A 72089-nucleotide genomic window follows, 5' to 3' on the forward strand; every position below is an offset into this window, starting at 1 on the left:
ATATGGTGTAGCAACCTGATATTTTAACCTATATTTTTCTAACACTAACTCTAAAAGCCTGGTGCACAAGTGTTTACCTTCATCACTAACAATATTCCTAAAGGTACCAAAGTGCTAGAATATGTATCCACTCGAGCATCATTAGTCGATGCTACCATGGCTTCTACCCATTTCAATACATAGTCAATAGTCACCAACACATACTGATTGTTCTAAGATGATGCAAATGGTCCCATAAAATCTATCCCTCATACATCGAAGAGTCTATTCTAGAATCGAATTCAAAGACATCTCATTTTTTTTTTTGGAAATTGTCCCTATATGTTGGTATTGATCACGGTGTTTAACATATTCCTGAGAATATTTAAATACTGTAGGCAATAAAACACTGATTGTAAAACTTTGGCCGCTATCTTAGAAGGCCCAAAAAGCCCCGCGTAAGCCAAAAAATAGCGACGCTCTAGAATCCAAGAGATGTCCTCATTTGGATCACATCTTTGAATGATCTTATCAGCACCTTCCTGTACAATATGGGATCCTTCCAATGATAATATTTCCACTTCGAAAAGGACTTCTTCCTTTCGTGGTGTATCAACTCAGGTGAAAGTACATTATACACTAAGTAATTCACATACCATGCCCCATTGTCAACTGCAAATATACCCTCATCTGGGAAAGAATCCTTTACATTGACCTCATCCATCTATTCTGCCTGTTCAAGCTATAAAAGGTGGTCTGCTAATACATTTCATTTCCTTTCTTATCTCGACTCTCTAAATCAAACTCTTAAAAGAGGAGTATCAACCGAATCAACCTAAGCTTCACATCCTTTTTAAACGTCAAATTTTTTAAGGCCGCATAATCGATGTTGACAATTACCTTCTGTCCCATGAGATATGATCTAAACTTATCAAAGACAAGCATAATGGCTAGCAACTTATTCTCTGTGGTTACATAATTTAGTTGTACCTTTGTCAAAGTTTTAATCGCATAGTAGATGCCATGGAGAATTTTATTTTTTCTTTGACCCAGTACTTTCCCTACTACGTAATCACTAGCATAGCATATTAGTTCAAATGGCAGTTCCCAGTCTGGCACAGCTATATCTGGTGCTGAAATTAACTTTTTTTTAGACTGCTAAAATATGTCACACACTATTTAGAAAAGTCGAATGGTGTGTTCTTTTCAAGCAGGTTGCAAAGAAGTTTCACAAAACTCTTTTATAACCCTGTATGGCAGAGGAAATTATGTACTCCCTTAGCTTAAGTTTGTGGAGAGAGCTTCTCTATTACTTGAATCTTTGCACTGTCCACCTCTATACCATCTGCTGAAATCCTGTGCCTAAGTACTATTCCATCTTACATCATGAAGAATTTTTATTTTTATTTTGTCATATTAAAACAAACACATAAAGTAAGCCATAAAAACAAAAGAACTTGAAGTATTTCCCGCCACTAAACATAAGACCAACATGATCCTTAATATCCTAAAGCAAAAGCAAGAATATAAGGGAGCAGGAAAGAAAAGGAAAAAAGTACTCCTTGAATTTGTATGTTGAATGCGTGAGGCACAGATGATGGCTAGCCAATATCCTTCATCATGTTTTTCCCTTGATCTATGTTGGTTAAAGTGTTCCATGACGTTATGTTTCTGGACATAGCGGTCAAATTAAACATTAAAGATCAAGTGACCTAAAACATGTGTTGCTTAGCCCAACAATCGAAATAATCAACAATAAATTCAAGGACCTAAGGAAAACATAATAGGATGGTGATATGCTCTAAATTTTGATGTGCCTAAGTCTAATGCAAACTGATAAACAAAAATAAATCGATATACAATGCGTTACAAAAAGCAAAATAAATAAAAGAGTTAGAAAATTAGGTGGCCTCCCAAATAGTGCTTGATTTATATTGTTTAGCTGGACTTCCATCTATATTATTTTAGGTTCTGGGTGTGTAGGTGATTTCTCTTTGTTACAATGTTTACCTCCCATATGCTTTCAAACGATGTTGCTGTAATGTCCATGTTTAACTGCCTTACTGCCCAATATGCTCAATGCTCTAACTTCTCTAGAATGTGACATGCTTTTCCAAACACCAGGTGATATGGTAACTTACCTATTGTTGTTTTGTAAGTAGTCATGTATGCCCAAAGTGCATCATCAAGCTTTCGAGACCAATCAGTTCTTGAGCTATTCAACATCATATTGAGTATTTGTTTCATCTTGTTATTTGAGACTTCCATCTGGCCACTTTTTGGGGATAATATAGTGTAGCAACCTGATATTTTAACCTATATTTTTCTAACACTAACTCTAAAAGCCTGGTGCACAAGTGTTTACCTTCATCACTAACAATATTCCTAAAGGTACCAAAGTGCTAGAATATGTATCCACTTGAGCATCATTAGTCGATGCTACCATGGCTTCTACCCATTTCAATACATAGTCAATAGTCACCAACACATACTGATTGTTCTAAGATGATGCAAATGGTCCCATAAAATCTATCCCTCATACATCGAAGAGTCTATTCTAGAATCGAATTCAAAGACATCTCATTTTTTTTTTTGGAAATTGTCCCTATATGTTGGTATTGATCACGGTGTTTAACATATTCCTGAGAATATTTAAATACTGTAGGCAATAAAACACTGATTGTAAAACTTTGGCCGCTATCTTAGAAGGCCCAAAAAGCCCCGCGTAAGCCAAAAAATAGCGACGCTCTAGAATCCAAGAGATGTCCTCATTTGGATCACATCTTTGAATGATCTTATCAGCACCTTCCTGTACAATATGGGATCCTTCCAATGATAATATTTCCACTTCGAAAAGGACTTCTTCCTTTGGTGGTGTATCAACTCAGGTGAAAGTACATTATACACTAAGTAATTCACATACCATGCCCCATTGTCAACTGCAAATATACCCTCATCTGGGAAAGAATCCTTTACATTGACCTCATCCATCTATTCTGCCTGTTCAAGCTATAAAAGGTGGTCTGCTAATACATTTCATTTCCTTTCTTATCTCGACTCTCTAAATCAAACTCTTAAAAGAGGAGTATCAACCGAATCAACCTAAGCTTCACATCTTTTTTAAACGTCAAATTTTTTAAGGCCGCATAATCGATGTTGACAATTACCTTCTGTCCCATGAGATATGATCTAAACTTATCAAAGACAAGCATAATGGCTAGCAACTTATTCTCTGTGGTTACATAATTTAGTTGTACCTTTGTCAAAGTTTTAATCGCATAGTAGATGCCATGGAGAATTTTATTTTTTCTTTGACCCAGTACTTTCCCTACTACGTAATCACTAGCATAGCATATTAGTTCAAATGGCAGTTCCCAGTCTGGCACAGCTATATCTGGTGCTGAAATTAACTTTTTTTTAGACTGCTAAAATATGTCACACACTATTTAGAAAAGTCGAATGGTGTGTTCTTTTCAAGCAGGTTGCAAAGAAGTTTCACAAAACTCTTTTATAACCCTGTATGGCAGAGGAAATTATGTACTCCCTTAGCTTAAGTTTGTGGAGAGAGCTTCTCTATTACTTGAATCTTTGCACTGTCCACCTCTATACCATCTGCTGAAATCCTGTGCCTAAGTACTATTCCATCTTACACCATGAAGTGGCACTTCTTCTAGTTGAGCACAAAATTCATTTCCTCACATCAGTGCAAAACCATACCTAAATTTGGGAGGCAACTCTCAAATGATGGATCAAACATTGAAAAGTCATCCATGAAGACTTAAATGATTTTTTTCCTACATATATGATAAAATTGCCATCGTGCATTGTTGAAATGTAGCAGAGGCATTACACAACCTAAATGGCATCATTCTGTATACAAAGGTACCATGGGGGTCAAGTAAATGTAGTCTTCTCCAAATCTTTCAGAGCCACTATAATATGATTATAGCCTGGATACTTATCCAAGAAGTAGTAATGTGAATACCCTGCTAGTTTTCCAATATCTGGTCGATAAAGGGCAAGAAAAAGTGAGCTTTTCTACTTGTACTATTCAACTTCCTGTAATCTATGCAAACTCTCCATCACATCACTAGCCTTGTCAGTATCATCTCATTATTTTCATTCTTTACGACTGTAGTCCATCCTTTCTTTAGAAAAACATGAACCAAACTAACCCACTTACTATGAGAGCTTGGACAGATGATGCTTGTATTAAAGAGTTTCAATACCTCTGCTTGCTCAACTTCTTTCATGGTAGGGTTCAATCTACACTAATTTTCCACTATTGGCTTATAATCTTCTTCTACCAGGATTTTTGCATGCATCTTGATGGGTTAATTCCTCTGATGTCACTATAGACTTACCCAATAGCTATTTTATGTTCCCATTGAACTTTTAGTAGTCTCTGCTCTTCTAACTTAGTCTTCTCATTTTTGAGAATCATAGGGAGTATAGATGACTCTCCCTAAGTACGCATACCTCATATGTGATGATAGCTGCTTGAGATCAAGATTTGGTGCATTTTGACTAGAAGGCTGTGGTTTACTAGGCCTTGTACCAAGTTTCTTAAATTATCTTTTTCTGATGGGCAGAATAGGCTCCATAATGTAGGCGATCTGACTTATTATCTCTTTAACTGCTAATAATGGCCACTTAATTGAAAAGAAAACTAAACAATATTAGTCGTCCAACCATTCAAACAAATTAATGTCAATCCAATTATTCAAACCAAAAATCTCATAACAAGGGTTCATCTCATCCTAACTGTTAGGAAAATGTGTAGTTGGCAATCTGTGACCAAAGAACCTATTTGTCAAAATTGTAAAGTCAAGGACCAAATTGTAAAGGTCTAATAGTTCAGGGACTAAAGTTGCAATTTAGCAAAGTTATAGCATAGGTCTAGGGTAAAGTGGGATGACGGCTCGTTGATTTTGCTAGAGTTTTGCCCTGACCTCGCTCGAGCCTAAATTGTAGAACAGACGTCGCTAGAGTTTCGCTGAGTTGTAGCTCGAGCGAAGGTGCGTCGCTCGAGTTTTACCAGCACCTCGCTCGAGCGATGGTGTTATCTGGCCTTTGGTAATTTTAATGCCTCGCAAATTTTTAACGCTCTATATTACCAAATTCAACCTACTATATAAACAAAACGTCCGATTTTTGTAAATGACCTTTGTCAAACATTCAAACAAGAATTCCTCTCAACTTCCAAAGGATTAAGAGCCTAATATTCATTCTTTTCATCTTTTAATTCTCATGGTTCTTTGAATAAAAACATCAACCCTCTCAAAACCAAAACACCCTTTCATATCTCCATATCAACTTCCAGAAGATCGTCAGTTTTAGGATCCCGGAAGAGAATTGCTTGAAGAGCTCGAGTGCTTGGTGATTCACGGGAGGTAGAAGATATTCAAGGCTGGGATTTTAGCTCAGATCTGCAAAATCTAGAATAGCTGTGGTCGATACAGTAAGGAGGTAAGAGTATTGTTAGAATCAATAATGTCTGGCGTACTGTAAGTCAATATCTTCTATAGTGGATCTCTACTGGCTTGTGCCCGGAGTTTTTACCCAGTTGGGTTTTCTCCGTCAACATTTTGTGGCGTTTTTACTGGTTTTTGTTATTTACTTTCAATCGGTAATTCAACTTAGGTAGATAAAGTATGTGAATGAATCTGGACAATGCATAATTTATGTGACTTGTTGCATAAAATAATTAATTGCCTTAATTCCGCATAAACACGTATTCACCCTCCTTCTAGGTATTGGTTGGGTTGAACTATAGCTTTTTCATGTGGTATCAGAGCCAAATCTCGAGTCTTGACCCATAGTTGTCTAGATGAGTCAATCACTGTCTATACCTCCATTTTTCAATGGAAGTAATTATGCTTATTGGAAGGTTAGAATGCGTGCTTTTCTTAAGTCTTTAGATGAGCATATTTGGGTGAGTGTGCAAAATGGTTGGAAACCTCCCTCCACTACCGTTTCTGGAACTATTAATCTAACTGACATATCACTGTGAACTAAGGATGAAATAGCTGAGTGTAATTGGAATAGCAAGGGTCTTCATGCCCTGTTTATAGTCGTGTCTCCCGAAGAGTTTAGGAGAGTGCCAATGTGTGAAACTGCAAAAGAGGTTTGGGACATTCTTGAAACTACACATGGGGGAACTAAAACGGTAAAGAATTCTAAGTTACAAATGCTAGCTTCTAGGTTTGAAGAAGTGAGAATGAAGGATGATGAAACATTTGAAGAAGTCTATGCTAAATTGAATGACATTGTTAATTCTAGCTTCAATCTAGGTGAGAGAATTGCCGAGTCTAAAATTGTGAGAAAAGTGCTTAGGTCCCTGCCCGAGAGATTTAGGCCTAAAGTCACTGCCATTGAGGAAAGTAAGGACCTAGATGAAGTTAAAATTGAAGAACTGGTAGGATCCCTGCAAACTTATGAACTCACTGTCACACAACCTAAGAAAGGAAAGTCCATAGCCTTAAAATCCATCAAAGAGGATGAATCTTCTGATACCGAGTCACTTAGGGATGATGAAATTGCTTACTTTGTTAAGAGATTCCAAAAAGTTCTCAAGAATAGGAAAAAGCCTCAGGATAGAAAAAGTAGAGCCCCTAGCAGTTTTTTAAAAGAAAAAATTGAAAAGTTTACCAATAAAGGGTCTAGTGTTAAGCCTCGTTTGGTTACGTGCCATGAGTGTCAAGGAATAGGTCACTATAGGAATGAATGCCCTAGTTATAAGAAGAACCAAAGAAAAGGGAAAGGTAAGGCCTTAGTTGTCTTACTTACAGATAATGAATCTGAGACCAGTGATAGGTAGGAATCTTCTAGTAGTGAGGACGAAGGAAACTATATAGCATTTCTATCGACTATTAAGAGTGAATCTGACAAAGAAAGTGACAAGGTTGAGGAAGAACTTCCTAACGATAATTCTAGTAATGAGGATGAGGATGACATAGACATACAAGAAGCTTATCAACTTTTGTTTAAAGAGAGTCTTAAAATCAAAAAGGTCAATAAATCCCTACTCAAAAAGATTAATGAACTTGAAAGAGAAAAAGAGAAACTTGCTAGTAATCTTGAGGATTCACTTAAGAGTGGTAGTGAGTTAAAGTGTGTCAATGAGAAGTTAGAGGACAAGATTAAGACTTTGACTTGTGAATTGGAGAAATCTAATGCTCATCTTCAGACTTTCATAAGTGGGACTAAGAAATTGGACAATATTTTGGGAATGAATAAGCCTGCAGGAGATAGGAAAGGTCTAGGATACGTTGAGGGGTTACACATGTTACTAGACCATCTAAAACTGTGTTTGTTTCTGCCTCTAAGAAAGCTAATGCTGTCGGCAGTTCAAAAAAGGGTAAGAATGTTCCGAGAGAACAGAGTCATCAATCACGTAGGAACTTCAATCCCAGATACCCACAGACACGTACCTTTGAGCCTAGGTTCATTCCAACCTATCACCACTGTGGAGCTCTAGGACACACTAGGCCTAGATGTTATAAGTTAGGCAATGAGCGTAGAAATCATAACATTCCTAGTCAGGTTAGCTGTCTGTCTAATTAGGTTAGTCATTTGACTGAGATGCTTACTAAGCTTACTAAGAGTACTTTATCATCTAAGAAAGTTTGGGTCAAAAAGGGTGATCTAGCTAGACATTCAGGTCAAGAAAACTGTTTTGTTGCTCATGTTTCATTAAAAGCCCAAAATTACAATATGTGGTATCTAGATAATGCATGTTCTAGGTATATGTGTGGTAATAAAGCTTTGTTCACTACTCTTGATGAATGTAATGGTGGTATGGTTACCTTTGGAGATGGGGGTTCTGCACCTATTCTAGGCAAAGGTACTGTACAAATGCATGGATTACCTATGATCTCTAATGTGCTTTATGTGAAAGGCTTAAAGTCTAATTTGTTAAGCATTAGTCAGATTTGTGATGATGATTTTGAGGTTAGCTTTGTGCAAAAGAGATGTACCATGTATGATTCGTCTGGTGGGGTGGTCTTTGAAGGGGTTAGAACGTCTAACAATTGTTATGGAGTTTTGCCTAATTCTAATTATGTGTGTAGGAGTGCAAAAATTGATGTGAGTGAGCTCTGGCTCAAAAGGTTAGGTCACTTGAATTAGAAGAGTCTAGTACAGCTAGCTAAGAAGGAATTGGTAGATGGTTTGCCTAAGATAAGTTCGAGTGAAAATGTTGTGTGTGGACCATGTCAACTAGGTAAACAGCTTAAGGGAAGTCATAAAAAGACTTCTAAAATTCTGACCAAAAGACCCCTGGAATTGATACACATAGATTTAATGGGACCATCTAGGACTGAGAGTCTAGGAGGTAAGCGATACATTATTGTTGTGGTAGATGACTTCTCGAGGTTCACATGGATAGAATTGCTTAGGGAAAAATCTAGTGTATGTGATCTTATAAAGTCTCTATGTAAGCGGCTTAGTAATGAACTCAATCTCAAAGTGTCTAGAATGCGTAGTGATCATGGAAAAGAATTTGAAAATTCTAATCTTGAGAGTTTTTGCATGGATGAAGGGATATTGCATGAGTTTTCTTTCCCTATCACTCCTCAACAAAATGGGGTAGTTGAAAGGAAGAATCGTGTTCTTCAGGACATGGCTAGAGTCATGCTTCATGGAAGGGGACTAGCCATACACTTTTGGGGAGAAGCTGTTAACACTACATGCCACATAATCAATAGAGTCTACCTTAGACCCAAGACCGATCAGACTCCATATGAAATTCTTAAGGGTAAAAAGCCGACAGTTAAGTACTTTCGTATGTTTAGGAGTAAGTGCTATATTCTACGTGATAGAGAGAACTTGGGTAAGTTTTAATCTAAGAGTGATGAAGGAGTTTTCTTAGGATATTCTAGAAATAGTCGAGCATTCCGAGTATATAACTCACGAACTCATGTTGTGATGGAGTCAATCAATGTTGTGATAGATGATGCTGTGAGTGAGGGGGAGAGTGTTGAAAATTGTGATAGTGATAGTGATCTTATAAGTTCTAGTGATCCTACTGAACCACTTGTGTCTGAATCATCTCTTAGGAAAACTGAAACACCTGAAAAGGAAACACTTCCATAAGATCGAGATAAAAATCCTAAGGAACCATCGACTAGGGTTAAGTCTAACCATCCTAAGGACAATATCATTGGGGATCTAGATGAAGGTATGAGACTTCGTAGGAGAGTACTGAACAATCTAGCTTACACTAGCTATGTCTCTCATGTAGAGCCTAAGAAAGTTGAAGAGGCTCTTAGTGATGAGTGTTGGGTGAATGCGATGCATGAGGAACTCAATCAATTTGCTAGGAACAATGTGTGGATCTTAGTTCCCAAACCTGAAAATTGTAATGTTATTGGTACTAAGTGGATCTTTAAGAATAAGACAGATGACCAAGGTACTATAACTAGGAATAAGGCTAGATTAGTTGCTCAGGGTCATACTCAAGTTGAAGGAATTGATTTTGATGAAACTTTTGCCCCTGTTGCACGACTAGAGTCTATTCGGATTCTGTTTGCTATTGCTTGTACCTTAGGGTTCAAGTTACATCAAATGGACGTTAAGAGTGCCTTCTTGAATGGACTTCTTCAGGAAGAAGTCTATGTGGAACAACCAAAAGGATTTGTTGATCCTAAGTTCCCCCACTATGTCTACAAACTCCACAAAGCACTTTATGGTCTGAAACAAGCTCTTAGAGCTTGGTATGAGAGACTTACTTCATACCTTGAGGAACATGGATTCTCTCGAGATGGTGCAGATAGGACCGTATTTATTAGACATATTGAAAAAACTATCACCATTGCTCAAATTTATGTCGATGACATTATTTTTGGGTCTCCTTTTGAGTCTCTAGCATATGAGTTTGCTGTGTTTGAAGCAAGAATTTGAGATGAGTATGGTGGGGGAGTTGAGTTATTTCTTTGGACTTCAGGTGAGACAAAAAGAGGATGGACTGTTCATTTCATAGTCTAAGTATGCTAAGGATCTAGTTAAGCGCTTTGGGTTAGATAGTAAGAAGCATACTAGGACACCTATGAGTACTAGCTTGAAGTTAGGTCATGATCCTTCAGGTAAGTGTGTAGATCATTTCCTATATCGAAGCATGATAGGTAGTCTTCTCTATCTCACGGCTACTAGACCTGACATTGCTTTTAGTGTTGGAGTGTGTGCTCGATTTCAGGCAGATCCAAAAGAATCACACTTAAGCTCTGTTAGACGCATCATTAGATATGTGAGTGGTACAGTTGATCTAGGGATATTCTATTCTAGGAATTCTAATCTTGATTTGGCTGGTTACTCCGACACCGACTGGGCTGGGAACGCAGATGATAGGAAAAGTACGACAGGGGGTTGTTTTTACATGGGGAGCAATCTCATAGCCTGGTTAAGTAAGAAACAGAATTCTATATCTCTATCCACGGCAGAGGCCGAATACATGGATGCAGGTAGTTGCTGCACTCAGCTTCTCTGGATGAAGCAGATGCTGAGTGATTATGGGATTAGTTAAGGGACCATGACCGTTTTCTGTGATAATACAAGTGCTACAAATATTTCTAAGAATCCCATTCAACACTCTCGAACAAAACATATTGATATACGACATCACTTCATTCGTGAGCTTGTTGAATCACATGTAGTCTCCCTCGACCATGTCTCTACTGATAATCAATTGGTTGATCTACTTACGAAACCACTAGATAGATTGAGGTTTGAGTCGCTTCGGATGGCTGTTGGTGTTTGTTCACCTATCTGATCGTGGATTCATGCATATTCATGCATTCATCACATATGCATCTAGTCACTTCATATCTTGCATGTGATCTGTGTGTGTGTGATGCATTTTTTATTGTTAGTTTGTCATTTAGTCTTCTTTTGTGTGTTATATTTTTGTGTTTAAATATGAAAATTAAAAAAAATTAATTAAAAATAATAATAATAATAAATAAAAACAAAATGGGATTTTTTTGTGTGTGTGCCTTTTATGTGACGATAATAGCTTTTGCATTAAAGATCAAACTCTATTTTTCATCATATGTACAAGTCTGAGGTTCCATCATCGTTCTCTTTGCCTATGGAGTTCTGAGTATATGGCTCGCCATTCATTTTTGCACAGCACACACTGTAGTCCTGTGAGTGAGTCTTGACCGCATGGGTGAGACTTGGGATGGTGTTCTTCTGTGATTGGGGTTATGTGTCCATTTGACTTGACTGGGACTAGTGTCACCTAATCATATTGTCTTTCCCCACTTTTATTTTGTTGACCTTATGACTGTCTTCGGGGCCTATTTGATTCGAACAATTAAGCCTGAGGGGTTTCTAACCTGGTGCCCTATGGTCATCTGACTTGGGAGTCACCGGCCCAAAGTTCGTTACTAGGGTCATTTATGTCGCCTAATGGGGATAGCATTGCACTTAAGTTCTTTTGTTGAAAAAAAAAGGGAAGAAATATGGAATCATACAGTTAGGGGGAGTAAAATTGTGACAATCGTAATATTTGATATAGGTCGTCGTGGAATTGGATTTGACTGTTACTTGGTAGACATACACCTCTGTCTGGTTGTTTTCACGTGTCCTTTCTCACTAATTTAAGGTTTTGAGTCTCACTTGCATGGACTACGTAGCACTTTTCACGGTGATGTTCTGTATACACTTTACTCCACGGGATTTTGAACTATGTGTGGACTTACGATTTGTCTATGTGCTGAGTGTCAGGGTTGTGACTTTATGCTTATTGTTGGTGTAGTTTACATAATTGGTCCCATGCTTCATTTTTTTTTATTAGTTTCCGATGCTTTGCACTTGTCTTATTTTTGAAAATACACGATTTGAGGCTAATTTCGTCATTTCTTGATAATTGTGTTCTTTTTCTCAATATTCAAAATTTTAGTGCTATTTCTGACATTTGAACTTCGCTCGAATCTCGCCTGGACTTCGCTTGAGCGACAAAAGCAAAATGCTTTTCGCTCGAGTTTCGCCCATGGCTCGCTCGAGCGACAGTGCCTTTTTAAGAGTCCCAATTTTCATTTTTCGCGCAATTCTTCTCCATTCTCTCTCATTTTTTCAACAATTGTTGCGACTCATTCAAAATTCATACATCATACTTGTTTATTACACAATTTCGAAGCCCCTAACAATTCCGGATTTCAACATTTACACAGCGTTTTTGAGGTAATTGTTTTTCGTTTTTTTTTCTTTCTTTTTTTTTTTACTCTTGTGTTTAGTTTTTTTTTTGAATTTTGATTGTTTCTTCTTCCCTTGTTATCATCTTCATGCATTTCTTGTTTGTTATTCTTGTTATCTTTGCATTTTGCATCACAAATTACATTAAATTGTGTGTTATTCCATTGTTTAGTAATGGAATTTTCGTGTTTTTCGTCCATGTTCGTGTTGTTCATTCTTGCGTTCCGTTACTTCGTTTCTTGTGTGGTTTGTTTCATTCTAAAGACCATGGTTTCTAGTTTGTGGGACTATGCTTGGTTGTGTGTTTGCGTCTCATATGTGCTTGGAATTGTGTGCCAAAGTGTCGCACGCCACGTGTTCGATGAAAGTCTTTAGTTATATGACTTTTGTTTTCCCTTAGTTTTTTTTTTGTGTTTCTGTTTTCCTTCTTTCCATTTCGTCTTTGTTTCATTGTCATAACGTGCCATGTTGAGTGCTTTTGGACATATTTTAGGTTTATCTTTTCGTCATGCTTGGTTTGCTCTTAGGGTCGTTCACGTTTTTCGATGCATTTCTTTCGTGCCTCATTTGTGTGTGCAGTGTTTCATTTCACATTGCATCATATTACATGCATTCTTCATATTACTCATTAGTTCCGTCTCTACGAGTGCCAGATGACTCGTAAGCGTTCTCGACCCTCTGCGCAGCCGGCCAGTGGTTAGACGTCGTATAGTCGATCGTGATTCATTTCTACTACAGCTCAGGAGGTCTTCACTTCTCAGTTCTCCTTACGCCCCGTACTTATGGAGCGTGAGGTAATCTTATCTGACCTTCCTGTTGATATAGCCGCCATTTTTGTTTTTCGGGGTTGGGAGCCCCTTCTTGTTGGTCTTTCACCTCCGCCTCCACTCCTGGTTCATGAGTTTTATGCAAATATTCATGACATAGATGGCTCGTCGTTTAGGGTTTTTCTTAGAGGTTATTCTTTTAGGGTTACTCCATCAGCAGTAGCTCATGCTTTTAGGTATACCTCAGATTACCCATCCGACTTTTCCTTATATTCTACCTGCTTCTATTCCGGCCGATGCCCTTGTTCGGTCGACGCTTTTGAACACCCCGTCTGTCAGGGGGCCGACGGCGATGGCCACGGGTTCTTTACCCACTAATCATCAGGTTTTGTTGTGCATCGTGTGCACAAACCTGTGGCATGTTGACCACACGTCTTCTTTACCTATGGTGAGGGCCCATTTTCTATATGCCCTTCTTCATTGGAACTCGATCGACCTTCCTAGTTTTGTGTACCAGCAAATTCTGGCTTCATTTCGTACTCCTGGGGGACGGATCGGGTTGTCTTATGCTTGCTTGATTCTTAGGGTTATTTTATCTTTAGGTGCTTCTTTTCCAGAGGGTTCGACTAGTCGCATAGGACGTCCGATAGGACAGCAGACCATTCATCAGAGTCGATCCCATGTTCCGTCTTCTTCCTCTTCTGCTCATGCTATGGCTCAGGCTGAGCCTGTTGATGTCTTTGATTTTTCGGAGCCCCTTGATCCTATTACTGATATTCTTACTGGGGGTTCTCGTGTCTTTCTTCCTTCTTGTTTCGATCCTCCTTTAGCTATTCCGCTTAGCTCTACCTTTCCTTCGACATCTACTTCTGCTCCTGGGATGGCTGCTTTGCTCGTTGACCCCATGGTGACGCTTACGGGACAGATGTCTACACTGGTCGAGCAGCAGGCTCGTATGATGGCTGAGATCACGCAGTTACATGCTGCTTCGGAGCGTCAGTCAGCTGAACTTTCTACTTTTCGCCGTGCTCTTGTCGTGTGTCAGCGACATTTGCGCTGGATTCGTGATAGTATGGAGGAGAGCACGAGTGGCAAGAGCGGTGCTGAGTCTTCGGATGCTGGAGGTGCTACCTCGTAGTTAGTTAGTTGATTGTTTTTTGATCCTTTGTCCTTCATGACAAAAAGTGGGAGTAGATATTTTGGATAGAGTTGAATAGATAGATATCGATTTTTTGGTAATTGTGATATAAAGATGATGTGTATATAATTCATGACTAGATTAAATTTTTGATGTTTTGGCAATATTAATGTATGTTTTTGGTGTTTTTGACTTACATTATTATTGCTTCTTAATCTAGTTAATGAAGTATGATCTATTTCTTGTTTTTATTTACTGTTTCCATTTCACATGCTTTTACACTTGGTATTTGAGTTTTTGATTTTCAGGAAACAGGTTCAACAAGAGATAGCTGCTTTAGTTGAATAGATAGGTTGTTTGGAGTCATTTTTATTTATGTCATTGACTGTCATATGTATTTTTGTCACAGAATGCCAAAGGGGGAGTTTGTTAGGAAAATGTGTAATTGGTAATGTGTGACCAAAGGACCTATTTGTCAAAATTGTAAAGTTAAGGACCAAATTGTAAAGGTCTAATAGTTCAGGTACTAAAGTTGCAATTTAGCAAAGTTCATAGCATAGGTCTAGGGTAAAGTGGGATATTTTGAAGATGCAAACGGCCCGTTGATTTCGCTAGAGTTTCGCCCCGACCTCGCTCGAGCCTAAATTGCAGAGCAGACGTCGATAGAGTTTCGCTGAGCTGTCGCTCGAGCGAAGGTGCGTCGCTCGAGTTTCGCCAGCACCTCGCTCAAGCGATGGTGTTATCTGGCCTTTGGTAATTTTAATGCCTCGCGAATTTTTAACGCTCTATATTACCAAATTCAACCTACTATATAAACAAAACGTCCGATTTTTGTAAATGACCTTTGTCAAACATTCAAACAGGAATTCCTCTCAACTTCCAAAGGATTAAGAACCTAATATTCATTCTTTTCATCTTTTAATTCTCATGGTTCTTTGAATAAAAACATCAACCCTCTCAAAACCAAAACGCCCTTTCATATCTCCATATCAACTTCCAGAAGATCGTCAGTTTTAGGATCCGGGAAGAGAATTGCTTGAAGAGCTCGAGTGCTTGGTGATTCACGGGAGGTAGAAGATATTCAAGGCTGAGATTTTAGCGCAGATCTGCAAAATCCAGAATAGCTGTGGTCGATACAGTAAGGAGGTAAGAGTATTGTTAGAATCAATAATGTCTAGCGTACTGTAAGTCAATATCTTCTATAGTGGATCTCTACTGGCTTGTGCCCGGAGTTTTTACCCAGTTGGGTTTTCTCCGTCAACATTTTGTGGCGTTTTTACTGGTTTTTGTTATTTACTTTTCAACCGAAAATTCAACTTAGGTAGATAAAGTATGTGAATGAATCTGGACAATGCATAATTTATGTGACTTGTTGCATAAGTTAATTAATTGCCTTAATTCCGCATAAACACCTATTCACCCCCCCCACTAGGTGTTGGTTGGGTCGAACTATAGCTTTTTCACTAACAATGTAAAAATTTAGCTGAGCATGTTGAAATTACTAGAAATCATTGACAGATTGATAAACATCACCCAAAAATTGAATAATTGAAGAGAAATGAGGGACTCTTGATATATCTTAAATTTTCCTCCTAACCCTTGTGTAAATTTCCTGATATAAAGCCTCCTTGATAATCTTCTTGCAATTCTTCGGTTGAAAGCTCTCTCAAATTTAACTTTTGCCCTCTTCTTCAACATAATTCTCTCAAAATCTTCAAGTTCTTGAGTTGTTTTGGTTTCATAAAGAAGGCTCTCTATATCTATGGGACGTTCTAGTATTTTATGGTTCGAATCTAGGTCAACAATATCACCCAAAATCTTGTTAGGTTGAGTTTTAATCGTATAAGGAAACCTGATATTTGGCACATTTTTAAAACTGTGTGACCATATAGTTTATTGTGTTGCAGCCGTATAGTTCAAGTATGATGCTGTTTTTTTCCAAAGGGTACCATATGACCGCATGGTAAGTTGTATTATACGACCGCATAGTACAATTTTAAGCCGCCTTATTCATTTTTTCACATTTTAGGCCCAAAACTTCTACGCATCGTCTCATCCATCCTTTTCGCCTATTTAGCCCTCTTAACTTCCAAGTACATCCAATTGTTACCAGAGCACCTCCAGTCTTCAAATTATGGTATGGTTCAATATTGAATTGTTGTAACTTCGTCACTCTCTTTTGGATTGTACTCTTTTTCAGGATGTTCCTTTTGTTTCTTCCAATTCTATCTTCGACCATTAATTTTGACCTTCAAAACATAAAATACAACAATTTAGGCCATATTTTGTTAAAATAACTATCAAATAAGGTAGGGATGCTTTAACACTCAAGATTATCGTAGAATCCCTTAAAAGTAAAGTGATGGAAATTAAGGCTAGAAATGATGATAAGAGAAGTGGTGATTAACATTTGATGAGGATAGAATCAAATTTAAGAAAATGAATTTTGGTAGAACTCAAAATAGAAGTGATTCGAGTTTTGACTCGAGTGATGAGGATGGTAAGAAGATGGGCAAGGGACAAGACAAATCTAGTGATAGACGATTCATAGCTATGGTAAGTCTGGACACCTTGTTAGGGACTATCCCAAAAAAGAAGGATAAGCAAAAGGGTAAGATGAGAGGTGAGGCGAATTGGCTATAAAGTCGGGTGATGACCCTAGTAAGGTTTATTGAGCGTGAACCTAGTCACTGTATAAGCATCTATGTATAACCCTTTCTGTATGTATATGATTAATTAATTTGGTTGTATAATTATATGCAGCATTTCAATGTGTTTATACATGTGTTTGCATGAATTTGAGGCAATATGATTTCTGGGTGTGATTGTTTGCATGCATAGTGGGTTAATATACATTAGTAGTGCGGTGTATGTCTGATGGTAAGGTAGAGTCTAGATGCCTAAGGGTATATTTTGGTTTGTAATGGGGATGTGGAGTGTGACATCTGGATCACGGGCGATAATATGATTAAATGTCTAAAATCATTTATCTGTGAAGAGACCCTAATCAGGAAATGCGCCATTTGATTCTTTCCTTAGGAAAATTGTCCTAAATGCAAATTTCCTTTCATCTATCACTTCTGTTAGGTGGAGACTCATTATCCACATAGGTTGGGAGAAATAATGTGGTAATAGAGGATTATCTCATGGACTTAGGATCTATTGTAGTTACTAGTTGGACATGAGTTAAGTGATCAGTCTATTGAGCATGATGGGCAATGAGAGGAGATATGCGTTCTCGAGGTGTGAGCAATACAGAATGAGATAGGATAAGTGTCGTGAGCATGATGGGCAATGAGAGAGAGTCGAGCTGGTTTTTATGTCCAAAATCTGGTGATTAACTTTGTGTTTTTTGGTCTCTCTTTTGTGTCCAAAATGGCAGATTAACATTGTGATTTTACTTTTTTTATTAGATTTTTCTTTTTTGTTTCTTCCAATTCTTTGTTCAACCAATGAGTTTTATATTCATAACATAAAACAAGATAATTAAGGATATATTTTGTCAAAAGAACTACCAAATATTGTCGTTTTAGGCTCAGAGTAAGTGTATAAAATACACTTATTAAACATCCCCAAACTTAAACGTTTGTTTGTCCTCAAACAAAATCATAATCTAAGTAACAGCAAATACACACATGCATGCAAAAATGTTTGGATAAACAATCTGGCTTTTTTCTTAGGATTCAAGATTTCAGTGTCAACTTGACAAAAATGTTTAAAAGTGACGACATCTAACCAACATCCATACTTTCAATACAAAATCAATATGCGTGTGTGTGAAGAATTAAGTAATCAATCATGAATATACAAGTTGTTTCAATTTTCGACCCTCTTCGTATGATTCACACACGACCAATTATAAATGATTGGTTTGGATTCAGTGCTAGTTTCTTTATACATACTTGGGATATTGTCAATGAGGACCTTCTTAAAGTGGCAAAAGAATTCTTTGGAGGATCTCCTTTTACTATTGTACTCGGTGCCACGAATATTGTCCTCATTCCAAAGGTTGATGTTCCAAGTAGTTTTGCCAAATTCAGACCAATTAGCCGTTGCTCTATTGTTTATAAGATCATTTCTAAAATCATGGTGAGCAGAATGGCCCCTCTACTCGATGGTCTGATTTCTCGATAACAATATGCTTTTCTTCGTGGACGAAGCATTTTCGATAACATTTCTATTGCACAAGAAATGGTTTACGGATTACATAAAAAAAATTAAGGGTGGCAACATTATTTTGAATATTGATATGGTCAGAGCTTATGATAGAGTAAAATGGAATTTTTTACTTACAGTACTTAAGAAGTTTGGTTTTTCAGAGCAATGGCAAAATCTTATCTATAATTGCATCTCTTCTTCTTATTGTTCAGTTATGCTTAATTGCAAGACCAAAGGCTTTTTCAAACCTTCTCAAGGATTGCGTCAGGGAGACCCTCTATCTCCATATCTCTTTATTTAAGCACAGGAAGTTTAATCTCATATGTTAAACAAAGATATTGAACTTAGATGAGATCAAACGTATGTCTATCTGTTTGATTCTTTCATGATGGACTGGATTCTTTCATGATGCAATTGCTGATCGGTTATCAATATAAATCTTGGTGGAATTTTCTTAAGGGAATCCTAAATATGTCAGCATATTGCGCAACCAAACAGCATGACATACATCTGAACTTGTAGCAAAATCTATTTTCAACATTAAATCATCTCCTTTACATTATTGATTTCGGAAGGGAGTGGTGTCGGTGATCCCATTGATATTAACAAATTCATTGGTCCGTATTTATTATTACTCCTCTAGCTTTTGATATGACAATTGTATGGGCGAGAAGAATCTTGTTGATGCAGGGCTTAAGGTAACAAATCAGAGTTTGAAAGTATGCGATCTTTTTACAAGTGGCTGTTGGAATGGTGCTCAGCTACATGAACTTGTTGGAGAGAAAGTGGGGGCTGAGATAGAGTTCTAGGATTTTTATTCGTGAAGGACATGACTCTTATATATGGCAGCCTAGCAAGGATGGGATTTTTTCTACAAAATTAGCATGGGAATTGATTCGAAAAAAGGGTACACCATGTCATTGGAGAAAGTGGTTATGGCACTCGAAAGCTCCGAAGAAGATGTTTTTGTCATATGGAGAGCAAACAATAATTGTGTTCCAGTAGATGAAGTTGTTCAAACCATTGGTGTTTTGTTGGCTTCTAAATGTAATTGTTGTGCTGGTCCTTCAGTAAAGACTCTTGGTAATGTGTTGTGTTCTGGAGAACTAGCCAATAAGGTATGGGATTATTTTAAGCTTCATCATAATATTGATTTCACGTATGTTCATTCTTGGAAAAATAGGATGAGTCTATGGTGGTGGAAGGAATCTTCTACCTCACAGATTGGTATTTTACATGGTATTGCACTAATCGCGATTAATTGGGCTCTATGGAAAACTAGATGTGAAGCACGTATGGAAGGACTAATCCTTCACTAGAAGAAAGTTATATGGATGGTAACAACAATTTTGTCTCAATGTATGTGACTTATTTCCAATGTGAAGAAAATTTTAGATAGAGATGTCCGGTGTCTAAAATCACTAAATTACCTGATTGGTTATGAAATTGAATGTGGATAGAGCAGCAAAAGGAAACCCAGGTCATGCTGGTGGAGGAGGAATAATACTAGATTCAAAAGGTCAGTTTAAAGCTGGTTATTCACGGTATTATGGAATCACAAGAAATATGGTAGCGGAGGTTAGAGCTCTCTAGGATAGGTTGCGTCATTGTAGAGCCCTTGGTTTATAGTATGTCATGGTGGAATCAAACTCCAAGGTGTTAGTTCAATGGTCTAAGCAAGGAACATGCTCCTTGTGGCGTCTTCAAGAGATTAGGGATAACATTTGGCACTCTTTTGCGTGTCGAATGGTAAGGTTAACCATCTGTGCCAAGAGGCCACTACAGCGACAGATTTTATCTCAAAGGAAGCTTCATGTGGAAACTCCGTGGATTATGCTACTATAGACCATGTACTGATATCTCTACATGGTATTTTGCGTACGGACCGTTGGGAGTTACCTCATTTTAGACATTAAGGTTTTGGTTTTTCCACTTTTGCTTATTGTTGTGAGCTTGGATTGTAGCCAAGGTTTTCCTCTACCATAAGTGAAAGATGTAGTTTTATGATATCTCATATTTTCAAAGTTACAAATAGAGTGACTTTCCGCAACACTAAAAAACGTTGCAAAAAATCAGTCTATTTCATATTAACACCGTTTGCTAAATGATGCCAAAGATTTCTCTTTTTGCAACGTTTAATGAATTTTGCCAAGTGTTTAACATTCTGTAACGTTTAATAAATGTTACAAAAAGAGTAACTTTCCACAGCAATCAATAAATGTAGCAAAAAGTCAACATTAGTACCATTTACTTAAAAATGTTGCCAAATCTCAGTTATTACTAATGGTAACATTTACTTATTAGAATACTACAATAGACCCTTTTTGCAACATTTAATTAATGAATGTTGCAAAATGGCATTTTTGTTGTAATGAATTAGGAAATCCTTCTAAAAAAATGAAGCTATCATGTTTTTTTCTAGCTTATTGAAAACTTTAATTTAATATTCTAATTCACAAGTTATATAGAAGATTTTCAATACCCAATAGATATTGAATCCTTGCACTGGATATTTTATTTTCAACAACGCAGGCATTTTTTAAATTTAATTGGTATTTTCGATAGTGTAGTTTATTTTTTCAAATATTCTTCGAATATCCCAATTCTAATTTTAAGAAAACAATGCCACCCCCTCCCCCACAAATATTTCTCGATTGGATCTGAACTTTGATTGAGAATACAGTGCAAACAATCCTACCCCGACCATACTAGGTAAGGCTGAGCTTAACAACATAACATTCGTTCACTTTTTTCATTTTTGATCATGTTGTTAAATATGTCTATCAGATAAAATCTTTTGTTTTACCTCTAGCCAACATATAAAATGACATTGAATTGAATGTTACATGAAAGCATACACACTTTAGTATTTAAGACCTTTAGTTCATAAAATTTGAAAAGTCACTTTTTTATAATTTTAAAGAAATTGTAATTCCATTTTGTATTGTAATTAACCCAACTTTTATTGGACTATTCAGATTTTACTACACTCAACACATAGACCCAACTACTGTTCTAGATATTTTCTTTTGAGTGACCTAAATATATTTCTCATAATCAGTTGGCATGAATATTGTTGAATAACTACCGCTATTGTTTGATCGCATGTCTCAATCGAAAATGATGACCACATTATTCACCTTCCTTTCTTCACCATGACATATAGTCATTTAGTTGTGCCGAATTTTTATATCGATTATCTAGATCATCGTAAAAGATAGTTTATGCTATTATGACAAACAAACAAACAAACAGATAGACACAAACACACACATCTCAAAATTTGAGATTTATAATTAGCCTTTCTATGTTTGTTGCTTTAAGTAATAAACACTGCATTATGAACTTTTAGAGAACAAACAAAGCTATATTTCCATGACTCCTAGTATAATATTCGCATAAAACATTCTGAGTTCTATGATGGAACTAACATTAATAAAATCGTTCCTCTCCCATAATTGCATCTTCTTGTAAATATTTCTCAAACCACCCAAACTAGAGCTATCTTACTCTATTTTTGAATCTTCAATTTGATAAGTGCAATTGAACAAATACTACACATGAAAGGACACATATTCACACTTTGAAAATGGTCAATTTCCATTGTCAAAACATGCAACGGACACAAACATCAAAGAACAATAAAAAAATCCATTTTCTTAATGAATCAAAAAGAAAATAACCTATTTAACATATAAGCATTTTTTTTGAAATGTTAAATGCACAATTGACTGCCCAATCTTTAACTAACTCTGCTCTTCCATTTATAATGCCCCTTAGGACACAATTTAAAGATCTTGAGATTAGATTAGGAGAGATGAAACAATACTTCGTTCATACGAGTGGGTAGTGAGAACTTTTTAAGAGGCAGATTTATAAAGATGGAACTGCTGCAAGAAAATAAAATACGAAGCAACATACTAGTTTAGTGCAATAGTAATTCAATTATTCTATTTACTATATCGTTAATTTCTGATAGAATAAGGTCTACTTGCAATAAATAGCCACTAGTACACAAAATAATATGAATGTGTTTGCAATAAATTATTCAAGCATGTAAACGAATCTGCTTTATTACCAAACAATCACATATTTTTATTGAATATGCTTTATAACAAGCAAGTAGGATGAATATAAGCAAATATTGGAACATGCAGAAGCATTGTAAAAGTATTGCAATAAAAACCTAACAGAATGTAAAATGCAAAATGATTCTGCTTTATTACGAAAAAAACAATGAAAAAATTTCGTAGTTGCAACTCCGATATTTAATCCAGAATTACTTTAAACTTTGAACAATAGCTTACACTTAGTATTATCACTGTATTTAACTAGGATTGAGGGTCTATTGTCAGGATTTCTGATTTTATTTTAATTTCTTGTATAAGAGTTTTATGAGAATGTTACTCATATGCTAAACTTCTCTAAAGGTTTATCTAACAAAATAAAGCATTTCAAATTATTTAAACATATTCAAAAGCATTTTTTTGTCTTAAAAAGAAAATTGACTTTTCAAAAACTTTACCAAACAACTCCAGGTGACCTAGACTAAATTAGCATCCAGCATGATGCTATATGACATAAATAATGGACTACGATGGCCAATCAAGTGAAGGCAACTTTCGTTATGTGAGGTAACTTCTGCTATGACAGAGCGACTAATGTTATGCTAGTCCAATTGCCAAGATGGTAGAGCGACTATAGCTACCTTAACTGCCTCCATGGTAGACCAACTATCATTATGCTACCCTGACTGTCGTTATGGTAGACCAACTACAGCTATGCAAGTTCGACTGCAACTATGGTAGAGTGACTACAGCTATGTTATCCTGAATCCGTTATACGAGACGATTTATACTATGCTAGATGACTCTCGCTATGATAGATCAATCCTCACAACTCTGAATTATCTGAAAATCTTTTTTAGTTGATTGATAACTGCTTAACAGTTATCATTGATCTCACTTATTGTTTGGTAGAAGAAAATCATCTACTCAGATTGTGGGAAAAAACTATCTTGAGGAGGACACACTATATTAAAACATGGACAGTACACGACATCAAAAACTTATAAATACTCCAAAGGCGTACCAAGCATGGAGGTCTGGTTTTCTCTCAACATATTTTCTCCCTATTTCCATAAGTCATTTTATTAAAAACCTCAACACTAATTCTCACGCCGAAGATATAGCGAGGAGAAAACCCTAGCTTTTTTTTTTTTTTTTTGTAGGTGTTCAATTACCCATTGGAACAACAGAAAAGGTCATTTCAATAATATTTCGTTGGCACCACTGGTAGGAAATTGCTTATCATAAAGCTATGTTTAGAAAGCGAACTAGGAATTATACATTTTTGCCGAAAATGCAACGCTGTTGGAAAATTTTCACCAGGGGTTAAGACTCGTCGCCACCGCCTCAATATGTAACACAGAGTCAATTTAGCATCCTACAAAGCCCAGTTGGCTACCATGATGACTCTTTTGCAAAGTCAAATATCGACAACAGTCGATCTATCTATAATTCCCTAGAAGTTCCACCATAGGATACACATAGACAATCGTCCCAAGTGGCTCAAAGGGTTGACTCCTTAGTTATTCAAGAGATGGTTGCAAATTAAGGGTCCCATGAACTCACATATCTGCAGATTCCACATCTATGGCAGACTTGGAATGGAAGATAGAAAAAATGATGATCGAGAAGATTGGCATTGTTGAAAAAAGGATAGGCACAGACAGATAGTCTTAGAGAAATACCTCTTTGCTCCGAAAATCATAACAGTCCCTCTACCAAATGGCTTCAAACAGCTGTGTAACAACTTCAAAAAGGGTGGAAGCAAAAACTTATAAGCGAAATTTACATGATGAGCAAAAAATTACTGACAGAAATAAGTCAAAAAATGAACACATGAAGTATAAAAGCAAGTACTTTCACTTTTATAAAGATCATGGACATAAAACGAAAAATTACCTATAACTAAATGAGGAGATTGAATGCCTTTTTAAATTGGAATTCTTGATTAAGTACACAAGAAATGATGGAGAGGATTTTGATGTCAAGAGGGTGCAATCGACCAAAGAAGTCCAGCGAACATTCTTACTTGGGAGGTGTTTTTGGGCTCAAAAATCTCTCAAAAAATTAAAATTCGTGACCACATTTTTACATGGTTTTGGAGGGACAATTGTGATTCCAGAAGGAACTATAGAGCTTTTGATGACACTAAGCACTTACCCAACGATTGGTGATCCTGACGAACTTTTTGGTTATCAAAACCCCCCATAGCATACAATGCAATCTACGGTTGACCACTATTAAACGCTACTGGAGCTATCCTTTCAACTTACCACCATATAATGAAATGTTCGACCAATCAAGTGGTTGGACGTGTAAGAGACCATCAATAAGCTTCAAAAAAATGCTATATTGATACCATAAAAGTTAAAAGCTCTCCAATAGTCATGATGTTGGGTGTTAAGCCTCCAAGGAGCTAGACAATGAGCATCCCAGTGGTGAGTTCAAAAAATTGGTTAATTAGGACGTCTTTCTATAGTTGCTATGAAGTTTATTGATTTCCCTAATGTAATATCGGCTACTAGTTCTAACTTTTGTAAGTGTTATGATTGTTCAATGAAAAGTTCACATGACAATAGATGGTGAGGGCACCAAAGAAGTGATACCTTTACTAGGATTTCATGGTGTGCCTACTATATCCCTAAATCTGAGTAACCTTTATCTAAATGTATATACTTGATCTATAATCATTGAGATTTTTTGTATGAATCATGGCTCAAAACTTTGTCCAACTCATCAAAATCGTCCGATGGGCTATTTGCTGAGTAACAAGACCATAAATTGGTTAGCTCAAAATCGCTCTACACTTCAAGGTTGTATGACAGACAAGTAATGAGCAACAATATCCAAAAATCGATTAGCTTGAAATCACTCTATTTTTAAGCGATGAGAACCAAAACTAAAAAAATTGATCAGCTCGAAATCGTTCAACACTTCAAGGTTGCATGACAAGACAAACGATGAGCAATAATATTAAAAAATAGCTCATTGGAACTTGATCTATAGTTAGGCAGTGAGCAACAAAGGAAAATTTTGATTAACTTGAAATGACTCAACAACTGAAGGTAGTACAACTAGACAAGCAGTGAGCAATAATACCAAAAAAATATGTTAGCTCAATATCGCTCTATGGTCAAGGGATGAGCAACAATTCCGAAAACTTGGTTAGCTCGAAATCATTCTACGATCCAATGGTGAGTATTTCTAAACCAAAAAATGGTTAAATCCATGAACATTAGACCTCACACTCTAAATTGTATTCAAAAGATTTGTCAACGAACAATAAACCAAACATTGATTAAAGGTCAAGAATCATTAATTAAAATTTGGAAACCAAGGTTCGCAGTGTTCGAAATTGCATCGATCATATAGTGGTCGACCATGCACCCACGACCACTATGCTGTCAGTGCGCGCTCGTTAGTCGCTTCATTCATCGACTACTACGCTATCAAGCAAGAAAAGTTGTGCAAGAATAGATGATCTAACTTCTACATATTTGGTGAGTAGTCTTCATATGCTAATGTGATGGTTTGCCTAGCTGAATAAAAATAAAAATGGGAAGAGCAAATCACATTAGATACATTTTTCTTAGAAAAAAATCTACCACAATAGATGAAAAATATAATATCTTGTCCACATCCCAAACTGAGAGAAACTACTAAGTTGTCGAATGACAAAAAGAAATAACAACAAAGAATACAATTGAATAATGAAAAATTAAGTCACTTGAAGTGTGAGGTCCATCCACTCTCTTCGTGGCATGTTATAGATATCCAAATATCTTAGTCTATTTAGCTACATTTTCCTTCTCTCTACGCAGCAACAAAAATTGGTCGTAGTTGAAAGGATTGATAGATAGATGTTCAGCAAACATTCCATCTGTTAGTAAGAGCGATAGAGGCCACCATCGTTTTTGCCTCGTATGTATTTATGTCCTTAACATACTCCAAAGAAACCTAGTATCGATCTACTGCATCAATTTAGCATGGACTGGAAAGGAGCACAAGTTATCAATCTCCTTTTCTTATTTACTGATTCGAGACTCTATCTCCTTATTAGGAGTTTCCGCGGCATCGAAAGTTTTCTTTAAGGATGAATTTTTCTTCTTGAAGTTGATTGCTTCTTTGTTCTTGTCCTCCTCGAAAGATTTCAATTCGGTCGTTAAAAGGCAACCTTACACTGACAATTAAAGTTTGATAGTCAAAACCTATCGAGCAAATAGGTAAAGCAGAATATAATTGCCAAACAAACTCATACAAGAATACCCTTTTATTGTAGACTGCCATGACTCTCTCCACATCATCTACTCTTCATTTAGCCAATGCTCTAGCATGATCAAAGCATCAAAAACCATATCAACTTCTCATTCACTTCTTAAGCCTAACCTCGTCATGATTTGAGCCGCCCCCTCCAACTTCAAGGGGTGGGATAGTTCCTGTAGGCTCATCCAATTGCTATGGAGATCTCTTGTCAGTGCACTTTTCTTTTCCCTTGCTCATGTCCTTCTTCTTTTTGGGGGCTCATATAGAGAGCTCAAACTCCCTCCAAGTCAAAGTTCATCTCGTACGCAAAGCTTATAAATCTCAAAGAATAATAATTAAAGACATGCATAGTAAAAATATAAGAGCAATAAATGAGGGCCTACCAATAGGTCAATTGATCCCTAACATCAACATCTTTCTCATTATTAAAACTTGAAATAGAATGGTGCAAGAGATGGTAGGCAGTTTGCAATCGAATTTGAGAATTTAAGAATGGATTAGGCTCAACATGACTATTGACATGGCGAATATGGAGATGTATCCAATAAGTATCAAATGGAAATTAGCTTTTGGAAGGTCAGATGAAGAATAACCGAAATTTCCACGCACTATTAGAATTACTATACTTAGTAATATGAAGGGGAACCCTCAGACATATGCATTATACTAGGGCAGATTGTGCAATTCAAACACACACCTAAATAGGTCAATGGAGGGTACAATTTTTTTACTAAGACAAAATGTACAAGAAGCATAGAGCTTTCCTCCATGCATTGGGATTTTTGTGACTTGGAGTAACATGTAATTTGTTGATGATTGAGATGAAGAAAAAATGAAGAGAAAATCTAATACCTTCGTCAAACAGTCTTCGTACATAGCGATCTAGCAAGGATCTGACCTAAGATGCTCTTCTTTGGACCTAGTAGCTCTATATATATAATTTTCAATGCATATATACCTATCAAGCAATTGATCGAATTTGATTGGACAGTTTCAATTTGGATGGACAGTTATAAGAATTAGGTCCCTTTAGGATATCGAGCAATACCATCCTACTCAGCAGGTCCCATCTAATTTCAAACTTATAATTCAGAGACTTGAAAGAACCAACATATTATTTTTGTGGAATCATGGAACAAATATAGAAGGGTTAAAAAAATTATTGGAACTCTCAACATCTCAAGGGATCGATCAAGAACACGTAAGCACTCCTGTTGGCCAATTGAAAGATGGGTCAGTCAGCCCCCTCTTCTGATGTAAACCTACGTAGCAATGATAGCTACAGAACTCATAAGAGATTGATAGAAAACCTGAAAAGGCCAATTAACTGGTTTGTAAGTTTGAACCCAAGAAAAGTGAACCAAAGAACCCAACGATAACGGTGATTGAAAGACCCCTTGATTACACGATCAAAGTCTCGCACCTGGATTTGAGAGCGCCACAAGAATGTAATTCTTGATAAGTCCAAAGTGTTCTATGAAGAACAAGAGTTGAAAGAAAATAACCTTGCTATTGAATTCTCTCAAAGTAATAATGTAATGTAATGTGTTTTAGAATAAAAGGAAATAACATATTTATACTAGACTCCAAAAACCTTAAAAATCTATAAGGAAACGGAAAACAATCGTCCAAGATTACAATAATTTAACTAAAATTAGAATTCTACTAAAATATGAAAACTTGCGAAAAAAGGAATAATTTCGCCCGAAATTACACTATGGGTTCGCATGGTATAATCCAATGCAGTAGCATAGTTCATTTGAAATCCTTCAATTTGGTCTCGAGAATTGTCTATGTGGTCACATAGTATTAAATTTCAACATCAACTTTTTCATGTGCAGAATTTTGTGATGATTTCGAATTGTACTCATGGGCAAAAATTTCAACATCCGAGTTGAAAGTTATGCCCGTTTTAATCCAATGCTTACATCAAGTTGCTCCAATTTGTTTCGACTTTCAACCCCAACATAGAAGTTGTCCCAGTTTGTGCCACGAGCAATGTTTCATCAATTGTGGATTGAACAAGTAATATCATCGCTTGTTTCACCTGCTTTGCCCTCGATCTTGGCATCGATCCGTCTTCGATTATCAACGGGTCTCGTCCCGAGGTCGTCTTTTTTGGACTCAACTCTAGGATCACATCATCCCTTCCCTCTTCAAAATGATTCATCCTCGAATCTGCACCTACATCTAAGGGAGCGAGATTAGACACATTAAATGTTGCTGAAACATTTTACTCACCTAGAAAGTCCAGCTTGTAAGCATTATCGTTGATCTTCTCAATGACTTGAAATTGACCGTCTCCCTGTGGTTGCAACTTTGACTTCCTTTGCTCGAGAAAATGCTCATTTTTTAAATGCACCCAAACCTAATCACCTAGTTCGAATGTGAATCTTTTCCTACCTTTGTTTACCTGTGATGCAATGAGCTTATCCTTGTTCTCAATTTGCAACTTAACCCTTTCATGGAGTGATTTTACCAATTCTACTTTTCTTTTACCATCTAAATGGTATTAAATCCAATGGGCTAAGTGAATTAAAACCATAAACAATTTTAAAAGGAGAAAATGAAGTAGTAGAATAAACAGCTCGATTATAAGCAAACTTAACAAATGGTAAACACTCCTCCCAACTTTTCAAATTCTTGCTTATCACCGTGCGTAATAGTTGAGTCATAGTCTTATTGAATACCTCGATTTGTCCATCACTTTGTAGCTGACCAGTTGTGGAAAATAACAACTTCGTGCCTTACCCTACAAAACATGCCATAAATGACTCAAAAACTTGACATCTCTATCTGACACTATGCTCCTAGGGACCCCTGTAGGCCCACTATGTCCATAAAGAACAAATCCGCTATGTGAGTGGTATCATCAGTTTTATGACAAGGTATGAAATGCACCATCTTACTAAATCCATCTATCACCACAAAAGATTGAAAATCGTGTCTTTTCTTAGTCCTAGGCAAACCCAAAACAAAATCCATTGAAATGTCAACCTATGGTCCACTCGGTGCAGGTAATGGTATATATAGTCATTGGGGTAAAGTCCTAGACTTAGCCCTCTGACAAGTTATGCATCAACTAGAAATTTTCTCAACATCACTTTTCATCTTAGGCCAATAGAAATGCTCCTCTAACATATCTAAAGTTTTTTGTACCTGAAAATGCCCTATCAATCCACCACTGTGTGCTTCTCTCACTAGTAACTCTCGTATCGAACAGTTAGGAATACATAACCTATTTTCCCGAAACAAATACCCTTCATGATTATAATACTTATCTATAGCCCCCTTATCACATAAATTGTAAATTTCAGAAAAGTCCATGTCATATTCATACATATCCTTAACATATTCAAAGTCATGTAGTTGAGCACTTGTGAATTTAATAATGCATATCTTTAAGATAAAGCATCTACCACTATATTTTTTTTGTTACCTTGCTTGTATTGAATGACGTAGGGAAATGTTTCAATGAACTCCATCCATCTGGCATGCCTCTTGTTCAGCTTCCCTTGACCCTGTAAGTGCTTTAACGATTCATGGTCGGTGTGTATCACAATCTCCTTAGGCTATAGTAATACTGCCAATTCTCCAATGCCCAAACAAGTAAATATAGCCCCTTATCGTATGTTGATAATTTAGTACAGTTCCACTCAACTTTTCACTGAAATATGCGATACGTCTCCATTCCTGCATTAACACTGCTCCAATGCCTATTCCTGATTCATCACACCCAATCTCGAATGTTCTATTAAAGTTTGATAATGCTAAAACAGGTGCTTTACACAATATATCTTTAGTAGTGTTAGATGCATGTTCCTGTTCATCACCCCAATGAAAGCCTAGACTCTTCTTTATTACTTCTGTAAGTGGTGTAGCGATTGTACTACAATCTTTCACAAATCGCCTATAAAAATAGCAACCTACGAAAACTCCTAACTTCGATTATGTTTCTAGATGTTGACCAATCCATAATAGTTTTAATTTTCTCCTCATCTACTTCTACCCCGTTTACACTAACAACAAAACCTAGGAAGATAACTCTTTCCATGCAAAACGTACGTTTCTTAAAATTAGCATATAGTTGTTCAATTCTTAACACTACAAGCACACATCTTAAATGTTTCACATACTCAATTAGGTTTTCACTATAGAATAAAATATCATCAAAATAAACCACAACAAAACTTCCTATAAAAGCACACAAAACATGATTCATTAAACGCATAAAAAAGCTTAGTGCATTAGTGAATCCAAATGGCATAACTAACCATTTATATAACCCACTTTTAGTTTTGAATGCAGTTTTCCACTCATCACCTGCCCTCATACGAATTTGATGGTAACCACTCTTAAGATCAATTTTGCTAAAGATATAGGCATCATGCAATTCATCCAACATGTTATCTAACCTAGGAATAGGGTGACAATACTTACCATTATGTTATTGATGGCTCTGCAGTCCATGCACATCCTCCATGATCCATCTTTTTTTGGTACAAGAAGCATTAGTACGACGGATGGACTCATGCTCTCCTTTACATAACATTTTCTCATCAACTCCTCTACTTGCCTCTAAAGTTCCTTTGTCTCCCCGAGATTACTCCGGTGAGTGCTCGATTTGGAATGAAAGCTCCAAATATGAAGTCAATCAGATGCTCAATGCTCGAATGGACAGTAATCCACTAAGTATGTCTTTCAAGAATATATCTTCGAATTCCTACAACAAAGATTTATCCAAACAAAGGAAGAGTGTGTTAGTTTCTTCAAAATTGAGGAGTGTTTTTTATACAACAATAAAATCATTTCTTTTCTCTTATTTACCGTCCTCCTCAACTCACTCCATTTTGCAAATAAATTCACTCGTTGTCTTTCCTTTCTCTCGGAAGACTCTCTTTCTTTTCTCTCTTACTCACCATCTCATTTTTTTCTATCTTTTCCTCTAACTTATGATTTTTCCTCTTTTTCGCTAACTCTCTTACTCTTCTCTCTTCCTCATTCCTCAACTTGATTTGGTCCTCCTGTCCTTGACGAAACTGTAGCGATTTTTGTACCCATCGTGAGTAGCCTTCCTATCGTATTGCCATGGTCTTCCCAACAAAATTTGTCCTGCTTACATCGATACCACATCATACACTACTTCGTCTTGATAATTCCTAATTAAAAGATTTATTAACACCCTTCTATTAACCCTAACTTCTCATCTTTCATTTAACCATTGTAATTTGTATGGCCAAGGGTGTCTCAACAATGTTAATCCTAACTTCTCTACAAGTGCTATGCTAGCAACATTTTTGCAACTACCACCATCAATAATTACACTATATACCATTTTGTTAATGTGGCATCGAATATGGAATATGTTCTCCCGTTGCAACTCTAAGGCATCCGCCTTGATGTGAATTGATAAGTGTGTTTTTGTATACTTATTTATTATCTAAATATGATTATTATTGGTGAAATGAATTAAATTCTACTCATAATTATGGAATATTTGCTTTTGTAGGCCAAAAATCACCTAAGGAAAGAGAACAAAGCAAAAGGAGGAAAAAAGGACTATAAGTATGCAATTTTGTGAAGTTAGGGATCAAAATGCAAAAGGGCCGAAAGCTCAAGGACTTGGGGTTGCAATTTTTGGAGGGCAAAATTGAAATAAAAGTCAAAATTCGAAGACCAAATTTGTACAAGTTTAAAGTTGAGGAATCTAGTGTACAAATATGAGGACCTGCTACAAATAATGAAAATTGAAGAAAACCCTAGCCTCATTCTCTTTCTATTTTCTTTCCTTTTCATTTTTCTTTCTTCTCTGTTTCTTTCTTCTTCTTTGTTTTCTCATCTTTTTCTTGGTAATTTTCGGACAAAATCTAAGAGCACTAGGGAGAATACATTTGGAGGAAAAAATATTTGAGGAACTCAAGATTCAAGCAAATCCAACCAAAAAAGGAATCCTGGATTTTCTTTATTATTTTCAATCATTTTTAATGTATTGAATGAATATTATCCTTTTTTTATCACATATATAATATGTGCTAATTTCTAGTGTTGGGATTTTATGGCAATAACTTAATCGAACTTTAATTAATTTGAATATTTGCCCTTTAATATTAATTTACTTATTTTCATGTGTTTCTATTATTGTATTTATTGCATTTTTATTTATGTGGCCAATGAATGATTGTGTTTAGTGATTTGTACATCGTTCAAAAGAATATTGTGCATTTTAGACCAAATAGTAGAAACCCTGAGTTTGTGTAGGGGATAGAAATATACCCCTATCCCTAGGTGACCCATTGAGTTATTTTCACAAAGAGTGCGGTTGTTTGGTTTTAATCAATATAAAAATATAGTATGTTAAACCAATCAATTATGGTCAATTTCATTCGAGAGAGATAATTGACTAAAATTAGAAGATCGGGTCTAACATAATAAATGAGTAATTTGTTAATTGGCTCGTGGAGAAATTAATTAGATGACGGTTAAGCGAAACATGAATCCCAACCATGTTGTCTTCCGAAATTTCCAAGATTTTTATATTTTCTTATTTTGTAGGTTTTTAGTTAATTTCCTTATTCCAAAATCATATCTTTAAGTGTGTGTGTTCATTTCTATTGTTAGAAATAAATTAATTAGAGTTGTATAATCGAAAGTATACATTCCTCGAGAGATCGACAATCCATGCACTTGCGCATGTAGTATTTTAGTGAACATGAGTCGTAAGAGATCGCCTTGTGACTAGTAGTTCCCCAACAGCTCCATCAAAATTTTCTCCATCACTAACCTCCTCCAACGCCGACATGTCGTCACATTCACTTTCGCTCACCACCTCTCCGTTGTTCCCTAACACCATTGTCCTTTTGTTTAGACATTGAGAAGCAATGTGCCCCGACCTCAAGCACCGAAAATACATGATGTCCCGACTTCTTGATGGTTGTGACTTCGCTTTGGGTATGGTTTTGCCTTTATTATTGTTGTCCCACTTCAATTTCCAAGATATATTAGAAACTGAAGAATCATTGGTTGCCTAGTTGCCCCCATCCTTTTTAATTGTCTCTCCACCTTCATGGCCACATGCAACATGTCATCTAACTCTACATAATGCTGCAATTGGACTACATTAGCAATATCCCCCCTAACACCATTGTCCTTTTGTTTAGACATTGAGAAGCAATGTGCCCCGACCTCAAGCACCGAAAATACATGATGTCCCGACTTCTTGATGGTTGTGACTTCGCTTTGGGTATGGTTTTGCCTTTATTATTGTTATCCCACTTCAATTTCCAAGATATATTAGAAACTGAAGAATCATTGGTTGCCTAGTTGCCCCCATCCTTTTCAATTGTCTCTCCACCTTCATGGCCACATGCAACATGTCATCTAACTCTACATAATGCTGCAATTGGACTACATTAGCAATATCCCAATTTAGCCCATTCAAGAACCATGCCATAGTAGCTTCCTAATCCTCCTCCACATTCGCCCTATCATGAGTATCTCCATCTCCTTATGGTAATCTTCCACGCTCTTTGATCCCTGATATAGGCTCTGTAATTTTTGATGGATTTCCCTATAATAGTGACTAGAAACGAACCATTTTCTCATTAATGCCTTCAACTCATCCCAAGTACTAATTGATCTCTCTCGATTCCTACGCTGTGGTGTAACCACTTGATCCTACCAAGTTATTGTGTAGTCAATGAACTCAAGAACCGCTATCTTCACCTTCTTTTCCTCTGAGTAGTTATGACATTTAAAGATCAATTCAACTTTTCTCTCCTGTTCTAAATACGCCTCCGAGTCACTTCTCCCCTTAAATTGTGGAATCGCCATTTTGATATTTCCCATGTTCCCATCTATCTCATCTCCATGATTATTCCTACCTTGTCTTTCGAACCTATCACCTTTATTCCTATCCATCCCATATCAATTCCATTAAACTAATCCTTATCCACATCACTACAATATTCACATTCTTCATGCCTTTTTCTCCTAGGCTCCCGTCTACTCGGTCCTCTAGCGTTAGACTTTTCGACTCGCTATCCCCTACTAAGATTAGCCACCGATGTGTCTAACCTGGTCATCCAAGCTTCCTACTTACCCATCCAAGCTTCTTGTCTATCCATCCTAACTCTCACATCCCCAAGGGCCCTTTCAAACCGCAGTATCAAGTCATCCGACGCGTTGTTGTGATTGTCGTTTAGGCTGGAATTGGAATCTTCTCTTTCAGATATCCTAAATCTAGATTTTTTTTGCCTCGTCGGTATTCATTCGAAAACACACAATATGGCTTTTACCCTTTATTAATCTTACGACTCTACATTTTACCACTTAGTACTTTCTCTAAGTACTTCAAAGAACAAGGTAAACTTAAACAAACTAATGGAATTTTAAGAAAAATGGGTGTGGAAGAAGAAATTACTTTGGGAATGAAGAAAATGGAAGAAGTGCTTAGGGTTTGCGAAAATGAGATGTGAAGGGAAAATGAGACTATCTTCTCTTTATATTAAAAAATTTTACATTGCCAAAGGTCAAAGCCAATAAGTTGACCTACCTATGGATTGTCAACTGTTAAAAATAATCAAGCTAGCAATTCTCCACTTCGACGTAATCAATTTATTTACATCCCAAAAAATTATAATAAATAAATAAATTTTGCAACGTAAAAGAGTAAAATTACTATCTTTTAACGATAAATATCAACAAGAGGTAGAGGGGTTAGTGATGTTATATGATATAAATAATGAACTATGATGGCCAATCAAGTGAAGGCAAATTCTGTTATGTCAAGTAACTTCAGACATGATAGAGCGACTAGCGCTATGCTAGTCCGACTGCCACTAGAGTAACTACCAATATACTATCCTGACCGTTGGAATAGTAGAGCAACTATAACTATGCTACATTGATTGCCGTTATGGTAGACCGACTATCTCTATGCTAATTAAACTTTCACTATGGTAGAACAACTATAGTCTTGCTATCCTGAATGCAGTTATACTAAAAGACCCTCGTTATGATAGATTGATCATCACAACTTTCAAGTGTTTTAACATCTTTTTTAGTTGATTGATAATTGCTTGACGGTTATCATTGATCCCACTGACTGTCTAGTGAATGGAAACCTTTCACTCGGGTCGTCGACGAAAACTGTCTGGTGGATGGACATGTTACACTAGAACATGAATGGTTTGACGATTATACAACATCAAACACTTATATATACTCCGAAGGCGTGCCAGGAATGAGGGCCTAATCTTCTCTCATCATATCTTCTCCCTATTTCCATAAGTCATATTATTCAAAACCTCATTATTAATTCTCACGCCAGGAGGTACAACGGGGAGAAAGCCCCAGACTCTTTTTGCAAGTGTTTTATTGCTCATCGGAACAAGAAAAACCTCCTTACTTTGCTAAAAGAGTCCAAATGTCATTTCAATATTATTTCACAGCAAAAATTTGAAATTCCTTCTCGGACTTAATTTCTGTGTTAATTATTAATTACCTTTTCTAGGAAATATTTGTTCCCATATGTTCTTCTCCTATTTTACAATTTATTCTCTAGACATACTTGACTCACTTAACGTTAAACTGTTATCACATGATAAGTGCGTTTTTAATATTTATTTGGCCACAAAACATGACTAACTGTTGATCGAAGCATTTGAACTATGGCTTAATTCTATACAATTTCATTTTGTAGGACTAAATTGATGGATATGACATGATTCAAGAGAAAAGACGCGAAAAAGGACAAAAATGAAAGAAAATGAAAGTTTAGGGACCAAAGTGCAAATAATCAAAAGATGAACTGAAGGACGAATAGAGAATGTAAACGAGCTAAATACCAACTTGGTGATAATATGGGATGTTAGAAGGAAAAAATGAAGAAAAATGACCAAAATGAAAAAGAATGAAAGTTAAGGGACCAAAATGTAAATAGCCAAAATATAAACCAAAGGCATAAACAAAGATGTTGAATGATCAAGGACTAATAGGTTGAAGATTTGAAGTACTGGGAGAATAAGGAAAAGGGAAAAAAGTCATGATGCAAGAGATTGGAAGTTGGGGGGCCTAAATCTCACAATTGGAAAAGGGGAGACCACCCACCATGCGGTCGCATGGTACAAATCTGACGCACGATTGTCAATTTCATTCTTTGCTTCAAATTCTTATGGAAACAAGTCACAGGGCAAATAATGGGATGACGCATTAGGAGACACTAGAACACATTTTGAAGGAGAAATTGAGCCACAATAACGAAGATCGACGGGATTTCAAGTAGATTATTAACTACCCGGTGATATCTTTTCTTCAAGTTTTTGTGTATTTTCTTATTTTCTCAATGTTAAGGTGAGAATTTTTGTACTAAGAGAACGATGAACATTGTGACGTGAACTATTGATTTCTAGTTTTACAATATTGACAATAGAACACGTTTATCGATTTTGAATGGTTCATATGTAATTAAATTCCTCCATAATTATGTGCACGTGATTTTGTGAGTTTGGTGTCTTATTTCATACATTCGAGAGAAGGGAAATAGGTTCGACAAAATGTAAAGTATTGTAGGGTCCAATAGGGAATAGATATATACTGATATGCCTTACTTGAATCTTTAAGTGTTCATAGAACCTCGTGCATTCTTGTATAATTGCATCCGTTATAGAAATATAGTCAGGTGGTGTACGAGATTAGGTTCAACATTAATCAAGAGAGATTGTTGGATAGAATAAGAGCATTGATTCTTCAAAACTTCAAGCATGTTGTCAATTTGTAAAATTAGGGTTAGCAGTGAGCGTTGCATAGGGATTCTTGATCCTAGTGCGTTTTTCATTCATAAATTTCATTAAACTTGCATTCAAACATCAATTTCCATTTTAACTCATTTAATTCATACACATTTGTATATATAGCCTAGGTTAGGTATAATCACATTATAAAATTCACGCTTGGTAATTTGGTTTTGATTAAGGTATTAAGATAACTCAATATCTGTGGGACAACATTCAAAACTCTAAATTTCACTTTATTATTTGTTACGATTCGTACACTTGCCGATTTAAATCGAAATAATAATTTCGTGAACATCACGCATGACAAAAAATGTCTTCGAAGTTTGAGTACTGTATTTGAGTCTTTGTCGGTGGAATTTCCAAGCAATTCAGGTTTTTGATGACGTGTACGAAAATCAACCATATTATTTTGTTTATTTTTATAAGTCAAACTCTAGCAAAGAAAATAAACTTGAAGTCGGTTTTGTGGAAGAAAATATAAAAGAATTGAAATGACTGGAACAATGGTACAAAAACAATCTTTTTCTTGATATATAAATATTTGTAATTAACTGTGACACGTTTACTTAATTAACGTAATTTAGTCAACCAACGATGAATTGATAAATATATGACATATATTTTGTGTAAACAATACAGATGGAGAATTTTATTACGCCAGCTTGATTTTGATTTCTCTTGCATGGACTATTTCAAACCTTAATTGTAAATTAAAAATCATCGATTTCATGAAAATTGTTGAAGAAGACGGTTGTCTGAAATTATTGAATACTTGCTTCTTGTCGTTTTCATGAATTTAAAGTTTTCCAAGAATTTATTAGAAATAAAACATTTACAATAAATATCGTCCCTTCTTAACATATTTTTATTTGAATAATACAACTAAAAGTACCAATATATCCCCAACCAGATTTGGCCTTGAACCCAACATGGTCAAAACCGACTCTCGTGGGTTGTGGTCGGGGGACATATCAATCCTTGACTGATTCAAAGATGCGATTTCTAGATCATAACTGGATCAGGTCCGTAATGTTCTCTTTTCCCCAGTTGAAATTGGATACGTGCATCCCAGTTTCAAACATAAGATTTTATGTTTATTGGTTCCACCTATCTTGCTACCTACGGATTCTATCTAATTGCATGTTCCAAGAAGTTTCTTTATCTGTCCCTCTAAATATTTATTGCAGTTGACATTTGACAACGATGAACAGAATCTACGAAATTCACCAAAAATCTATGTAGCGTGTTGAATTAATCAACTAAAATACTCTTCATTAAGATATTGAAACATTCAAATCTGCCAAGAATAAATACATAGATTCTCCCTAACTAAATTCAGCTCTCTCTGTATAAACCACAATTTCATGCTAAGATAGAAAACAGCAATGCCAATAACCAAATTTTGCTTTATAATTCTCTTCCTCTGGTTTATTAATGGTAACTATTCTTTTGCTGCTGCAATAAATGTAAAAGATAATGAAAACTCTCAATATTCATTGGTTCACATTGGAGTGGTTCTTGATTTAGATTCTCCCATGGGAAGCATGGCTGATCTGTGCATAAACATGGCCCTCTCCGATTTCTATTTGGAACATCCAAACTACCGAACACGATTGCACTTACGCAGAAAGGATGCTGAGGGTTTGCTCAATACTAATATTGCAGGTATTTTGTAATCCCTTCAAAGAACTCAAAATGTTTGTTTAAGTAAAATTTTCTATCAATAAATTTCATCATTGGTTGCTTGATATTATGCCTCTGTTTAGTAGGGACTAAAATTAGAGTTTTAGTAATTTTTAATAAAAATTGATAAAATGTGTAGTTAAAAAGCTGTAGATCTCTTAAAATGTGTATTAAAATTAAAATTAGTTGTTAACTTTGATTTAGTGGATGTTTGGTGGAGAATAAAATTAGATTTTTTTAGTAGAAGTTGATAAAAGTCTTTGAAATGTGTGATTGAAAAATTGTGGAACTCATATGATTAATATTGATTATTTGACTTTAATTTAAATTAAAATCAGATTTTAATCAAACCAAACATGCTCTTAGATTAAAATTTGAATTTTAATTTATACTAAAATAGAAGTTATGTATATAAGAATATAGAAATGGTTTACTTTGAAAAGTCGCATGAAGCTCAAGTGAATCTTTTAAATTTCCTTTCACATTAAAATATTTTACTTCACAAGTTAATTGTTTTCCAATGGTTTTCCTTCATGAGAAATGTGCAAAGTTTTCACCCTTTTTTTTTTTTTTTTTTTTTTTTTTTTTTTTTTTTTTTTACCTATTTTATCGTGGTAATTTTTTTTCCTTCCAAGAGACAAGGACGATGTTTGAGAGTATGCCAAACTTCTTCAATCTTGTGTAATTTTTTCAAAGAAAGTTTAATTTTCTTTACTTTCTGCTTTTATATTTTAAAGAATTGTACGCTTAAGTCACATCTCGTACTTTTAGTAGGATAAAATTATAGAAAGTTAAGTAAGAGAGGCAAGCTAAGGACGAAATTTGTCAATTCTAGTAGTACATGACATGTAGAACAATTAAAGGTACAGCTCATTGAAAAATCATTGTTCCATCGATTGAGTTGCTCCTTGTTAGGATTTGTAATATGGCAATAAGTGATGGATAAATGGGAGGAGCGAAATTTGTAATTAAAATTAAAATTTGATTTCGATTTTTAAAGTAATAAGTACAAACAAACAACGGTCAAGCATTATTATTATCATTATTATTATTATTGAACCGATCAAGCATTAATAAAACTATGACTAGCTTAATCTTGAGTATAACCAATTAGGTGGTTGGGTATGAATCGGAAGTACCATGACCTTTTCCTAAGTTGTAAAAATTTGACCAAAAAGAAGATTGAAGACAATACTTATACTTCAATAAGCTCCCGTTTGAATCTCATTAAATTAATGTTAATTATATTCTTTTTCTCTCTTTCTCTTATTTTTAACCAAACAATATTTCATAAAATTATATTATATGTAAATCGAAAACTTTTCCTTCATTTTCGACCACTCATTTAAAAAAAAAAAACAATATTTCACCCATTTTCATTTCCAAAAAATGGTGGCCAAACGGGTTATAAGTGAAAGAATGAAAAAATTTTGGGGGTAAGGAACACAATACAGAAATTATTTTTCAATATTTGTGATTTCTATATTAGGGAATGTAAAAGGGAGAGCTCCCCCATTTTTAAGGATGAGTTAGACTTTCTCTTAGCTTTGATTTCTCGAACTCAACCCATAGAGCTTTATCTTGTCATGATAGTGGTCAGCTCTTTAAACTTGACTCTGTATGGCCTAGTCAACCTGTTAATTTTGGTTATAATTTTCATTGATATATGCGCTAGAAATTTTCCTTAGTTCTCCCATCATTTCATATTTTTAAAAATATAAAATGTGATATTTTTAATCTTGCTAATTTGCATGGTATATCGAGAGAGATTTCGTCTTCATTAATTTGTCTCAATCAAACCAAATAAATTTTGAATTATTCTTAGGGTACATAACCCTAAACATAAGGGTGTCCGACGACCCCCCGCCCTATTAGAGGGGTGCGCAATAAGGGGGCACCGAATGGACATCCTTATTTGCCCCCCATGTACCCCAAAAATAACACATAAATTTTATAGTGCCATTCTAATTCTCCTCGAACACTTGTGTCAATCCATCCTAAAAATATTAAGATTTAACTATTTCATCATATTTAATTTGAAAAACTATAAGACATATCACATTTTCATTGTGAATTACTCTATTAGTAATTTAATATTGATCAACTTCAGAAGAGGAAAAAAAAATACACACCCCCCCATTCATAGAAGAATAATATTATCTAGTACTAGTCACACTTGATAAGTTTAATTAAATGAATCATGTCACTTAGTGTCATGCAATTGTCACATAAACTGGTGTTTGATATCAATAATACTAAGTAGCATTACTCTTCATAGAAAGGCCCAAATTGAAGTTATGGTCATGGTCCCATGTGTCTTACTTATTCCCAGTGGACATGAGTGGCAATGTAAATCCAGTGGAAGCAGGCACGGAAGAAATAGCTTAAATCGTTGGGATGAATTTTTATGCATTATACAGCTTAGGATCAACATGAATATCTACTATTTCTTCTTTTAACTGAATAAAAAGGTCAGGGGTTTGCCAAGCATAGGCTACCACTTCTCTAACGAACAAGTGTGCCTAGGATATTTAAAGTAATGTAAATAACTTAACAAATATCCCCTATTCTCTTTCAAACTTGAAGATGAATCATTTTTTTGATATGTTATGTAGCTCTAGAGTTACTGAAGCGTGGAGAAGTGCAAGGGATTTTAGGACCACAGGGTCCAACAGAAGACAAATTTGTTGCAGAACTTGGAGGAAAAGTTCATGTCCCGGTAATTTCTTTCACCGCAAGCTCAGCTCTTCCCTCAGCACAAAACCGCTACTCTGTCAGGACGATTCCAAATGATACATATCAAGCTCAAGCTCTTGCAGCAATTTGCAAAGGATATGAATGGCCTGAAGTAGTGATCTTGTATGAAGACACGGATTATGGCTATCAATTTCTTTCACATCTAATTAAAGCATTCCAAGAGGTTGAAATTGGGATAACATATATGAGTTCCATCTCCATATCATCAGATGATAATCAAATATTGAAAGAATTCAACAAGCTTAAAGAAAAGCAAACGAGGGTTTTCCTGGTGCACATGAATGTGTCACTTGGTCACCGGCTCTTTGTTCTTGCCAAAAAAGCAGGAATGATGACTGAAGGGTACGCGTGGATTATCACTGAATATTTGTCAAACTTTTTAAATTCTATGGACTTTGTTGCTCGTGCTTCAATGGAAGGTGTTTTGGGCATAAGGCCCTATGTATCCAGGTCAGAAAAGCTGGACAGATTCCAAGAAAGGTGGCGAAGGAATATGGTTACGAAGAAAAGTACAGGTTCAATTAGGGACTTCAATGTCTATGGTTTGTGGGTTTACGACACAGTGTGCTCCTTGGCAATTGCAGCAGAGAAGATTGGACCCGTAAACTCCAGCTTACTGAATGTGAACACCAGCAAAAATGGAACAGACGATACAAACATGAAAATCTCAGCATTTGGACCAAAACTTCTGAGTGAATTTTCAAACACAAAATTCAGAGGCCTGAGTGGAGACTTTCAATTGATTAATGGGCAATTGAAACCTCCAGCCTTTGAGATATTCAATGTAATTGGAACTGGAGAGAAAACCGTGGGATTTTGGACACTGGACAGAGGAATATCCAGAGAATTAAGTTCAACTGGTGAACCTACATACTCAGCATCTACAAAAAATCTAAAAAATGTCTTGTGGCCTGGAGATTCTGTCACGCGACCAAAAGGTTGGGCTATTCCTGCAACAGGAAAACTGAGAGTTGGGGTTCCAGTGAAAAATGGATTCAGAGAATTTGTAAATGTAACGATAGATTCTGCAACAAATTTTACAAATGCAACTGGTTTTTCAATTGATATCTTCTTGGCTACATTGCCATGGTTACCTTTCCCTATTAATTACGAATTTTATCATTATAATGACAGTAACGATATTAATTGGAGCTATGATGGAATGCTTCACAGAATACCTCAGGTACTTTAATCTTCAAGTCATTACTCTTCACTTCTCTTTGTTTATATTTGATCATATTCTGACAGTTCTTCATGCTTACACAAAGATTTATAGCACTTCCTCGCCTTTTTTTGTTCCTTGCAAAAATAAAATTTCAGATGTTTGACATGGTGGTGGGAGACACGACAATTTGGGCACCACGAGCAAACTATGTTGATTTTTCGCTGCCATATTCAGAATCAGGAGTCATTCTAGTGGTAAAAAATAAGAAGCCTTTTGACATGTGGATTTTTATAAAACCTTTGAGGTGGGATCTTTGGTTAGCAATCACCTTGGCTTGTGTCTTGATGGGAATTGTTCTCCGACTATTAGAACACAGAGTACAAAACACCAACGAAGAGTCCATTAGGCCACGCAGAGAGAGACTTAGAATGATCTACTGGTCTCCGATAGCAGTTCTTGCATTTCCTGAAAGTAATTTGATATTTTTTTGAGTTTTTTATTTTCCAATCGTCTTGATTCTCCTTGGATAGTCTGGAAAAATTGGCTCCTGTGTGTGTCACATGGAAAACTGGACATAGACACAAAACCATTTGTTCCAGACTGACTAAGAAATGTCCAGTTAAATTACTGAATATTTAGTCCACGCCTATAAGCTAGAGCAAGAAACACACCACATTTTTCAATCTGCACCATAAAGATTACTTTATTCACATGAGACTCTGTATACTCTTGACAGGGAGTATGGTGGCCAATAGCTGGTCGATATTTGTATTGGTGTTTTGGCTGTTCATGGCATTCATCCTTATGCAGAGCTACACAGCGAACTTATCAGCAATTTTGACAGTAGATCAATTAAAATTTGCATTTTCTGAGGATTACTATGTGGGATATCAGGAGGGTTCCTTCATGAAAGAATTTTTGAAAGAGCAACTTCACATTCACGAGTCAAGGCTCAAAAGCTACTCATCAGTTGAAGATTACCATAAGGCTATGTCTAGAGGAAGTAAAAGAGGAGGCATAGATGCCATATTTGATGAGATTCCTTACATGAAGATTTTCCTCAAGAAGTACGATTCTCAATACAAAATGGTTGGACCGACCTACAGGACAGATGGATTTGGTTTCGTAAGTTTTCTCGTTCTTTATCTTATACACAATCATTTCCTTAGGGTACAAGTTCAAGAGAATAGGACTCAGAATGCCAACTCAGGGAAGGTATTATAGAGGTTTATACTTATATTTCTCCATTCACTGCCTTAACAACCTAAATTGTTTTAGACCAAACAACCTCTTTAACAATAGACGTTTGCTTCTAGATATTTTGTTTCATATGAAGTTCATTTTTTTATTTGCTTCATCACCTAAGCAGGCATTTCCTGCTCACTCTCCGTTAACATCATATTTTTCAAGAGCAATCTTGGCCGTCACTCAAGGTCCAAACATGACATCTATTGAACGAACAAATTTTGGACCTGGCTACTCATCTCAAGATCCACTTTCCTCAACAGTTTCGCAACAGACTTCCAGTCTAACTTTTTACAACTTTGGAGGCCTCTTCATTATAGTAGGATCAGTTACTTTGTTTGCTGTATTCTGCTCTGAGACATCAGTTGGACGAAAGTTTACTGCCCTGACTGCTCTGTACAGCCAAATGTGCTTCAATTTCATCTCTTCAAAATTTCGTTCAAGACACAATGATAGGGAGGAAAGCCATGAATTCATCCAAGACGTCGCAGGTCCCACTTCTAGTGAAGGCAGAGATGTGAGCATCTTTGAAGAGCCTCTGAGCAGAGGTGAGGAAGAAATTTATGAATCTGACCAGCAAAATGAGAGTGATTCTGCAGAAGTAGAATTAGCATCAATTAATGAAGAGAGGAACTCTTAGTACACAAAATGTTCTAAATTCTTTAGGCACTAGTCACATGTCTCGGCAAGGAAATTTAAAAGTCTATTTCCATTTTAGTTTTTGCTCCTTAGGATGAAACTGAGTTAGATTAAACTAACCTCTAGCAAAATATTAAAACCCTCATCTGGAGCAATTTTTTTCCCTTTTTGTTCATTTTCATTTCTTTGTAAATTATTAATGATTATTTCTAGTTAAATATTTGTTGCACATGTTATTTCTTCTACTGCTTTGATCTTTCTATTTATTTGGTCTATACTTGACTCACAGAAAACACAAAACCAAAAAAACTCTCAAAATTACAACATTTAGTACCTCTCACTAAGACGAGGTTATTGTTCCTCAACACACACATAAACGTTCCTCTTTTACACGATTTTCACAAAGAAAATCAAAAGGAAGAAAGAAGAAAGTCTTAAGCACTTTCAAGCATATAGACGAACAGAATAAGACAAGCATTACAAATAGAGATATTTAGATAGAGATGCAACAAAAATAAGTAGCAGCAGTAATTTTGGGTAACTTCAACATTTCTCCTAGTGTTGTACCTTCGATTTGGCTGTAGTATATTATACTATTATTTAAATAGTTATCTGTTGTAAATGGAAAGTTTAGTGATAAATGACAATTATACCCTTGCAGCCATAGAAATTATTACTGTTGACCTCCAAAAATGGCTCCTCCACGTGGCCAACTTATAGCTACTCCACATATTCCTCCCTGTAAAATGAATAAATAGTCAGGCGCACACGGCCGGAACCGACGAGGGTGGCGGCCGTATACACTCTGACGGTCAAATCAGGTTTGAGTGGTCAGAACAGTGCCCTAGGGCTACACAAATCAATCAATAGAGTGGGAGGAGAATATATAAACTTGTTATGGAATGCTATGTATTGAGAGTTTCATTACCTTTGCCTCTTGCCAAACTTTGGGTATTTATAGGTGGTATGAACCGTGGGATGTGGAACACGTGTATATATCTGACGATATGAAGCGTCTACTCATAGGCGTCAATCAGCCGCGCCTGTAGAGTGGGCGGACAGTTTGTTTCCCCCGAGTTGAATTGACATAAAGTTGATAAGTCACATCAAATAGCCTCATGGGGACGTCAAATCAATTTAAACCTTATATGCAGAACAAATCTTAAATTGGCGACGGATATTCTAACCGGGGTCCACCTGAACCCGACCTCGGAGTGGGATACTTCGGCAGATCAGTAGTAGGAATCTATGTATCACTTCGGAGAAGCTTCGGGAAGGTCGGAGTAATCTATGTATCACTTCGGAGAAGCTTCGGGAAGGTCGGAGTGGTCTATTTGATCTTGGCTTCGGTGGTGAGATGACACTTCGGTATCGAGGCTCGTAAAATGAGGCGTAACAATTACCGTTTTATCTCTGGTTCTTCCCTATAAATATAGTTTTTTTTTTCAAATAAAGACATCCACTCATCCATAGTAACTTTTTACGGTCCACCGAGGAAGGTTGATTGGGGTTAAGGGTTCCCCAACCACATATATAAATAAAAATCTAGAATACGGGAAAGAAGGGGAACATAACATAAACCTTACTTCCAAAAAAGAAACAATGCAAAAGTGAATACAAAAGAAGTCAAGGCAATAAATAGAACAGTACTACTTCCCTGTAAAATTAGACTGTCCATGTTTGTTGATCTGCACTAGTGTCCTTATCTTTCGTGATAGATAGATGGTCTATACTTCTGATAGTGTCGGTGATCCCAACCCTCTGAAGCAAGCGAGTCTACAGTCTGGTCCCCCTCTTTGTAGATGTGGGAAACTATTTCTCTGTCAAAGGAAATGAGGTCTCTAATCTGCCTAAGAGTGCCCTGAATCTTCCATGGTCCTCCACCGCTGGTGATGCAGTGAATAGCCACGGTCGAATCTGCCTTATCCCAAATAGCTAATAACCCAATTCCTTTAGCCAATAGAATCCCACCCAGTATAGTTCTGAGCTTGACTTCCAAATCAAACATTCATACGATGCTGAGAGTGTCCTGATGCAATGTCCTGTGTGGTCTTTAATGATGGCCCCACCACTTGCAAATCCATCCTTGATGCATCCATTAGTGTTGATCTTGTAAGATCCCACTGGTGGAGTGCAGTAAACAACCATAATATGCGATAGTAAAGAATGGAGAGCCATAGAAATACTAAGAAGTGGTGCAAGTGTTAAGTCACTTCTCTACTGCAAGGGTTTAAGAAGTTCTCGCATATGAAGGAGAGAGACAATGTGGTATACCTTCCAAATAATCCATCTAGACACACCATGCGGATCTCTCTATACTTTGCATCATTCATTTCGGTCCATAAAAACCAGAAATCAGTAGAGGAATGATGGTGCAAATATGTCCACAGCGAATATACTGTCTAGAATATCTCCATCTCTGGAATCTCTGTTTGAGCCCCCTCTCTTGATCTCATAGATATCTGAAAAATGTCTCCAAAGTACTGCCATACCTGATCAGAAATCCTATTGCAAGTGAAAATATGGCTGATGATCTAAATCTCAGAGCACCACTGACATCGATAGGCCAACTAACACCCAATCCTCCTTTGAATGACTACAACTATTGGAATGAGATCCTGCTATAATCTCCAATAGAAAAATGAAATAGAGGTAGGCAAAGTGGAGCTCCATAATAATCACGAGTCCTAAACTGGTGAATCAAACGGATTAGCTGCCATGCTGAATTAATAGCAAAGCTACCATCCAAAGTAGTCCTCCAAACAATATGGTCTGGGACATTTACACATACAGGTATTCCCCCAATCTGCTTCGCCATGTAAGGAGAAAGAGCCTATAATAGTAATTATCCAAAATCCCACCCAGTGTCATAAAAAAAATCCTGCACCCTCACAAATATGTGTTTCCTGTTTGGGAATAGAGATGCCATATAATATTACCTATCCAGCAATCGTGCCAAGAGAACATCTGTCCTGCGCTAAGGTACCATGCAATGTATGGCTTAGGATGTGGCGCAACACTTTTCAACCTCTTCCAGGTAGGAGATGCTGAGTAGGGAACTACTGCAAGTGATGGATGAGTCCCCATACAATATTTTCCCATTAAGAACTGAGCCCAAAGAGAATTATCAGATCGAAACAACTACCAAAGCTTCATAGAAAAAGTATCCACAATATCCTGTAGTCTCTTGAATCCTAGTCCACCTTCGTTTGTTGGAAAGCAAATCTCCTTACATGCCTAATCCTTGGAATCCCATAGAAACCGTGCAAAGATGTTATCCAACTTTTATAGTGCAACCTCGGGAGGCCACATAATTTAAAAAAGATAGAGTAATTTGGCCCCTATGTGATAGTAAATGAGAGGTCTAGCCTGATATCCTGCTCCTGACCTTCATGATAAGGTCATCATATAAGAAACTCTTTTTAGTCCCCTTAAATAAGGGGACTACAATACAAGTAAACAACTACTACTGATGAATGAACCCATTCAAGAATACAAGTCTCTTTATCTGAATATCTCGTACCAGTTTAGGTAGTATAAGACCACTTTTGTCTATATTCACTAGCTGGCCAGAAACCCTCTCGTAATGCTCCAAATAGTCGAAGACCCTCCTAATAGACTATTTCTGGCCATTCGAGAATATGGTCGTGTTGTCAGCAAAAGAAAGGTGTGAGATATTAGTGCTACCTCCACGCTAATATCGCATAGTGGAATAGGCTTGAAACCTCTAAGTTGAAAGGTGAGAGAAATAGTCTGCAGTAATAATGAATAGGGAATGTGAGATGGGATCACCCTGTCTGAGCCCAGGTGAGGATGGGAAGAAACCACATGGATGGCATTTAGAAGCATTGAGAACTGACACTCGAAAATGCACCATTTGATCATATCAATCCTCAATTGATCAAATCCAAATACCTCCAGTATAGAATAAATTACTCCCTAATCCATACGATTGTAAGTCTTAGCCATGTCAAGCTTCAGCATAGTATTTCCCATCGTACTTTATTATCCAGAGTGTGGAGAAGCTCCTAAGTCAATAACACATTATCACCTTGAAGGTGACCAAGGATAAAATCACCCTGATGCGGAGAGATAGTACAGGGCAGTGATGAGCTCAATTTGGTGTTCAACAGCTTAGTGGTCTAACAAAGGCTGATAGGTCTGAATTCTATCTATCGACAAGCATTCTCCCTTTTCGAGAGTGAAACAATAGAGGTAGCGACGAAACCACGAGACAGATGTCCACCCTCAAAAAAACCAACGAATGCATTGTAATGATCCTCCTGTATGATATCCCAACAATGCTAAAAGAATAATGATGAAAATCTATCTAGGTCTGTGACATTATCATAAGACCGCTTCCCAAACCTCATGAATCAAAAGGAGACAACTAAGTGCTATATTATCCCCCTCCATCAGTAGCAGCCTGGGTATGATGTCTGGATGGATGGGATCCAGGGGCTATAATGAAGCAGATAATAAGTCATGAAAAATGATGTAGCCGATCTTTGAATGTCATCAGTAGAAGATAAGACTTTTCCTGCTTGAGTCCTGTAGGAGATTTGATCCGATGTCCCTGAACCATCACGTAAAAATACAAGGTATTGTGATCTCCTCCACACACCCAACATAAACTGGTCTTCTACTTCCAGGAGCCCTCCTAAATAGAAAAAGTCCACTTCAGATCAGCCTGTACCTGATGTAATAAATCACAATGCTTTGGTGTAGGGTCACACTCAAAATCAATCTCTGATTGGTTGACCCTCTCCTCAGATTCCCTCACCTATTGGAAAATATAACCAAATATCCATTGATTCCACTAAAGTAGACCCTGTGTCAACTTGAAAAACTTCTTCCAGAGAGCGGACATCTTTACAAAATGAGTCGAAAGTGACCACTTCTGAGAGACAATGTCTGAGAAATCATAGTGCTTTGTCGATGCACTGAGGAATCATAAAGGCCTGGCTCCTAGATCCTCATCAGATGTCCACGGTAGAAACAAAGGAGAATGATCAGATGAAGTCCAATTCAAAGGCCTCATTGTAGGTTGTCGATAAAAAGTTGCAGTTAATCAAAACTTATCTAGTCTTTTCATGACCCAACCATTGGTCTAAGTATATCAATTCCCATAGAAACCAGCATTCTCCAACCTACAATCCAGCATCATATTAGAAAAAGCAACAGAACCTCGATCACGAGTGTTGTGACTAGTGCGTTCACCATGATGTGCAATAACATTAAAGTCTCTCCCAACTAGCTAACGATCTTACATGGAGAAGGAAATGTAAAGTCTTGCCTACACATCCCTCCTGGTAGCAGCATCATATGAGACATAGGCAGGGATCAAATAGATGGGACGCGCTAGTCTGGGATCTTCAAATCTAACGTGAAAGAACTAGGGATGATCATGAATAACAGTAACAATAGTCTCCATATTCCAAAAAAAATAGATTTTGTTCGACTCATTCTGTACTCCAGTATCAAAGCATAGATATTGTTGAATAAATGCAAGTCTGTGTTAAAGAATAAAAGGGACCAGAATAACCAAGAGATAAACCTGATAAAGCCGAATCAATTTCTTCAGGTGCCTGCGAGTAGATAAACTAACTATACTTATCATATTCCATATGATGGCACTCATAGGGATAGGAAATATGAGCAGATACCATGTAACTGACTCCTAGTGATCCTCTTGCTTGAATGTAGAGTGTTAGTAACCCGTGGATATTTCTTCCGTGTAACTCAGACAAAACAATCATCCCCAGTCCGCCCTGCCATACCAACCAAATCCTCAACAGAAGATCTACAAGATATTTATTGTTGTTATACATCAATCTGTAATATATTCTCTGCATCTGACTACTCAAAATATAGAGAAGGAATAGATGACTCTATGTTCTGCTAACAAAAAGGGAGAGCAGTAGTGGTAATAGTTTCCTATGTCTGAACCAAAGATAGATCGATGATCTATGCAGCTCTAATATCCTCATAATCTAAGTCGTGTGGTATCAATGATTCTCAGGCAATAAAATTCACAAGATGATCAAAATATAAAGTAGAGATGGTCCTAATAACCTGGGAAAATCCATAGTGGTAGCAACTATAGTAGAAGTAGATGGCAATGCAGAGCTAATTAGAGGAGCAACTGAACTGAGAGCTGGCTGAATTGCATGGCTCGTGAGATGTACTAATGGAACAACTGAGTGAACATGACTATATGTACCAGTCGGGACTGGTATATCATCTGTATTAACTGGTGGAGCAGGCTGTAAAGTAGACTGATTCTATGTGCCCAAATTGTCACTAAATTGCTATCCACTCGATTCTCTATGGACTGGAACCCATTGCTTAGAAAGCTTAAAAAAACCTCCTTACCCATAGTAGGCCTAGGAATATGGTCTTCAACAATAATTGCTACTTGTGGTGGTGCTCCAAAAAAATAGTGCTAATCGATATGCCTAAAGTGTCTAAGGCAAAAACAATAGTTTGGCTTCTTATCATGTAGGACAGTCTGCCAGTACCCACCACGCTTCTTCCTTCAATCCAAATCTTATCAGGGAGCTTATTCACCGAATCAACCTTTATACATACCCATGCCTCACTAGGTCGGCATAAATCTGATGTTGACTCATCAATGCAAAGTAAAACTCCAATTACCTTAGGTAATGCAAATAAATGGCTCTTGGCCTGAAAGTAAATGGGTAGTAGTAGAAAGGAAACCCATACAACAACAATAAGGGTCTCATGTTTTGGGCTGAAAGTAGGCATCCATTTAAAAGCCGTGAGTAGTCATTCTCATGCACCAAATGGATTAAAATATGTGATGTATCAATAAGACCTATCATAAAATCACCATTAAAACTAAATTTTTGAAAAATGTCAAGTACCTTAGCTATGGGAGGTTTGCAGTGAGAGAATTTATCTACAAGTGTGAACTTGTATGACTCAATCGGAGTTCCTCCTCTTTCTCGATAAAGGAGTCAGGAAGTTCCCCCATATGCATGAATGGTTCCTTAGGACCAAACTTGAGTTCTGGAATCCTATGAGACCTGAAGGATAGGTGCAAAATATTTTCTCTAACTCCGCTCGACCTGAGAAATAAATGGTTTGCTTGAGAGGACAGTAGCATAAGATTTCTTTCCATTGGCCTATGATGTATGACCAACTGGTAACAATTTAGCTTGAGTAGGGGGCTCAAAAAGCAGTAACTATCCTAGGGGTACAACGCGGAATGGTGAAATCTGGGCCTTTGGGACTGTGTGTAGACTAACTTGATTAATCAGATAAGTAAAGGCCGGGGATTGCGATGATCAGCTGTTGGTCTAGTATTCTGATTTTCGTGTGAAGACACGTTTAATGTCACATTTTCATTTAAATTAGATGCCAAGTTGACAAAACTAGGGATTTTTGGATGTGTTGAGGTCATTGGTAGAGTAATAGTAGCCTAATCCTTCGCACAAATTGCTGAAATGGCAGGCTCATTTATCATGAAATTTGGCAGGGGTCCCAATGCAACAATACCAACCAAATTAGGCTCAATGGATATCAACCTAGGGGTTTCAGGCTTCCGGATTCAATAACAATGGTTTCGTGCTTGGAATCCGACCAGAAATAACATAATTTATTAGGGCAGTTTGTAGAAGGTCAAAGGAGGTTGACCTTGTAATAGGAGGAATTCATGGAGTAATTGGAGCCTGACCTAGTGTTGATTATTCTTGACTTGAATTTCCTATGGTGTAATTTGTGGAGCGGAATAGGTTTGGACCTTCAGTTGGTTGAAAATCTGAGTTCGCGCTCGACCGCATAGATCTTGAGCTCAATCCAAATATCGATTCGTTTGGTTGATAAATTGCTGCAATTGATGAAGGACCCATGTTCAACATTAATTGAAGATTTTATTGAACATTAATTGAAGATTTTATGCTTGAATTGATGAATTGAAGCCCTGTAGAATGATCAATTGAAAGGGGATCGATCAGTGCTTCTTTGGCATGAATTATTGAGCGTGATTATACTATTTTTGGACAAAATTGATGATGACCCATGGTTACATTAGATGCATCATGAAGAGGTGGTGCTAGTACAAGTGATCCACAATCGTGGGTCATCGCGCTGAGCCAAAAAATAGGTTTGAAGCAGCCAAACTCGCTGTAAAGGAAAATGGCTGTAGGTCTTGATTTTGAGTTTCATTTGATGTTATTAACACATTTATACGAGCGCAATGAGGATCCAGATCGGCCTGGAGGGTGGGTATGTCATGGGTGTCACTGGAAATGGAGAATCATATCATGTCTATGTTAATTAAATATTTTTATATGTTCTTCTATAAATATTAAATTAATAATTTATCATGATGTTGCTCATGAAGTAGTACAACATTACAACTAATATTCTAGAAGAATATTATGTCTATTCTCCTGAAGAGCGTGATATTATTTCCAATATTTTAAAGAAAATTGATTTATTGCATTTGAAGAAGCAGCAATAAAATATAACGTACTCTCGAAATAGTACCAATCCTGAATAATATAAATCTCATTGCGTTCTTGAAGAAACACAAACTAAACAACTCAATATGTGGTTGCAATTTTTTTTTTAAAAAAAAAACTAATTTTCTATATTATTAATATTCAAAAATAATATTAATTTATCACTCCTGAAGAGCATGAATTATAATTTTTTGTATTCTAAAATAATATTGACATATTGCTCTTGAAGAAGCAATAATTAAATATAATGTGCATTCGAAGTAGCATATTTTCAAATAAGATATCGTTTTGAATTAATGTTTATCTTTGGAAGAAAACATATAATTAATGTCATGAGGACATTGATTAGTTTGACTATTCGAATAATATATGATTATATAAGTTTTAATTGTATTCTTCGAAATTAAATCGTCGAATTATATCTTATATTGAACCATAAGTTCAATTTCATTTTATTGTTTGGCATGACCAGTTTGATCATCACTGAATTAATAATGATGCAAAATTAAAAATTCAAATGGACATTCAATGAAAAACTAGAAGATTCTTCAATTCAATCCTATATGACGTTTGTTCTCTTTCATGAAAATTTTTCATTAACCATTACTAGTTAAAATTGGAACTGAATTTCCTATACTTCCGAAAGTTAATTAAGGTGGTAAATGAGGTCTCATCATCATCCACTTTAATCATCTAAATATTATTTGTATTTGGAAGATTTGATACATATACTAGATAATTGCATGGTATTTGTAACCTGAAGTATGCGAAATTACTACTCTAATTTAAAATTATGAGCATAATTTTTAGATTATATGATCAAGATTATGTCTTGTTAATGCTACTAGGAATAAATTTCAACATTTTAATAAGTTTTAATTAGTATGTTGATAAATGATTTAATATTATTGTTTGTTAAATGCCCCTAATTAATTTAATTATGAACAAAATATTTCCTATTTTTATTTATGGAATTCTGTTACATATTATCCCAAAATCATAGTTCACCCTATTATAATTAGCTTATGGTCAAAGCCTAATTTATTCATCTAATTATTTTGAAAGTGAAGTATATGTAAAATTATACCGCCACAATGCACTAAGATGGAAAATAAAGAATGTTGAGAATAAATGTGTAGTTTGAATCCTTATCCCAAATAAGTAATATTTTGTAACGTTGAGAAAATTATTGTTAATTTGATTGGACAATTCTCTCAGCATTTAAGGGAAGGAATTAAAAAGTTGAAAATCATGTATAAATGCATCATCATCTAAATCCTTGCAAAATATCATTCGTACCAAAATTCGAAAGATAATTTATTTTGTTAGATGCATTTACTGATCAAAGAGATAAACAATATATGATGTATCAGTTTTAAATGCTCCAATATGAATTGATGTCTTATGAGGACAATTTGTTAGCATTATATTTGATATATCTATGATACACCTAAAATGTGATGATGTTCGATTCCAATACAAAAATATCTTCAAATGAAAATGAAGCAAGTAGCAAAGTTGGTCTCATTAAGGAGACATATACTCTTGATGGGTATTTAAACATAACAAATTATAAGATCTCAGAAGAAGCTCAGGAGTCTAAAATAATGAAACTTAAGATATTTCAACAAGTTATTTTATTATGGGAAGACAAATAGAATCTAAAAGAAAAAATTGCCGACATCAATTTTATATATGATATACTGCATCATATAGCTAGGAATCAAAATAAATGCGCCGAAATATATCAATCGAAGCAATGATTGATCTAATAAAATGGACGTATGTGATATAATTGTCTTAGCGAATATTTTTTGAATGAAGGCTATAAAATGACGAAGTCTGTCCATATATTTTCATAAAGAAAATAAATATTAGATTTGCAATTGTGGCAGTTTATTTTGATGATTTAAATTTAATCGAAACTCCTAAAGAACTCGACAAAACTGCTGATTATTTGAAAAATGAATTTGAGATGAATTTTTGGGAAAAATCAAAATTTGTTTTAGGTTGCATATTGAATACTTACCAGAAGGATTATTTGTTCATCAATTTACATATATAGAAAAAGTTTTAAAACCTTTTTTATATGAACAATGCACATCCATTGATATCACATATGATTGTTCGATCACTTGATGTGAAAAATATCCATTTTGTCTACTTGAAGATAAAGAAAAAGGTTTTTGGCCCTAAAGTACCATATCTTAGGGCACTTGAAGCATTAACTTATCTTGCAAACAGAACTCGACCTAACATAATTTTTCTATAAATCTCTTTGTAAGATATAGCTTTACACCAACTCAAAAACATTTGAATGGTGTTAAACATATTTTTCATTAACCAAATGGCACTGTTGATTTGGGATTATTATATTCTCAAAAGTAGAGATCCGGTTTAATGGGATATGTAGATGCAAGTTTTTTCTCTGACCTATATAAAGTTAAATCACAAATAGGATATGTGTTTACACATGGAGGACAAACTATATCATGGTGATCTATAAAGTAATCCTTAACAGCAACATACTCAAATTATTCAAAAATTATTATAATTCATGAAGCAGACCGAGAATGTGTATGGTTGAGGAACATGATTCATCATATCCAAGCATCATACGGGTTAACATCAGCAAAAGATAGTACAACAATTTTATATAAAGACAATGTAACTTGTATTGCACACCTCAAAAGAGGCCATATCAAAGGTGATAGGACGAAGGATATTTCTTCAAAATTCTTTTATACATATGAGCTTCAAAAGAATGGCGACATCAATTTCCAACAAATTTGTGAGATTGGAATGCATCTACCCATAGTTTTTTAGTGATCAACATTAGGAGAGTAGCTGCACTCTTTTTCCTTCGCTTTGGTTTTATCCCACTAGGTTTTTCTAGTAAGGTTTTAATGAAGCAATATTTATTTTTTATACTACAAAATAACTGTACTTGTTTTCCTTCATTTTTTGTATCCCATAAGGTTTTTATCAAATAAAGTTTTAACGAGGTAGATATTTTATAATATGTCATTCAAGGAGGAGTGTTATAAATGTTAAGTTTATTAATGAATGAAAATTGTACCCCTGCAACACTAGAAATTATTAGCGTTTTATCCCCGATTCTTCCCTATAAATATATGGTTTTGGTTCTTAATAAAACACAAAAATCTATTGACTTTTATCTTCTCTTTTCTTTTTCTCTCTTTTCATGACATTATCTATATTTTATTAAGTTAGATAATCATTTTCCTATCTGTAACTAATTAATAAAAATTAAGAACTCTCCAAATATTTCAATTAGCATTGTTATAATATGAATTGTTCTAGACGGATAGGGCAGCATTGGCCATGTCCCTCCAAGAGAAATACGTCTGGGTCAATGGGGGACAGGCCTCCAGCCAATGGGGAAGACATAGCCACGTTCGTTTAGCATTCACTCTTAATATATCTTGTTTATCATTTGAAAATATATTTATCTTGTTAAAACTTTTAAAACTACATTTGGTAGTATAATTTGTATGCATTATTAAATAAATTTTAAATTGATTAAAAATTTTAAATACTATTAAAACAAAAAATGCTTTTGTAGACCTCTTAACGCCCATGCCTCGCATAGGTATGTGACTATTTGACAACCCCCAAGGGTACAGAATCGTGATCAAGTAATATAATGGTGAATTAAGTGTCGAACCCAGAAAAGAATGTGTTCAATCGAATTGAAGCTATTAATACTCTTAGTCAAATAGCAATAAAATGTTTTAGCAATTAATGTCTAAATTATAAACTAACTCGAAAGCAAAGTAAAGTTTTATCAAATTAGTGAGATGTAATCCTAAAATGTAGAATCTCCCTTTTTAATCCATTTTTAGTTCAACAATTGAAAGTGACAATTTGATATCATTCTTGTTGGTCAATTTTTCTATTTTATTTAAAAGCTTCTCTTGATAGCAATTAAATCCATTTCCATGTGTAACCTTTCTATATCTCTATCAAATATACGAACATGTAAGAAAGCATTAATCAAGCTAGAAAATTTATAGAAATTATGAGAAGCATAGAGGTATAATGAACATCCAATCATTTAAACAAATTAACGTCAATCCAATTATTCAAATCGAAAATATCCTAACAAGAATTCATCTCATCCTAGCAATGTATCAATCTAGCCGAGCATGTTCAAATTATAAGAAATCATTGATAGTTTAATAAACATCACTTGAAAATTGAATAATTAATGAGAAACACATATTCTTGATATCACTTAAATTTTCCTCCCAATCCTTGCGCAAATTTTCCGGTATGAAATCTCCTTGATAATCCTCTTGCAATTTCCCAATTGAAAACCCCTGTAAATTAACTTTTGCCCTGTTCTTCAATATAGTTTTCTCGAGATCTTCAAGTTCTTGAGTTGTTTTTGTTTCATGAAAAAGGCTCTTCCATATGTATGGCGCGTTCAAGCATTTATATGGCTCGAATCTAGGAAAAAGATATTGTCCAAAATCTTACCAAGTTGAGTTTTAGTCGTACAAGGAAAACTGAAACTCAGCACACTTTTATAACTATATGACTGCATAGTTCCTTATGTTCAGCCACATGGTTCAAGTGTGATGCTTAGACATTTTTTCAGTAGGCCTATATGCAACTACATGGTAAATTGTACTACTATGCGGTCGCATGGTACAATTTTTAGTCGCCTTCATCATTTTTTCACATTTTGGTCCCCAAACTTCTACGCATCATCTCCTCTCTCCTTTTCGCCTATAGTTTAGCCCTCTCAGCTTTCAAGTGCATCCAATTGATCCCCTAATATCTTCAATCTTCAAGTCATGGCCCAATTCAACTATTGGATTGTTGCAGCTTTGTCCATCTCTTTTGGATTCACTCTTTTCCAAGGTTTTCCTTTTGTTTCTTCAAATTCTTTATTCTATCATTGAGTTTTACCTTCATACATTAAAACACAACAATTTAGAATATATTTTTTTAGAAGAACTACCAAATATCGACATTTTAGGCTCAGAATAAGTGTATAAAACACACTTATCAAACATCCCAAAATTAAGCATTTGTTTGTCCTCAAACAAAACCATAATCTAAATAATAACAGATACGCATATGCGTGCAGAAATATTTGGTTAGACAATCTGTCTTTTTGCTTAAGGATTCAAAATTTTAGTGTTAACTTGACAAACATGCTTCAAAGTGACAACACCAAACCAACATCCACTCTTTCAATGCAAAATTGACTTGTGTATGTGAAGAATTAAGTAATCAATAATAAATATATGAGTTGTTTCAATTTTCGATCCTTTATGGTTAATTAAATCCTTTCATTTCTCGTATGATTCACACATCACCAATTATTTTTTCTTTTTACTAATTCCCAACTTGTAATCTAAAGGTTGAATTATTCATCACTATCCGCACCTTTTCTAGTTCAAGTGGACGTCACTAGTTGCAAGTCATCACATAATGAAAGTCAAATTCCATTAAACAAATGTTAAGGTTTAATCAAGGCATTTAATTTTTTTTGCTTTTTCTGATTTTCAAAAGTATTTTTCTTTTTGTATTCTCTCCCTTAAACTTTCTAGATAACATATGTAGTAAGCTTCAGGCAAATGACTCACAAATCAGATGACTTTAGGGCATCGAATTTTAAACATCCTTATGTACTTAATAATCCAAGTCAAAAACTTCGAAGAGAACTATTTTTTTTTATTAGCACAACATGATCTCTGATTGCTTTCTAAATAACCCCTGTGTTGAGTTTTAGGCCGATGACTCACAAGTCGGATAACTTTAGAGAACCAAGTTTTTAAATATCTTTTCAGACTTAATTACTTGAGTCATAAAGGCTTAAAAGAGAAGTTTCACACTTCAAAAAAAAAAAAGTTTATGCCTTGGTTAGTGCAATGTCCTTTTTCAAGAACCTATTCAAGCAAACCGATCTCCAATTTAAGATTTTCGACCACTTTATCCCGTTAGCTTAAGACAATCGACACATAATTTTTCACACAAGGAATCTATATGCACATCCACATCTTCCTACAACAATAAGATCATCTCCAAACTGTACTAGATTTGATCTAACAATAAATAATTTAGTATGATGTGGGTAACGCATCTATGTCAAACCAAATCAACTTATGAAGTATATGAATCAATTCATTTCATCATAATGTCCAACTCAATTCTAATGCGCATATAATATCACATTTTTTTAGGCTAGTTTCAATTAATTTAGTATGCATCATGTCCACTGTTTATGAACAACTGTATATCTCAAATTAAATCTTCATTGTCAACCAGACTATCTAACCCACAAAGGCACACACAACCTAATAAAAAAGATTTTTTTTAATTTTTTATATTAAGACAAACAAATAAAGTAAACCCACAAAAACAAAAGAACTCAAAGTATTTCCAACTCCCAAACTTAAGACTGATTCCTCAGTATCCTAAAGTAAAAAATAAGAATATAAGAAAAGGGGGAAGAAAAGGGAAAAGGTATTCCCAAATTTGTATGTTGAATGTGTAAGGCACTATGGTTAAGGGCTAGAAAACCTCCTTCATCATACTTTTCTCTTGATCTATGTTGGTTGAGTGTTTTACAACATCATGTTCCGTACATAGCAATCAAATTAAACATTAAGATCAAGTGACCCGGAACATGTGTTACTTAATCCAAATAATAGAAATAACCAACAATAAATTCAAAGACCTAAGGGAAAATATCATAGTATGGTATTACCTTATAAATTTAAACGTACCTAAATCTAATTTAAATTAATAATCAAAATAAATCTATATGCAGTGCAGTATAGAAAGCAAAATAAATAAAAGGGTTAGAAAAATGGGTGGCCTCCCAAATAGCACTTAATTTACATTGCTTAGCTAGACTTGCAGTTGTATTATTTTAGGTTATGGAGTTGGGTAAGTGACTTCTCTTTCTCAAAATCTTCATCCCAAAATGCTTTCAAATGTTGCCCATCTACTTTAAAGGTACCTTATCTCATGAGTCACCTCAACTGCTCCATGTGGAAAGACTTAAACAATTGTAAATGTTCTAGACCATATAGATTGCAATTTCTTGGGAAAACGTTTCAACCTTAAATTAAACAACAATACTATTTGACGTGGAATGAGCTCAAGCTTTTGGACATATTTATCATGCACTTTATTTGTCCTCTCCTTATACGGCTTTGCATTCTCATAGGCATCCATCCGAAATTCATCTAATTTAATTAGCTGCAGCATCCACTTTTCTCTAGCTGCTATCATATCCATGTTTACTGCCTTATTGCCCAATATGCTCAATGCTCTAACTTTACTGGATGGTGACAAGCTTTGCCAAACACCAGTCGATATGGTTACATGCCTGTTGGTGTTTTGTATGCAGTCCACATTGTACCTTTGACCAATTAGTTCTTAAGTTATTCACCATAAGCTCGAACATTTGTTTCATCTTCCTGCTTGAAACTTCCACCTAACCACTTATTTGGGGATGATATGGTGTAGCAAGCCGATGTTTTACCCAATATTTTGGTAAAACTGACTCCAAAAGCCTATTGTAAAAGTGTTTACCTCCATCACTAATAATAGTCGTACGAGTATTGAAGTAGGAGAATATGTTATTCTTCAAAAAATTAGCAACCACTCGAGCATAATTATTCAATGTTGCTATGGCTTCTACCAATTTCAATACATAGTCAACTGCCACCAATACATACTAATCGTTGTAGGAGAATGGAAATGGTCCCATAAAATATGTTCTCCATTCATCGAAGAGCTCCACTTCTTTCAAAGTCATCTCATTCTTTTTGAAGATTGTCCCTGTACGTTGGCATTAATCATATTTTTTACATATTCATGAGTATTCTTAAATAGTGAGGACAATAAAACCATGATTACAGAACTTTTGACATTATCTTAGAAGACTCAAAATGCCTCGAGTAAGCTAAAGAGTTACAACACTCCAGAATATGAGAGATCTCCTCATTCGGAACATAATTACAAATGATCTAATCAGCATCCCTTCTATACAATATGGGATCCTTTCAATGATAATATTTCAACTTCGAGAAGAAGAACTTACTTTAGTGGTGTGTTAACTTAGGTGAAAGCACATTACATGCCAATTAATTCACTATATCCACATACCATGGCCTACTATCAACTGCAAAGATATGAAATTTTATCTACGACTAAATTTTTACTTCCTTTCTTGTCACAATTCCCCAAATCAAACTCTTGAAGAAGAAGTATCCACCTAATCAACCTAGCCTTCGCATCCTTCTTAGATATCAAATATTTTAAGGGCACATGATCTGTGTGGAAAATTACCTTCTATCCCAGGAGTTATGATCTGAGCTTATCGAAGGCAACCACAATGGCTAGCAGCTCCTTCTTTGTGGGTGCATGATTTAGTTTTGTCTTTGTCAAAATATTGCTCAAATAGTAGATGACGCGAAAAATTTTATTCTTTTCTTTGACCTAGTATTGTCCCTACACATAGTCACTAGTGTCATACACCATCTCAAATGGCAGTTCCCAATCCAATGTAGCTATATCTGATGCTGAAATTTATTTATTTATTTATTTTTATTTTTTTTTGGAGTGTTGTAGAATGTCACACTCTTCAGAAAAGTTGAATGGTGTGTCCATTTCACTTAAGTTGCAAGGAGGCTTTGTAGAACCCTACAAATCAGAGGAAACTACGCACTCCCTTAACTAAACTTAGTGGAGGTAGCTTCTCTATCACCTGAATCTTTGCTCCGTCTACCTCGATACCATCTACTAAAATTCTGTACCTAAATAATATTCCTCTTGCACCATGAAGTGGCACTTCTCCCAGTTTGGCACCAAATTCGTTTCCTCACATCGCTTCAAGATCATACCCAAATTTGAGAGGCAACTTTCAAATGATAAACTGAATATAAAAAGTTATCTATGAACACTTCGATGATTTTCTCCACCCTTTCTGAAAAAATTGCCATCAAGCATTGAAATGGGGCAAGGGCATTACATGTAGTAAATATAGTCTTATCCTAATCTTTCGGAGCCATTGCAATCTGATTATAGCCTAAGTACCCATCTAAGAAATAGTGCTCTTCAGAAAAGTTGAATGGTGTGTCCATTTCACTTAAGTTGCAAGGAGGCTTTGTAGAACCCTACAAATCAGAGGAAACTACGCACTCCCTTAACTAAACTTGGTGGAGGTAGCTTCTCTATCACCTGAATCTTTGCTCCGTCTACCTCAATACCATCTACTAAAATTCTGTACCTAAATAATATTCCTCTTGCACCATGAAGTGGCACTTCTCCCAGTTTGGCACCAAATTCGTTTCCTCACATCGCTTCAAGATCATACCCAAATTTGAGAGGCAACTTTCAAATGATAAACTGAATATGAAAAGTTATCTATGAACACTTCGATGATTTTCTCCACCCTTTCTGAAAAAATTGCCATCAAGCATTGAAATGGGGCAAGGGCACTACATGTAGTAAATATAGTCTTATCCTAATCTTTCGGAGCCATTGCAATCTGATTATAGCCTAAGTACCCATCTAAGAAATAGTGATGTGAATGCCCCGTTGATCTTTCCAACATATGGTCGGTAAAGGGTAAGAAAAAGTATTCTTTTTCTAGCTGAACGGTTCGATTTCCTGTAGTCTTTGCAAACTCTCCATCCTGTGACTGGCCTTATTTGTATTAACTCATTATTTTCATTCTTTACCACTATAATCCCTCTTTTCTTTAGAACAACATAAACCAAACTAACTCATTTAATATCAGAGATTGGATAGATGATGCCTGCATCAAGATGTTTCAACACCTCCACTCGCATAACTTTTTTTATGGTAAGGTTCAATCTGCATTGATTTTCCACTATTGGCTTATAATCTTCCCTCATGATTTTGTGCATGCATATTGATGGGCTAATCCCTCTGATGTGTCCTAAAGACAACCCAATAGCTATTTTATGATCCCGTAGAACTCTTAGTGGTCTCTGCTCTTCCAACTCGGTTATCTCATTTGCGATAATCACAAAGAGTGTATTTGACTCTCCTAAGTGCGCATACCTCAAATGTGATGGAAGTTACTTAGCTTGAGATGTAATGCTTTTTGAATAGAAGGCTATGGTTTTCTAGGCCCTATACCAAGTTCCTCAAATTGTCTTTTTCTGATGGACGGAGTAGACTCCATAATGTAGGCAATCTGACTTATTTATTCAACTATTGATTTTTTATCTTATGAATGGACAAGAAGATTCTCCAAATGGTCTTAAGCATGCTCAAGAATGAAAGTCTCCTCCATAGCCAAATCTACCATATCAATGTGCTGACAGCTATCTAATAGCACTGAGGATGGCTTGATAGCACTGAAGACATTGAATGTTACATGCTCATCATCTAGTTGCAGCATTAATTATCCATTCTGGACATCTAGTAAGGCTTGATTTATTGCAAGGAACAATTTTCCTAATATCAATAGCACATCCTTATCTTCCTCAATCGTGTCCAGAATTACAAAATATGCACGATAGTTAAATTTATCGACCTTTACCATTATGTCTGCAATAATTTCCCTTAGAAATTTTATAGACCTATCTACCAACTACAAAGAGATCGATGTTTCCCTTGCCTCTCCTAATTATAGTTTCCTGAAAATAGAGTGAGGCATGAGATTAATGCTAGCACCTAAATCATAGAGAACCTTATCAAATTTCATGTTACTAATAGTACAAGGGATAGTAAAATTCCCTGGGTGATTTAGTTTAGATGGCAGTTTATTTTATAAAATTACTCTGAATTCTTCTTTCAACATTATTATCCCCAAATCCTCCAGCTTCTTCTTGTTTGTGAGTATCTTCTTCATAAATTTTGCATAGCTAGGTGTTTGTGCAAGTGTATTCATGAATGGTATATTTATCTACAGCTTTTTGAATACTTCAAGGAATTTCTAGAACTACTTGTCTAGCTTATGCTTCTATAGCCTATGTAGGAATGGGAGTCGTTGAACAATTTCTTTGACAAGAATAGTTACCTTTACTTTTAGATCCTTTGATGTATCCTCTTGTTATGCTTAGATTCTTCAAGTGCTCATCAACCGTAAAAGGTACCTTCTCTTGTATAGCAAATGGTCTTCTCACATTTATTTCAGGTAATTGTACCCCATTTCGAGTAGTTATAGCCTTGCAATGCTACTAAGGGTTTGTTTCAGTGTCACTAGGCAATGCTCTTGGTAGAGTCGCTCTAAAAGTGCCTTGGCTATTTGTCCCATTTGATTTGTCAAATTTTTGACGACTACACCCTGAACTTGCAAGCTCTTATCCATTCATTTGCATGTGTTGAATGGATATTTCTACTAACTCAGTCAGATTGCTTTACTTGAAACCCATGGGTATTCTATTGTTGCACACATGTCTAGAAATCTAGAGATATAAGCATTGGGATTTTCGTTAGCTCACCCAAAGAATTTTAGTGTATTCTAGAACATATTGATCATATTCATCCTCAAGTGAAAAACTGAGTGTCCAAATGTCGGATATACGATACTCGATTGTCTTTCCACGACTCATGAAACCATATACTCTCCCATCAACCTAATATTCTTATTCCCTACAGCCACATTCAATTATGCTACACCCAAATTAGCCCCAATGGGTATTTGACTCAGATTTTGGTTTGCCATGTCTTCTTCTGCCTTTTTTGGCGTGTTTTCAAATGTTGTCTTTTTCAAAGGTTGTATGTCAGTTCAATCTTTGAGTCAAATTGACCAAGATCATTGATTCTCGAATTTTGCATACAAGATCCTTAAAAAAGTAAGAAACAGTGTAAAATTTTTCTAGGAAAATAACTAAACTAAAAAGTAAAATTTAGATTGAAGCTAAAATTAGCTAAAACTTATAAAAAACAGTAGTCTTTAGCAATGGCGCCAAAACTTGACCATCTGAAAACCCACAAGTGCATGAAATCGTGATCATGTAATATAATAGTGAATTAAGTGTCAAACCGATGAAGAGTACATATTTGATCGAGTTAAAGCCAATAATACCCTTAATCTAATAGCAATAAAGAGTTGTAGCAATTAATATCTAAATTGTCAACTAACTCGAAAGCAACGTAAATTTTTATCAAAATTGTCAGATGTATTGCTAAGATGTGGAATCTTTCTTGTTAATCCATTTTTAATTAATAACAAAGGTTCATCTCATTCTAGCAATGTAAAAATTAGTCGAGCATGTTGAATTTTAAGAAATCATTGATAGTTTAATAAATATCAACCAAACCTTGAATAATTGAAGAGAAATGATGGATTTTTTATATTGCACAAATTTCTTGGCATGAAGTCTCCATGATAATCTTATTGCAATTCCTCAGTTGAAAGCTCTCACAAAATTAACTTTTGCCCTCTTCTTCAATGTAATTCTCTTGAAATCTTCAAATTCTTGAGTTGTTTTTGTTTTCATAAAAGAGGATCTCCCATATGTATGGGACGTTCTAGTACTTATAGGGCTCGAATCTAGGTCAAAAATATTTCCCAAATCGCTATCGAGTTGAGTTTTAATCGTATAAGGAAACATGAGATTCAACACATTTTTATAACTATGCGACCGCATAGTTCATTGTTTTCCTGCCACATAGTTCAAGTGTAATGCTTCGATGTTTTTTTCTACAAAGCACCATGCGACCGCAAGATAAGTTGTACTATGTGACTGCATAGTACAATTTTAGCAACCTTCTTCATTTTTTTCACATTTTGGTCCCAGAACTTCTGTGCATCATCTCTTCCATCTTTTCACCTATAATTTAGCCCCTTTAGCTTACAAGTGCATCCAATTGATCCCCTAGCATCTTCAATCTTGAAGTCATGGTCCGATTCAACTATTGAATTGTTGCAACATGGTTATTCTCTTTTGGATTTCATTTTTTTCTGGGTTTTCCATTTGTTCTTTCCAATTCTTTGTTCAATCATTAAGTTTTTAACTTCATAATATAAAAGACAACAATTTAAAATATATTTTGTCAAAAGAATTAGCAAATATCGTTGTTTTAGGCTTAGAATAAGTGTATAAAATACACTTATCAGTGTACATCGACCAAAGCATGGCCTCCACACATCACCATGCATTACATTTTTTGAACACTGCTTACTAATATGAGGTTACTATTCGATAATACACATAAACATTTCTCTTTTACACAATTTTCACAAAGAAAATTAAAAGGAAGGTCTTAAGCACTTTCTAGCATATAAAAGAACTAATCAAGACAAAAGCATTTACAAATAGAGATATTTAGATGGAGATGAGACAAAAATATGTGGCAACAGTTAGATTGCATTAAGTTTAGCAACATCTCTTAGCATTTTTTTTCATATTTCCATTGATTCATTCTATTTATTTATTATTTTGTATTAAAGGAAGATGGATAACACCAACTAAAACTATAAGGAACAAAAATTCCAAGTCACTCACTCCAAAGGTTGTTATTGTCAGGTTGTGTGCCCATATAGTATATTTTGCATGATAAAATAATATTTTATAATTAAAAATTATGACTTTATTTATTTATTGCATTTATTTATTAATTTGCATGCGAATTAAAGTTTCTATGATCATTTGTAATAATATCAGTTGTGAACTTACGTTGAGAAGCACAGTATGACACAACTTATAGTTTGATTATAAATATTTTTGTTCTGTATGAAGGTTGGCACCTCGTACTGAACGAACCCATGTCGAATTTAATTCTATAGCACGACCTTGTGGAGAATAAAATTCCACTTGACCGCTGTGTATTTCATATAAATCTCTTGATAGGGTTATGTACATATTTTCATGATTTTAATGGTTCTTTGATTCGTCAATAGTTGTGATTAATTTGATTGGTCAAATATTTTGATGAGTTGGGAACTTGAGAATGAGTGAAGTAGAGCACGAATTTACGTCGAAATTCGTCACCCTAAAAAATTGGTAGAGTGACTTCTCAAATATTTTCTGTTGAATGGTTAAAATTTGAGATCAGTGTTTAGCGACGGCTAAATTTTGACATCTGTAATTAGTACACAAGACCATTAAATAAAACAATACTTAAGCTAGTGAGTATAATTAGAAGGGCAAAATGGGCATTCACGCTCATACCTAATTATCAGATTTGATGGAGATAAAATACATTTACGATGGGTTAGAGGAAAGTATTATAGATTTATTGGCTTTTATCATCTTCTGTATTTTAAAAGTTCAGTCTTTTGCCTTCAATGAAAAAAGCAAAGACTAATAATTAGATTGAGTGGTCTAGGATCGACTAGATAGCATCTAATTATTGGAGCTTGGATAATATATGTCCAATCAAGTCCCTGTCGTGGTGCCACGCGATTTATGCAACGTCATTTTATACCGCAAGTGTACGGTGTCAAGTTTTGTAATATAGTATTAGAGTAAGAGTGTCGAACCCACAAGGATTGATATTTGAATCGTATCGAGTACTATAATTATTTTAACTTTTACTTTATTTAGACAATCAATTTATGATACGACATTTTCTTGCTAAATTAAAATGGATGGGATGAACGATGCAAAGTAAACAAGAGCAATTTGTAAAGTTTCTTATCAAATTATGAATGCCTAGAGAGTGATTTCACCACACTATCAACAATGTTTTACAACTGTTAAAACTATTTCTATCAATCTTTCCGAAATTTATAGGAAATAACTCTAAATTGATTCCATTTCCCTCTCTTGAGCACCAAATAGAATCTATTTCTATATTTTAATTCCAATATCTCTATGAACCAAACATATAGAAATTATCAAAGCACCTAGTTCTTTAAGTGGAATTAGCCTCAAAGATTTATACTTTCTCTCGAAATCTACGAAATCTAGGTTATATTATTCTTAGATCACGCCTAAAGTTACCTCTCTCAAGCGTAGAAATTTAAAGTATCAAATTAGTCAGAAGCCAGTTAATTGAAAGCATTGTGCAAGAACAACATAAATAAATAACCGGAAAAATTAATTGAAATAATTATATAGGAATTAAAACATGTCTAAGTAGGTCACATCAAATCCCTAGGATTAAAGTCTAGTTCATAATGGAATTGATTGACATGATAAAATACACAATAAAGAATATGGAGAAGAAGTAGGGAATAAGAGAAAAAAAACTAGTTTTGTTGCGAGAATTCTTCCCCCAATCATCGTCAATCTTCTTGCAATTGCTTTTGTTGATCTTTGCCTCTTGAGATTTTCTCCATGTCATCCTCTTTTTTTTTTTTCTTTTTTTGCCCTTCAAAAGAGGAATTGTCATTCTGTATGATAGATTTTATTTTCATAAGAGTTCGTATCAAAAAAGGAATCTGCCCAATTTTTTTAAAAAGTACCCCCGCGCGTGCCGCATATCACTTCCACATTCTGCATGTGAAATTCAAGCATGTGCACGTGTAAGAGTATTGGCATGTACGTGCGCCCCACTATGAAATTTTTCCATGTGTTGCACTTTGGTCTCTATAGTTCATTTTTCGTTCCTTTTGGTTGACATCTTCTTGATCATTCATCCTCCAATACTATTTAATTGCCTCTAGCTTTTCTTAAATCATCAACATTAGGTTCGAGTCAACTCTTGGTACTTTGCAATTTAGTCCACAAACTTTTGATTAAGCCCAAGTTAGCAAATTATCCGCTCTTCTGTCCAATTTCATTGTTTTGCTTCGAGTTACATCTAACAAACAAAATATGTATGAAGTTAAGCATCAATTCATCCTAAATAACAAAAATTACTCTAGTTTAATGTATGAAATAAGTGTATAAAATACACTTATCAGGTAGCTCTATAAAGTATTGGAACTTGATTACGGTAATTATAATAGCTTTGGGCTTAACTGTAATTACAATAAAATTTTATATTTAGTTGTAATTAGTATGAAGTTGTAAATTTAATTGTAATTGTAATTTAAGTTCTAGGACTACACATATAATTATATGTAAACTAATTGTATTTGGACTTTAATTAAGACTCCTACTTGGATTTTAATTAGAATTCTTATTTGAATGTAGAATTATTATTATTATACAAGGTTTGGAACTATTCTACCTCTATAAAATAGAGATTAGATGGAACATAAACATCCGATGAGATTGTACAAAAATCATAATTCATAATTCCATAAAGTTCAAATTTTGTGGAGGGGAGAGAGGGAACAATTATTTTCACATCTTATTCAATTGTCCAATTTAAGAATTAGTTTGTTGATTTAATTAAAAGAAGGTGCCCACCCACCAATGTAGTCTTGACTTTAAAGAATACCACGGAAAACTTGAAGGTTTGAAACATCAAGTTCTTATGATTAAAAAGCCGAAAGTTCTTGATCCAAAAAGCTAGAAGTTCATGATTCAAAATTAATTCAAGAATTGATCATCGAAATAAGGTAAAAAATCGAATCCTTTATTTTTATATAACATACACGTAAACATCTAGACAGTCTTATTCATTGAATTAAAGAATTTTTAAAATTTCTGGATAATTTCGCTTCCACCTTCCAACAATTGGTTCAAAGTAATCTAGATCTCACGTGTTTATTTTTTCTAAATCTTGATTGCATGTTCTAGTCGAGCGATGTTTAGGAATATTTTAATATGTGATGATTGATTGATTGAATTATTTTAAACTGTAATTCAATTATTCATGGCCAATTTTTTATGTAATTCATTTTTTCGAGTCTGTAATAAAATAGTTGGATTACAATTCCATCATCTTGATTTAATTTTCTTTTCAATCAATTCAAAATTGTGAGCCTCAGGGTAGAGGAATTATGTAATTCTTGTAACTATCGAATCTTGAAAATTAATTGAAGACAAAGATTTGAAGACAGAGGACGAAGAAATAAGATTTAAAACCAAAAAAATTGCAAATGCAGCATTTTGCTATTACACAGGCAGCGACGAACTGTTGCTACCCTACCTGGGTGCAGCCAGCAAGTTGCTACCAATTGACAGCAATGTGCTACCCTGGTTACTTTTGGGCAGTAGCTTGGCAGCAAGCAGGTCATGCAGCTGCTTCCTCGCAAAAGTGAATCTACCGTTTTGCATAGTTTCGGACCAGAAATTTCGTGTATATCGCAATCGAACTTGATTTGGATTCACTTGTGTAGGTTGGATCGAATCTTGAAAGGTCGAATTTTGAAATTAATTGTTACAGGTACGGTGGCAATTGATGTTTAGATTGCTGTGATTAGATGCTTGACGATTTTTGGTCTAAGGATTTAAATAAATATTGGGCATGGGTCCAATTTGTCTTTTAATTTAATTTTGAGTCATCTTTGGGCCACAAATAATTTTTAATTTATCTATTTATGAATGTTTAAATTATTGTTTGAAATATTATCATACTAGATATCATGAGATATAGTTTAACATCATGACCCACATGGATTGAAACGTCGCTAGATTAACAGTACTTTAGCCATAAATTAATTAACAATATTTTTAATGGAAGGATAAAGATTAAATTTTAGAATTAATTCAAAAAAATTTAAAAAAAATAATTCAATATTAAAAGAAAACAATTTCAAAATTGTTTTAGAATGGGTTCCATGCATGTAACGATTATTGACGCGAAATTTTTGGCAAAACTTCAAAAGTAATGTTGTTGTTTTAGTTTTTTATTTCAAATAGTAATTGTCAAAATAAATTTGTTTGTATAGCTATCAACCTCGAAACTTCATGAAATGTTAATATGAAGTATAAAACTTCTTCTAATATGACAATTCCAAAAACTGGTTATCCATTGGCTGCATATATGGTACTAAAATACTTTTCAAAACCCCACAACGACTCGGGTTGGAAGGTAACCCAGCGCAGCTTATCTTAAGTGTCATATAACATTCTACACGCATTGAATCGATATGATTTCAACTATACTCAGTAGCTAAGCTCCTAAAACTATCAAATCCAATTGGTGTCATCCAAAAATTTCAAGTAACATATGAGTTATGAAATTTTGAAAACCAAGGGTAAAAGCTGAAAAACGATGACACTACCCAGTGCAGTTTACTTTATGCGACATATAAAATTCTACTGATATCGGATTGACATGATTCCAAGTTTATTCAGTAGCTAACCTATGTAGTTATCTAGCACCATTGGTATTGTCTAAAATTTCCAAGTAATGAGTGAGCTATAAATTTTTACAATCAAGATAGAAACAGAAATTTTTAAAAGACAGCAATACTTTAATTTGCTAACACTTTTTTTTCTTTCTTTTTGTAAACAGTGTTTTGTGAATTAACTTCTATAACACATATCTACTTTTAAACATAACTTATTCGTGAAGAAATATTCTTATAATAATTCCACATACAACGTCCATAGAAATCCATATAAAAAAACAAACGTAAACATTTCATGATCGAATTAAAATTATTAAATCACCGACTTCCTCCATAGCATATTGCATCATCCTCTATCGTCATCCATGTGCCAAGGAAATTCATTCAACCTATAGGAAGGGATTTAACCCCATGAGTTTGAAACTCAATAGATATCACCGGTGTATTTCGTTATCAAATTAGAAATTTCGAACTATAGATTCATACGTCGCACGTAAATGGATTTTCGGTAAAATCCAATTACTATAGTATTATCATAACACGTAGATCCAGAGAATGATCATTCAAATTTTTGTAGTGCTGAAGCACCGTACCCGGAGGTACCATTTCATTCAAACATTTATCGAAAAATCATAATTTGAAAATAAA

At 35.3% G+C, this 72089-nt stretch overlaps 1 protein-coding gene and 1 long non-coding RNA gene across 2 annotated transcripts; one reads left to right on the forward strand and one right to left on the reverse strand.

The window, feature by feature from the left end:
* Positions 1 to 38682: 38682 nt before the first annotated feature.
* LOC111404035 (glutamate receptor 2.3-like) lies at positions 38683 to 45094 on the forward strand. The gene is made up of 5 exons (XM_023032750.1): positions 38683 to 39025; positions 41659 to 42983; positions 43121 to 43436; positions 43702 to 44090; positions 44335 to 45094. Exons 1-5 carry the CDS (start codon positions 38746 to 38748, stop codon positions 44848 to 44850), a joined length of 2826 nt encoding a protein of 941 aa, XP_022888518.1. The 5' UTR covers positions 38683 to 38745; the 3' UTR covers positions 44851 to 45094.
* On the reverse strand, positions 44182 to 53091 carry LOC111404036. The gene is made up of 2 exons (XR_002704638.1): positions 51737 to 53091; positions 44182 to 44803 (listed from the first exon to the last, which is right to left on the reverse strand). It is a non-coding gene; the product is annotated as an uncharacterized LOC111404036 (long non-coding RNA).
* Between the last annotated feature and the right edge of the window lie 18998 nt (positions 53092 to 72089).

The sequence above is a fragment of the Olea europaea genome, chromosome 11 (assembly GCF_002742605.1).
Source record: "Olea europaea var. sylvestris chromosome 11, O_europaea_v1, whole genome shotgun sequence".
Classification (NCBI taxonomy): domain Eukaryota; kingdom Viridiplantae; phylum Streptophyta; class Magnoliopsida; order Lamiales; family Oleaceae; genus Olea; species Olea europaea.

Bases quoted from the DNA above. Each gene is read 5' to 3' on its own strand.
- LOC111404035 (XM_023032750.1), top strand. From the start codon at position 38,746: ATGCCAATAACCAAATTTTGCTTTATAATTCTCTTCCTCTGGTTTATT. The intron at 39,026-41,658 runs GTATTTTGTAAT...TATGTTATGTAG, and splicing joins GCTCAATACTAATATTGCAG to CTCTAGAGTTACTGAAGCGT. The intron at 42,984-43,120 runs GTACTTTAATCT...ATAAAATTTCAG, and splicing joins TGCTTCACAGAATACCTCAG to ATGTTTGACATGGTGGTGGG.